This window comes from Benincasa hispida, chromosome 6 (genome assembly GCF_009727055.1).
Source record: "Benincasa hispida cultivar B227 chromosome 6, ASM972705v1, whole genome shotgun sequence".
Classification (NCBI taxonomy): Eukaryota; Viridiplantae; Streptophyta; class Magnoliopsida; order Cucurbitales; family Cucurbitaceae; genus Benincasa; species Benincasa hispida.
The window spans coordinates 7059940-7131348 of NC_052354.1; the positions used below are offsets into that span (position 1 = coordinate 7059940).

Here is a 71409-nt window from a genome sequence, read left to right on the forward strand (position 1 = left end):
AGCATGCAAGACAGATTTCAATCAAAATGTGACATGAAATTGTGGAAAACATTCTTACTTAATATAACAACTTGTATTTAAAGACTTAATAAATCTACTTTATTTTTAATATTATTCATCTCAAATAAAATACATATACTAACACAAAAACAAGAAAATAAACTATGTCATACATCTATCATATATTTTTTTTTATAATCACCTTTAATTTAAATTATTCCTCATCTCAAATGTTAGACCATGTTAAATAACATAATAGACTCAAAAATTTTAAACTTGGACCAAACATATAAATTATAGTATCTCTTGAATATGTAGTACTTCCAATATATATTTAAGTGATCTTCCATATGGATATGTATTTTTCTTTCTAATTAAGACCATGTCTTCACTTACACCATCATAATAATCATTTTCTTTACTAATTTAAAACTAAACTATATAAAATATTTTTAATTTTGTTTTGGAAAACACAAGGAACCCACACATGTTAGATTCTAATTGGGTGATAAAAAGATACAAATATAATAATAATAATAATAATAATATATTTGTAGACAAGCCTAGGAGAGAAGAATGACAAATTTGGATTATATTAAAACTCCTCTTTTATATATATATATAAATAGAAGTTAAAAGGCAAGAAGAAGACACACATGAATAAAAATGGATGGAAAAGAAGTACAAGAATGGAGGAAGGGACCTTGGACTGTTGAGGAAGACAAGTTGTTGTGTGAATATGTGAAGGTGCATGGGGAAGGAAGGTGGACTTCTGTTGCCATTGGTTCAGGTAAAAATTCTTTTTTTTTTCTTCGTCAGTTATGATTTTAATGAGCCAACATGTTTTGTTTTGTTTTTGCGTTATAATGTCTTAATCAGTTGAACTATATTCAAGTAAGTTTGATTTTTATAATTGGCTACGTCGAGAAATATATTAAATGAGTATATGTTTATTAAACTATGCTTAGATTAGGTGAAATTTTATATATATACGTTAGACTATAATAACGTAAAGTAATTTGATTTATTTTTACAGGATTGAATAGGACGGGAAAAAGTTGTAGATTGAGATGGGTGAATTATCTTAGACCTGGTCTCAAGAGAGGTCATTTCACTCCTCAAGAGGAAGGCATTGTCATAGAACTTCATGCTCTTTGGGGTAACAAGTAAAGATCTCTCTCCTTGCCTATCTCAAATCTCTTCGATAATCATTAAAGTCCCGTTTGGTAACCATTTTGTATTTGTGTTTTTTAAAATGAAGCCCATTTTCTCTCCTTTTTTTTTTTTTTTTACAGTGATTTGCATTTTTCTTAAGTAGAATGGTTGAATTCTTAGCCAAAATCCAAAAATAAAAGTAGATTTCTAAAAATTTGTTAAAAGTAAATGACAAATGAAGAAATTTGTAGGTGGAAGTAGCATCTATAGACATAATTTTCAAACGAAAAATCAAGAATCAAGTGATTACCAAACGGGACTTTGTTTTTTGTTTTTTAAATTTATAAAAAAATAAAAAATTTATTAACATTTAGATGTTTCTCTAATAAAGATAAAAATTGTATATATACAACAAAGAAATTGAGAGAAAATTACGAACATAAATTTCAAAATTCTAAATTCTAAAATATGAAATAATGTTGTTATCGAAGAAGATCATTTAAGTATTATTATTCTTTGTCTACCCAATTTTAAATATTCTTTATAGATGGTCAACCATAGCGAGATATTTACCAGGAAGAACAGACAATGAAATAAAAAACTATTGGAGAACCCATTTTAAGAAGATGAAGCCAAAAAGAAAGGCTGAAATAATTGCCCCAAAAACAGACAATAACAAAACATTGCCACCAATTACTACCTCTGAAGAACATGTGAAGGAGCTGATGAAACCATATGAAAGAGACAATGACTTAGCCATGCTTTTCACAGAGCCAGCAGCCATGGAGGATGAACAAAGCTACTTGTCGATGGTGTATCAAGATTTTGTGATCGTCGCCGACGCCGTGGAGGAGGAGGAGAGCTTATGGGGTGGCCTTTGGGAGGTTTCAGAATGATATCATATGACCAAACTATTGTTGGGAGAATGTGGAAGCATGAAACTTTGTCTTTGTTCTTCAATCTTGAGCTTTCTTTCTTTGAAAAGTATATCAATTTTTATTAAAAATCTAATGCAAGTCTCAAAAGCTACAACCTTTGAATCATTAGAATGATGCTCTAACCAACTAAGCTAATGGGCGAGTTGGCTTATTAAATTCTCATTATAATGTAATTAATACTTTTTATATATTACAAAACTTTACATTTTAAAAAACTCATTTCAATTTGTAACTTTTTATAAACTTAGAAATTGAAAAAATGGCCCAGGCATATCTTGAACCAAAGAATTCACATTATTAGCATGACGCTCTAACCAACTAAACTAATAAGCTTATTAACTTTGCCTACTGGCTTTGTAATACTTCTAGTGTACTATAGTACTTTACATTTTAACAAAATCATTTCAATTTGTAACTTATAATAAACTAAGAAATTGAAAAAACATGGTCCATGTTGATCTCGAACCTACGACTTCGCATTATTAGCACGACGCTCTAACCAATTGAGCTAATAAGCCTATTGGCTTTATAAAACTTCTAGTGTAGCACTCTAACTAACTAAGTTAATAAGCCTATTGGCTTTGTAATACTTCTAGTGTACCACAGAACCTTACATTTTAACAAAATCATTTCAAGTTATAACTTCTAATAAACTAAGAAATTGAAAGAAAAAAAAAATAGTCCATGCAAATCTCGAGCCTACAACGTAGGCATTTATGATATAATACTTTTTGTGTATCACCATTTGGTAAACAAAATCATTTCAATTTGTAACTTCTAATAAATTAAGAAATTGGAGAAAAATGGCTTATGTAGGTCTCGAATTTGCAGCAATAAGCATATTGGCTTACCATTTTAAAAAAATCATTTCAATTTGTAACTTCAAATAAACTAAGAAACTAGAAGAAATTGATCATGCAGGTTTTGAACCTGCGACCTTCACATTATTAACACGACATTCTAACCAACTGAGCTAATAAGCCTATTGGCTTTGTAAAACTTCTAGTGTAGCGATCTAACCAATTGAGCTAATAAGCCTATTGGCTTTGTAATACTTCTAGTGTACTACAGAGCTTTACATTTTAACAAAATCATTTCAATTTATAACTTCTAATAAACTAAGAAATTGAAAAAAAAAAATAGTCCATGCAAATTTCGGGCCTATAACCTATGCATTTATAATATAATACTTTTTGTGTATTACCATTTTAAAAAAATCATTCAATTTGTAACTTCTAATAAACTAAGAAATTTGAAAAAAAAATAGCTCATGCGGGTCTCAAACTTGCGACCTTCGCGCCATTAGCACGACGCTCTAACCAACTGAGATAATAAGCCTATTGGCTTCATAAAACATCTAGTATATCACTCTAACCAACTAAGCTATAAACCTATTGGCTTTGTAATACTTCTAGTGTACTACATAACCTTACATTTTAACAAAATCATTTCAAGTTATAACTTCTAATAAACTAAGAAATTGAAAAAAAAAAAAAATAAGTCCATGCAAATCTCGAGCCTACAACGTAGGCATTTATAATATAATACTTTTTGTTTATTACCATTTGGTAAACAAAATCATTTCAATTTGTAACTTCTAATAAATTAAGAAATTGGAGAAAAATGGCTCATGCAGGTATCGAATTTGCAGCCTTCGCGTTATTAACACGGTGCTCTAACCAACTGAGCTAATAAGCATATTGGCTTACCATTTTAATAAAATCATTTCAATTTGTAACTTCAAATAAACTAAGAAACTAGAAGAAAATGGCTCATGCAGGTCTCAAACCAGCGACCTTCGGGTTATTAGCACGACGCTCTAACCAACTGAGCTAATAATCTATTGGCTTTGTATAACTTCTAGTGTAGCACTCTAACCAACTAAACTAATAAGCATATTCGCTTTGTAATACTTCTAGTGTACTACATAATTTTACATTTTAACAAAATCATTTCAATTTATAACTTCTAATAAACTAAGAAATTGGAAAAAAAATAGTTTTTGCAAATCTCGAGCCTACAACCTATACATTTATAATATAATACTTTTTGTGCATTACCATTTTAACAAAATCATTTCAATTTGTAATTTCTAATAAATTACGAAATTGGAGAAAAATGGAACATGCAGGTCTGTAAAACTTCTAGTCTAGCACTCTAACCAACTAATAAATTTATTGACTTTGTAATACTTCTAGTGTACTACATAATTTTATATTTTAACGAAATCATTTCAATTTATAACTTCTAATAAACTAAGAAATTGAAAAAAAGAAAAATAGTCCATGCAAATCTCGAGCCTACAACCTATGCATTTATAATATAATACTTTTTGTGTATTACCATTTTAACAAAATCATTTCAATTTGTAACTTCTAATAAACTAAAAAATTGGAAAAAAAATGGCTCATTCAAGTTTTGAATCTACGACCTTTGCTTTATTAGCATGATGCTTTAACCAACTAAGCTAATAAACCTATTGGCTTTGTAATACTTCTAGTGTACAAACTTTACATTTTAACAAAATTATTTCAATTTATAACTTTTAATAAACTAAGAAAATGAAGGGAAAAAAATAGTCCATGCAAATCTCGAACCTACAACCTATGCATTTATAATATAATACTTTATTAGAAAAATATGGCTCATGCAAGTCTCAAACCTGTGACCTTCATATTATTAGCACGACACTCTAACCAACTGAGCTAATAGGTTTGTTGGCTTGTTTAGCCTCTCACATTTTAATATAATATTTTTGTATATTACAAAACTTCACATTTTAACCAAATCATTTCAATTTGTAATTTCTAATCAACTAAGAAATTGAAAAAAATAATCCATGCAGGTCTCGAACCTACGACCTTCGCGTTATTAGCACGACGCTCTAACCAGCCTCTCACATTAGAGTGTAATATTTTTTTTATATGTTACAAACCTTTACATTTTAACAAAATCATTTCAATTTGTAACTTCTAATCAACTAAGAAATTGAAAAAAATAATGGTTCATGCAGGTCTCAAACCTGCAGCCTTCGCATTATTAGCACAATGCTCTAACCAACTGAGCTAATGGGCCAATTGACTTGTCAATATCTCACATTATAATGTAACAGTTTTTGTGTATAACTTTACATCTTAATAAAATCATTTCAACTTGTAACTTTTAATAAACTAAGAAACTAGAAAAAGAAAAAAAATTATTGGTCCATACAGGTCTCAAACTTGTAACCTTTCGTATTATTAACACGATGCTCTAAAAAATTGGTCGTAGGCCAATTGACAATCTACGACCTTCACATTATTCAGATGATGTTTTAACCAACTGAGTTAATAGACCACTTGCTATAAATTTTTGCTTAGAATAAATATTCTTTTCAGTTTTCTGTTTTGAGATTAAATTGCTTCATTTAATTATTACACAGATATTTTTAGGGAAAAAAAATTATTAAACAGTTATGAACCCATTGTTTTTATTTAAAAAATAAAAATAAAAATACCAACAATAGAAGCTGTATGACGTGAAATGAACTTCGTTTTAACATTTTACTTAATTGTCCTGGCTTAAACTGTCAATTTGACATTGATTTTTTCTATACATATAAAAAAATGCTTCAAATATTCCATCAAGTCCATTTATAATGTTTTATTCAAAATGATAGGGGAGGGGGAATTTCAAATGGATATGCTAGTCAAGTACTGTTAGTATTAAATTTATGTCGATATGTTGATATTAGGGGTGAATCGATATTCCTATTAAATTGTAAAACAAAAATCCACAAAACATAAAAAATTAAACCAAAAAAATGTCACTACTGTAAATATAATATAAATAATCAACCTTCTAATAAAAATCAATATGGTAACTTATTTAAAAATCATAATATATTTATTTACTAATTTAAATTTATTTTTTGAATTTTTTTATTTTATAATGTCCAAAAGCATCCATCTAGGTCAATATTTTGTCAATATTTTCATCAACATCGACATTTTAAATCTTTAACTTTATTAATATTATATGTGTTTTTCTCAACGTGCTTACTTTATATCATTAGCTTATCATTTGTTTCATGTAAATGAATATTATCAAGTTACAACATTGTCCTCATGACAGCACTCCATAATTTAGAGTTGATGGGTACTTGTGTAGTATCTGTTTAAGATGTAGAAATGAATGAGTTGATGGGTACTTGTGTAGTATCTGTTTAAGATGTAGAAATGAATGAGTTGATGGGTACTTGTGTAGTATCTGTTTAAGATGTAGAAATGAAAGAGATGTTTAAGTATAATATTTTTAGTATTTAAGTGTAGTATTAGATTTAATAATAATTACAGTTATATTAATATATTTAATTTTTAATTGTTGATTATGAATCTCTTAATAATAATAATAAGTATTTTCTTCAAAGAAGAGAAGCCATGGGGGGGGGGGGGAATGAAACATAAACCATATTTTGGTTGTTTCAAAAGTATACATATAAATAAATATATAATTGTGTAAGTTATATTTAAAATGAGAAACAAGAAACAAAAAGCAATTACCAAATAAAATAATTTGGAGTCCAGTTTAACCCAGACATCACTAAATCAACATCTGCCACATGACAATTTTTGTCTTTTAAAATAAAATTGATTTTTTTTTTTATTTTTTCCCTATTAAGTATGAAAAAAGGGCTGATTAGTTGTTCCCTAATCATTGCACATTACCAAAAGCAGGAAAAAACATAAACATTACTGAAAAGTGATAAAAAGACATGGCCAAAATAAAAACCAATCACAAAATCAGAATCCAGCCCACACAAACTACAGTCTATTAGGATATATAAACAACATAGTGTACAAGTTCGCTATAAAGAATATGGCTGGGTTTATAATTAACCCTGGCCTGAGAAATGGTCAATGTGACCAAATAAGTATTTGATGATACAGATTCAAGTACATGATGGGCAAATGTTAATCAGATGCCAAAGGAGTGATACAAGTTCATCATCACACAAATTATATACCACCTAGATTTAATCGTTTCGATGTTTCTACCCTGATGGAGAAGAGCGAAAGATGAATACCGACTTGACAGAATATGATATAAGAAGACTGCTATACACTTCTTTTTCTTCAACCTTTTTTCGTACTTCATCTATTTCATTTCCTTCCATGGTTGGTTTCGCCTTCTTCGAAATCGCAATGGCCATGAAGTAGAGACTCTCTGCACGAAAATAGTGAGGATGAAGACATATATTCTCAACGCAAATATAAACTAGGATACACACGAAAGCGTAACACACCTCAGTCGCCCACAAAGCCGTGCTAAAGCATCTGATCCCGTCCTGGATGCCACATCTTCTATTTCGGAAGCATTCTGCAAGTTAACAGTATCAGCAAGCCTGAATTCACAAAGCTCCTTCAAGGAACAAGCATCTGTTAGGACAGCTGAATGTCCACCGCCAGCTGCTAGTTTTCGCACTTCCCCTACACACCTGAAAATTTTCAAATTTTATAAATATATGTATCTACCATTATGAACCCAAAAGTAAAAATGCACTGAATAACCGCAAACGTACCAATCAACAGGAGATGGATACCAAGCATACGTAGATTTCTCATTAGCTGCCTGACCATAGCTATTGTAACCCCATCCACAGATTCTTCCATCCTTCATTGAAACAAGAGTATGTGAATGTCCACAAGCAACATGTTGCACACCGTTTGGGACAACCAATACAGGTAGATTTCGAAGAAACGTCTCGGAGTCACCCACAACACATGAAAAATACCCTGCCTGGGGCCCGACGCCTAATTGTCCTACTTGACCGCCACCCCATGCATATAAAGAGCCATTTTGAGTAATGGCACATGTGTGTAAACCACCACATGCAATATCCTTCATACATATTCCATCAAGAGCAACAACTCTCCTGGGAATCAATTCTTTGTCCGTAGACTGAAGGGAACAATGACCGAGTTGACCCATACTTCCTAGTCCCCATGTATAGCTGTAAGTACAGAGAAAATTTCAAACAGAGCATTTACGCAAGCAAAATTAGAATTAATGATACATCCCTTATATAGTAAGAACTCGATGATGCCTATCCCGCCCCACAAGTAGGTAAATAGGTGTCTTAGTTCCTCAACAAAGAGTGTCCTGTAGCTTAGTTCCCTTTCCTTCTCTCTTCACTCTCATTCAGAAATTTTCTTTTGTAAACTAACTCGCACAACAATTGCACGTGTGAAATTTCATGCCTGCAAACTTTCATACTCCCAAGTAGAAACTCTAATGTCACCATATATTGACATTATAAATCTATGATGTACTAAATAAAACAAAAGAATTCAAAGAAACTATATGTGAATGGCAGACACTCATGTTTCAACATTAACGCACAATTTGAAACACGATAAAATTCTATATAAGAGTAAGAACTTCATCATTTGATAGTCAAGCGACGGAACAGGTGTCAGCCACATCAAAATGATGATCATCCGAGTTAATTTCCTTTATATAGGAATTCTATTAGAATATCCCAAACCTTGAGATCTATGTGTTCTGTGGATAACCACAGTTCACAAACTTAAATATAAAAACTTCTTTCCCAGTTATTTAGTCTTAGTTCTTCAGATTACTTACACCTCGCCGTTTTCAGATATAGCTGCCGAATGGTACTCCCCACATGACACCTTAGTAATCTTTAAAAGCTCAGGGGCCTCATCAAGGAACTTTGCATAAGAATTTATAATGCGAGCTCCTTGTAGACCTTCGGAAGTTACACCCCTGCCTAGCTGACCATACTCATTGTAGCCTGGTCAACCAGAATAGGGATCGTATTATTATTGAGGTGGCAGGAAACTAGATAATAACTTAAGGTTCTCTCCAACTTCAAACTCAGTAAGGATAGATTCCCCAATATACTCACGAAATGCATATGAATGGAAATCAATTTCATTAAAAAATTTCAACTTAGAAGGCAACTTCAATAAAATCTTTCAAATACTAATATGCATAGATTAAATAAATCTAGATGAACTCACCCCAAGCTTGCAATTGGCCATCATCAGACAATGCCACCACATGAACTGCCCCACAGGACACTTGACAAATCATCTACAGCAAACAGATCGTTAGGTACTTGCTTTAAGGACTAATAACTGAAGTTCTTATTCTATTGCCTCATAAATTTATGTCACGTTCGTATAATCACCTAATAAATTTAAACACGCTAATTTATATGTTAATTCAACATTAACTTTTATATCAACCAAAGACCATTCTATTTTATCTCACAATACTCTCTAGAATCCTAGAGGAGCTTCAACATAGAGATGAGAAACAAATTAACAACACAGCTATTTCATTGAATGAACTAGTTGAAGCCAAGGATCTAAGGATAGTGTAAAAATTTATGGAACAAATAAGGTAGTCTTCCCAGGTGTCAGACCTCTAAGTGAAGTCGCCCCTTGATACCAAGATTGGTTAAAATGATGGATTCCCAACTCACCTCACACAGAGGGAGATGCAAAAATGCATCGGAATAGTAACGAAGGATCTTGTGACGGATTAAATACATTGTTTTTATTTTTTTATTTTTTTCCTCTATGCACATCATGGCGACATCAGAAAGGGAGTTAAAAAGGAGAAGTAAAAAAGAACTAATAAAATAATAAGATTTTATCTATATATATAGGAAACAATAACATTTTTATTGATATGATGAAATTACGAAAGGATGACCTATCAATAAGATTACAAAAAGATCTTCCATTGAGTAATGAGAGAATTTAAACCATAATTACAAATAAGGACCAATTTACACCGAAGTGTGGACTATATTAGTAACCAAAGAAGTAAATAATGAAATAACAAGATTTTAAAGAACTTTTAATAGATAAAAGATAGAATTATAACATGCACCAACTATATGATTGAAAAATTACCGTTTTTGGTGAGAAGGCTCCCCAAAATAAGCGTGGCAAATTGGATCCCTGTGATAAGAGAAGAGCAGATGAAAATGAAGAGGAGTTTGGAAAAGAACATCAACACTTAAAACAAATATATTAAAACCTGATTTTGTCCCCAAATCCAGAGTCGACTAGTTGAAATGGTGCCATCATTCTCACGAGGTTCAGCAATAGCAGCAGTACAATGTGCTCCACAGGAAACAGACTTCACAAACTCAGTCCGCAATTGATCCACTTTCTTTGGAAGTTTGCTCTTTTCCTCCGTTCCATCACCCAGTTGACCAAAATCATTTGCACCTGATCATTTCATTCGATAAAGATGGTATATCAAAATTGAGCACGTAAACATGCACCACAGGGGAAAAGGAAAGGTATATCAAATAGAAGGTTCATTCAGATAAAGAAGTGTGGGACAGTCTCCCATGATCTGAAGGTTTCATATCAGATGAGTCAGTCACAGGTACCACAATTAATCAAACTCGAGAAGTAACAAACCCTAATTGATACCATCTAAAATTATAATCCATATACTTTATTTCAGTTTCTGAATGGTCGGAAGATTTCCAGGATTGGAATAAATCAATAAAAGCACCTATCTTGGTATTCAAAGAATCAAACATAGATCTCATTTCCTTTCTTGGTCTGAAACCATGAGACACATCTAGGTTACAATAATCGATAAAATTAATTCTCTTCCTTAACAAAAACAATGTTTTTTTTTATCCAAACAGTTTCAGGAGTGGCAACTGAACTGTCAAGGTTATCCCCTAAAACAATTTTTTACTTACCAAACCCATTTCAACAAAAAATAAAATAAAATTAAAATAAAATAAAATAAAAAAATCCAAAAATATGGAAAAGAAGCCTGATGTTGAGTTCTAAAAGAAGAAAAAACTCGTTTCTAAACATCTCAAAAGAACAAAAATACGGGTTATCAGTAACAAAGAGCAGGAATAAGGTCAAACCCCAGGTAAAAAGTGACCCATCCGAAGCCACAGCCGCCGTATGTTCGCGACCACAAGCAATATCCAGCCAGCGAGAATTAATTTCACCTGGGCATCCAAAAAGATCAGGATGAAGCTGCCTAGGAACCCTTAACTGATGATCCTTCCCCTTTCGACCCGTTTGGCCCGATTGATTATAACCCCAAACATAAATTGCACTCTTTCTTGGCAGGCTTACATTCTTGTTCGTCCCAAAGACCTCGTCAATGTCCATTTCTTGCCTCCAAAAATTTCTACCAAATGAAAGAAGAATTACAGAATAATATAACTATTCTCTTGTAATTTCTAAAACTCCAATCCAATCGATTGAGCAAAAATGAAAAATCAGATTCAGAAATTCTCGTTGCAATGAAAAAGGCAGAATCAATTCCGTATGATTGGATTCAGACAGTGAAAAGACGATATGAAAATTTAAAGAAAAGGAGAGAGAAAGAAGAGTACCTGAGGAAAAGGATCGGTAAAGAAAATTCGAAATGGAAAGGAAGTTCGAAGAAAGGAAATAAAATGCTTGAAAGACAACAATCGCCGTTTTCCATTGTTCCGCGAAAGTTGGAGATGTGCCGAGCTGCTGATGGGCCTGGCCCATTTCTTTGCCCTCATTTCGGGCCTCTTGATAATGAATTTTATGACCTTTTTTGGAAATATTTATTAAAATATATCAAAATTTGAGAATATTTACAATTTATCATGATCTAGTCTTTACAAATGTTAAATATCAAGTCTTCTTTAAAAATTTCGATGTCTCATTCTTACAAAAATGTGCATGAAAATATCTATAAAATATTGATGATACTTTTTAGAAAAAAAATATAATGATAAAAAATAAAATTAATAAATATTTGTCACTTTTTAATTAAAATTAAAAAAGTCTATATATATATATATATTATCAATCTCTTGCAATATAATAAAAATATTGATTTACATTTATGTCGATGTGGAACCTATCAACATATGAAAATATTGATAGAAATGTCTATGTCAACACAAACCTAGTAACAAGTGTATAACTCAAAAAAGAAGGCATCTCTACTAAAAACACGATTCTTCTACTATTTGCCAAGTTGAGCTATGTTCAAGATGGAACCAAACTCATGTAGTTATAAGTAACATTGTTGCGTATAATGTTGCTCTTGATATTATATCTGAAAATAAAGATTCTGAACCAAAATCTGTCAAAAAATGATGACATAGAAAATATTGGCTTCACGTTCAAAACATCAAATTTTTGGACTAATAGTCTGAACACCAGAAGATGTTAAACTTGTGGAATACAAATGAGTATTTGTGAGAAAAATAAATGAAAATAATGAGGTCACAATATATAAAGAAAGACTAGTTGCACGATGTTTTTCACAAAGACCCTGTATTGATTATGAGGAGACATATTATTTAGTGGTGGATGTAATTAAACTAAGATATTTAATTGGCCTGAATGTGTATGAAAGTATGGATATGCATCTTATGGATGTAATCACAACATATTTATATGGGCCTTCTGATAATGATATCTATATGATAATTCCATAAGGATTTAAGGTACCTGAAACATATAAATCAAATTCTTGGTAATTGTATTTAGTAAAGTTACATAGATTACTATATGGATTGAAACTATCAGGACGAATGTGGTACAATCGCCTAAGTGGATATTTGTTGAAAGAAGAACATCAAAACAATCCAATATGTCCATGTGTTTTTGTAAAGAAATCACAACCAGTATTTGCTATTATAACTGTATATGTTGATGACATAAATATAATTGGGACTCCAAAAGAGCTTTCAAAGGCAATAGAATATCTTAAGAAAGAAATTGAGATGACAAATCCCGGAAAAATAAAACTTTACCTTGGCTTGCAATTTGAGAATTCAGCAGATGAGATATTTGTTCATCAGTCAACTTATTCAAGAAAAGTTTTGAAAATATTTTATATGGACAAAGCATATCCATTAAACATTCCAATGGAAGTTCGTTCACTAGATGTGAAGAAAGATATATTTCGACCTCAAGATGATAATGAAGAACTTATTGGTCCTAAAATATCATATCTTAGTTCAATTGGTGCGCTTATGTATCTTGTTAGTGATGCAATACCAGATATTGCATTTTCAGTAAATTTATTAGCAAGACATAATTCTTCTCCAACAAAAAGATATTGGAACCAAATTAAGCATATACTCCATTATCTCCGATGAACGATCGACATGGGTTTGTTTTATTCAAGTAAATCAATTTTTGATTTAGTTGGTTACACAGATTCTTGATATTTATCTGATATGCATAAAGCAAAATCTCAAATAGGTTATTGTTGGGAATGGTGTCTTAAATCTCCTTGTAATCTCGTAGTTTGTAAACTCTGTATAAACATATTGTTATTAATAAAATAAGTGTTATTTTATAAGTATTTACTCAATCCAATAAACTAAGATCCGATGTTATTTTATGTAAATTTAAACAAGTATGTAGAGACATACAGGTGGATCTTGTTTAAATAATAACCTAAATGGTCTGTAGTACATGGATAAGATTAGGTACCTTATCCTGGTGATATTACAGATACGACCCACTTTGTAGGTGTTACAAGTGTCGTTAAGTGCTACAAATGATATGATCCTGATCATTCATGTGGAGACATGCGAGGGGAGGTATCCTATACAAAGAGTTTCCATAAGACCGGAGCATGAAATGATTAGTCTCTTTATATAACACCACTGATAATAGAGACTTACATTTCACTAGAATGACCATAGGTGTCATGACCTGAATCCTGAGTGAGTCGTGAACTCCTACTCATGAAGGCGGTCCTTTGATTTGTATGGGTGAGAGTGGCCAGATTGCCAACTCAACAAGCCTATCACTTTAGGGATTCGTCTGATTGAAGAGCTGGGAACTTAGCTTCATAAGAAGAAATTCACTCCTTCCCCGATGCAAGAGTAAGTAGATAAATTGCTCCTTTAAAGGCTGATTCTAGGTCTTGAACATAGTGGTCACACCCTATCTTGGGAAGAGACGACTCAGCATGGTGGGACTATGACTTATTATTCATTAGAGGAATCAGTGGTACTTAATGAGTTAGATGTAACTATAAGGGAAAAATGATAATTTGGCCTAACTATACTTACGAGCAGTTTGTGAAGGGTCATCACACTATTGATTGGTTATATGAACACAAAAATATATATGTAGTGCGAAGAGTGCAACTGTCGGTCTTTAATGGAGTGTTTGGCAGTTAACGGATGGTGGATATCGTGATTAAAGAGTTTAGTCAGTTATTCACATATCATTGGAGCTTTAAGCTACAGGTCTATAAGGTTCCTTTGGTAGCTTAATGGATTCAAGTTGAGAATAAGTTTTTGGGCTAGTTTGAAATGTTCAAATTAATAAAAGAGAATTTGATTATATATGATATAATTAAATTAATTAAATTATATATAATATAATTGATATAATGTATTTTATACATTATTAGATTGGAGGAATTAATATAAATATGATTTATATTAAATGCCATAAAATAGGAAAAGAACTATGGTTTATATGTTGCATATGATGCAATATTAAAACTATAGGTTATAAATATAATATGATAAGTTAGTTATTGTATTTATTTATACTTTATTAATTATATGATAACAATATTTCTTTTTCTAAATAACTGACCTTAGTGCGTGGTTATATGCGGTTTTATGGTAAGTGTGAGATAAAAAGAAAAAATAGTTTTTCAAATCATTCAATTGTTAAATCGTCTCACATAATTCACGATCGAGTAAAAGGAGTTTTACTACACGATAGTAAGAGACTAAATGATCGAGCGTCGAGTTTACTATACAATAGTACACTTTACTAAGCGATCGAGTATCAAGTCTATACGATAGACCTTCTTCTTCTATACAATTGTTCATCACATACTCGATCCTTTACTTCGTTATTCCTTCTATCCATATTTATAAAAAGCCCACAACTCCTGGATTCTCACATCGAGAATACCAAGGTAATCTCGTGGTTGTGTCAAGTTCTGTTTGAGGATCAAGGATCGAGTTTTACTCGCTGGTGATCGAGGATCTTCCAGTTAATCGTTACGTTCGTGTTGTTTGGATGCGTTGGTGACTAATCGAGGGAAATATATGAAGAAAGAGTTCTTCAAATGTATTGTCACTCAATCCTTTGTATTTGATTTAAGAAGCATGTTGTAATTTAGTCTTTAATGCATAATCTGTTTCTGTATGATTGTAAATGTTTATGTTCTTTCACAATGGAGTTTGGAACGATCAGTTTTTGCTCACTGGTTTTCTAGTTTTAGAGTTCCTTCAATTAGTATCAGAGCCAGGTTATTCTAATTTCCAAATTTGATTATTATATTGAATAACATTTACAATATTGGTGGGTTTTAAGTATTCTACAATGCGTTTAAATGTTAAATGTGGTTGTGGATGTTGTTGTTAAAGGATGTTTACGGGATGATAATCTCTGTTTAAAGTTTTCTTTACAATTCTAAAAGTTAATTTGTAAAGGCTCCTATGTTTTTTGGAATAATTAACAAGTAATCGAGTCTGTGTTCAAGTTTTTGCTTTGTTTGAGTCGTTCGTGATGAAGCTTCAGAAGCATGAAGTTGTTGCTCGCTTCGAGGGAGAAGACGAATCATTGGTCGCATCGTGTAGATTAAGCTAAATGATCGTTTAGATTTGGCTATACGATCGTGTAGAAAAGTTATACTTGATTGTGTAATATTTACTAAACGATCACATAGCTAATGCTATATGATCGAGTAAAGAGTTTACTCGATCGTGTTGCGTTAACTACTTGATCGAGTAGATGCTCGGGGTAAACGATCGCAGAGTATATGATACTTGATGCAGGCGCGCGCGCTAAACGTTCGTGTAGGCCAACATGCTCATCGCATAGTCACTGGCTACATGATCAGTGGTATACAATACTGATGCTTGCTCCTCGATCGTTTAGATGCATAATCGTTGTCTAAATGATCGCATGACATGCGTTACTCGATATGCGTTGCACGATCGTATAGACTTTCATGCTCATCACATAGTCCTTAGCCACGCGATCAACGCTACACGATTGTTTATACTTGATAAGCATTACTCGACGATCTGGAGAAGATGCTACATGATCAAGTGATGAGGCTTCTCCAGGGCAGTTCAAGACCTGATTTGCCTGTTTGAACCGGTTGACTTGATCCTTTTGTAATAGTTAGCTTTTCTTTCCCATTTTTTTAGGCATATTATCTCGGTCCATCAATTTTTATTTAATGTACATGTGATGTATGTTTGTTTATATGTCATAATGTATGACATATAATTTTAAAATCCACCATAGGTTATGCATTTTTTCATGCGTCATCTTTATATTATAAGTGTTATAATATAGTAGTTTACATGATTAAATTACTTAAAGCATGCTCATGCATCATATTTTATAAGAGTTACAATATATGCATGCATCAAAGCATATCCATGCATCATCTTTATATTATAAGTGTTATAGTATAAGGGTGTATGTTAGCATGTATACTTAGTTCATTACTTGTTATATAAAAGTTATATATTAGTAATGAATGAATATTGAGAATGCCACTTAGGTTTATTTATAAAAGTTATAAATGCCTTGTGGATGTCTAGCTTAGCAATGTGGTTGATTTTGATTGTTTCATTCTTTATAAGAGTTATAATTAATGAAATTAGAATTAAAATCAATAACCAAGAGTTGCATGCAAACTTAGGTAAAATCATTTTCTAAAATAGTTTTATAATTTGATTGAGATAGACCTAAGCTCACAAATTGCTAATGAGATTAGAAATTAGATTAATCTTTTAAATCAGTTTAATAGGATTAAATTGATTTCAATAAAAGATTGAATTTGTAACAAATCTATCTATAAGGGACCTTTTGTCTAAGGTAGGTTTTGGCTAGGCTGGGGTATTTAAGCTGATGGAAATGGAACACTCCTACCTAAGAACCTATCTGGAAAGGTGAATTAGATAGATTTGCTACAAGCATGCAATTGTTGATTAATATTTGTTAAAATGTTTAATGAATGTTAATTAAAATTGTTTAACTTTCCAAAGTAAGTGTTACTTTTGGGCAAACTTAAACAGACAATTAATAAAAATAATTTGTCGTATTTTTTAAGTAAATTAAACCTAGGTTGTTAAAATACTCGGTGGGAGGAAAAGATATATATGATATGTCATTTCCACTCACGTTTCTCTCTTAATGTTCACACCGTGAGATTCATGCTTGGCCTCGTGGCGCCCTGGGAGTGTCCCCCTTCGGATGGTGTTTGTATGGGTCAATATCAAGGTGAATGGAGAGAGTATTTATAGTAAGTGGGAGAAAGATATGTGTCAACATGTCCTGCGGTCTCTTTCATTGGTTTGCACCGTGAAACCTTCTTGCATGGCCTCGTGGGAGAATCCCTCTTCGGATGGTTTGTGCAGTTGGTCAATATAAAGACAAACTCCATAAATGGATAGGGTCGCTTTAGTTTTTGCTCCAATCGATTTTTTCCTTCGATTGGCTGCTTGGGACGGAACTCTAGGATCTAAAATGAAGGGTCACACTTATGAAAAATTGTTAAGAAAATTAATGATTTCTTGACCAAATCAATAATGGTTGGTCGTTATAGCAATAAAAGTAGTGTAATGATTAGTTGAGAGTGTCTTAATCCAGTGAAAAGAGAAATTAACTGCCCTTTGGTGGCTTTTGTCCTAAATCACTGAAGTGTCATTGCAAAACTAGATGTTATATGGGGTTCATTTAGATTTTGCTAAACTTATTTGGATTTGTTTTAAAAGAGTTATGCTAAAATCTAACATAGATCAACATGTTTGTTTTTTCAATAAAATGTCAATGTTTGATTTTCCGTTAGTTGCCTTTTCTACTTTGACCGGTTTTAATAATTGAAAGAAATCAGACATGGGGATTTCCATGAGCAGCGAAATGATCGTTCCGAATTTCATTCGTATATGAACATTAACAATTACAATTAAGAAACGGAAACAAAGCGGTCATGCACAATACGAAATTACAGCATGCTTTTATGAAAATCAAGGGAAGAATTCACATACCTTTGAAGACTCATCTTCAAACTTTCTCGATTACCAACGCTCGTTCGGACTCCAAGTCAGCAACATAGCGAACGACCTCCAAAACCCTCGACTATATCGAATTGAGTATGACACCACCACAATGGCTACATTGGTATTCTCGGTGTGAGAATCCAGAAGTGTGGGCTATGTGTGGACTTGGTTAGAGGAAGAGACTGAGGGAACAATCGTGTAAACGATTGAGCAAATGGGAGATGACAAAGGTCTATCGTATAGACGATGCCCAATCGTTTAGAAGAAGCTCCGCGATCGTTTAGCAAAAGCTGCACGATCATTTAGCTATCGGCCAACTGAGTGATCTATCGTGTAGAGACACTCCACGATCGTCTAGTCTCTCTTCAACTGTCGTTTAGTAAATCATATTCACTTGACAGCTACCGTAAGAACTTGCCGAGAATAGAAAATCTCAATCTTACCAAATTTAGGAAAACATTTTTCCTTTTATCTTATGGTTACCATGAAACTACCAATAACCTCCCACTCAATTGGTTATTAGAGAAAAATAGATAATTATCCAATAATTAATATTATCATAAATATATATGATAACCAACTTACCATATTTTATTCATAACCTATAGTTTTAATATTTCATCTCATGAAACATATAAACCATAACTCTTTTTCTATTTCATGGTTCTTAAGGTAAATTTCACTTACATTAATCTTCCACTTGATGTATCTCATACACCACACCGATCATATCATATATAATCGAATTACCTCTTTTCAATTTGAACATTTCAAATCAACACCAAGAACTGATTCTCAACTTGAATCCATTGAGCTAACCAAGGGGACCTTATGGACCTATAGCTCGAAGCTCCCACGGTATGTGAATAACTGACTAAATACTTTAGTCACAGGATCCACCATCCGTTAACAGTCAGACACTCCAATAAAGAATAACAGTTGAACTCTCCTTACTACAGATATATCATGTGTCCATATCAACCAATCAACAGTGTGATAACCTTTCACGTATCGCTCGTAAGTACAACTGGGCCAATAACCGTTATGCCCCTATTATTACATCTAACTTTTTAAGTACCATTGATCTCTCTAATGAACATAAGTCATAATCCTACTATGATTGAGTCCTCTCTTCCAAAGAGAAGTTGTGGCCACTATGTTCAAGCCCTAGAATCAGCCCTTAAGGAAGCAATTTATCTACTTACCCCTGCTTCAGGGAAGGAGTGAATTCCATCTTGTGTAACTGAGTTCTTAGCTCCCAAATCAGACAAGTCCCCAAAAAGGTAGGCATGTTCAGTTGGCAATCTGGCCACTCTCACCCATACTAATCAAAGGACAACCCTCAAAGGCATGAGTTCCCAAAACACTCAGGATCGAGGTCATGTCACCTATGGTCGTTTAGGTGAGATGTAAGTCTCCAGTATCAATGGCATTATATATAGGGACGAATCATCTAGTGGTCCAGTCTTATACAAACTCTTCGTATAGGATACCCCTGCTCGTATGTCTCCAAATGAATGGTCAGGATCTACCAACTATAATAGTTTACAACACTTGCAAACCTCTACAACGTGGGTCGTATCCATAGTGTCACCAGGATCAAGTATCCCTCCTTAATCCTTATACTACAGACCTTTTTAGGTTATCACTTAAGGCATGATCCACTTGTATATCTCATGTACATGCTTAAGTTTACACACAATAACCATGGAGCTTTGTTTATTGGATATGAGTAAATGCCAAATAAAATAACTCTTATATTATTCATAACAATGTGTATAGATTACAAACTACGAGACTCTGGGAGAATTAGGACACCAAACCCAACAATCTCCCACTTGTTCTAATGCCTTGGGAGACTAATGTACAATATAAGATAAATACATGTACAATATATAATAAACTAGGGCATACCCAAGTATCATCTCCCACTTACCCTAGACAAGATGTCGCATGTCCTGCAGACTCAGACTCTCCAGGTGACCCTCGAACACTTAGCCATAGAGCCTTTGTAAATGGATCAGCAACGTTGTGCTCTGACACAATCTTTGTGACTATTACATCACCGTAATGCACAATCTCCCTGATCAAGTGGTATTTTCATTCGATATGCTTGCTTCGACGATGACTCTGAGGCTCCTTCGAATTTTCCACAACCCAGTTGTTATCACAATAAAGAGTGATTGGCAAATCCATATTTGGAACAACTTTCAAATCTGTAAGAAATTTCCTCAGCCAAACAGCCTCCTTAGCTGCTTCACAAGCGGCTCCGTATTTGAATTTCATATTGGAGTCTTCGATGCATCCTTGCTTGATGCTTTGCCACACTACAGCCCCTCCATTCAGAGTGAACACTGACCCTGATGTCTTACGATAATCTCTATCGATCAAAAAATCAGAGTCTGTGTATTATGTAAGGATCAGATTCTTATCTCTATATACGAGCATGTAGTCCCTCGTTCTCCGAAGATACTTGAGGATCTTCTTGACTTCCGTTCAGTGAAAAAATCCTGGATTGGACTGATACTGACTGACAATCCCTACTGTATAGCAAATGTCGGGTCTAGTACACAACATTGCATACATTAAGCTTCCTACAGCTGAAGCATAGGGAATCCGTCTCATCTTCTCAACCTCATAAGGTGTCTTAGGACATTGATCCTTAGACAAAACGATTCCATGCCTGAAGGGTAACAAACCCCTCTTGGAATCCTGTATCCTGTACCTGATCAACATTTCATCGACGTACGATGCCTGAGACAAGGCTAACCTCTTGTTCTTATGATCCCGAATGATCTGGATCCCCAAAACATATTGTGCCTCACCCAAATCTTTCATTTGGAACTGGGCAGCTAGCCACTTCTTAATGTAGTTAGAAACCCTACATCATTCCCAATGAATAAGACATCATCCACATACAGTACTAGGAAAGCTACTGAATTGTTGATGATCTTCTTGTAAACACAAGGCGCATCAACATTCTGATCAAGGCCAAAAGATTTGACCGCAGTGTCGAATCTAATGTTCCATGATATAGATGCTTGTTTCAGTCCATAAATGGACCTATTAAGCTTGCAAACTCTTTGCTCTTGATCTGGAACTACGAACCCCTCTGGTTGATTCATGTAAATGGTCTCCTCGAGATTACCATTAAGAAAGTCAGTCTTGACGTCCATTTTCCATATATCATAATCATAAAATGTGGCTATGGACAGGAGTATCCTGATACACTTGAGCATGACAACAGGTGAGAAAGCTTCCTCATTGTCCACTCCTTCGACATGGGTATAACCCTTTGCCACGAGCCTAGCCTTAAATGTTTGCATATTTTCATCTACACCTCCATTTCGCTTATAGATCCACTTACACCCTATAGGTCTTACCCCATCAAGTGGATCCACGAGCTTCTAGACGTTATTGAAGTACTTTGACTCCATCTCCTGGTTCATGGCTTTAATCTATTCATCCTTGTCAACATCTTCCATTGCTTTCTTAAAAGACAATGGATCCTCGACTTCATCATTAGAAATGACGTTCTAGGCTTCAGTTAAACCTATGTAGCGATCCGGTGGGTTCATAACCCTTCCATTACGTCGAGACAGTATCAACTTTTGAGCAGGTTGACTAGATGCATTGACCTCAACAACTTTTGTTGATATGTCAGTTTGTTCAAAAACTCTTGTTGAACGCTCAATAGTCTCAGTCTTACTAGAAATCTCATGTAAAACAAGCTTATTTCATGGCTTATGATCCCTTATGTGGTCTTCTTCCAAGAAGGTAGCATTTGTAGAAACAAACACTTTGTTCTCACTCAGATCATAGAAGTATCCACTTCTCGTTTCCTTGAGGTAGCCTACAAAGAGGCAAACTTTCGAACGCGGTTCCAACTTCTTCGAGTTAGTCACAAACTCTTGTGTCGGACACTCCCAAATTTTAAAGTGATGTAAACTACCTTTACGGCCTCTTCAAAACTCAAAAGGTGTTTCAGAAACACTTTTTGAGGGAATGTTGTTAAGAATGTAGCATGCAGTCTCCACTGCAAAACCCCAAAACAAGTCTGAAAGATGAGCATAACTCATCATAGATCGAACCATGTTCAACAAGGTTCTGTTTCTCCTTTCTGATACACCATTCTGCTGAGGTGTACCTGGGGTCGAGAGTTGGGATGCAATCCCATGTTTTGTCATATAGTTCTTGAATTGGAGGTCCATATACTCTCCACCACGGTCAAATCGTAGTGTTTTGATATTTTTATCTAACAAGTTTTCAACTTCGGCCTTATACTCCTTGAACTTGTCAAGGCTTTAAACTTATGTTGCAATAGGTAAAGATACCAGTATCTTGAATAATCCTCTATGAAAGAGATGAAATATTCATGCCCACCTCGAGCCCTAACACTCGGACCATAGAGGCTAAATATACAAGCTCCAAGACTTCCTTAGCTCTGTAACTTTTTCCAGTAAAAAGTCGTTTGGTCATCTTGCCTTCCAGGTATGAGTCACACACCGAGAAGGAGTTTTCTTCTAAACTTTTTAGAAGTCCACTTTTCACCAACTGCTCAATACTATTGAGGTTGATGTGACCTAACCTTAGATGCCAAAGATGGGCATTTTCCTTAGGAGAAACCTTTGGTCTTTTAGTTGTTGTCGTTGTAACAAATATTTCAGTATGACACAAGGCTTTTATGACTAATGGCTTTAGTACATATAAGTTACTTTCCATCAAACTAAAACTAATCTCCATTACATTCTTGAAAATAAACACTTATTTTCAGAAAAGAAAACGGTATAACCTTTTTCAATGAGACAAGAAACCAAGATTAAGTTCCTCTTGATATGAGGAACTACGAAAACATTATTCAGTAACAGATAACAATTCTTGTCCAAAAATAACTTTAGCCTGCCTACAGCAACAGCTGAAACAACCTCACCAATACTGACTCGAAGAGTCATCTCTCATTCTAGAAACGTTTGTCAGGAACTAAATCCTTGGTAAGAGGAACTGACGTGATTAGTAGCACCAGAATCTAGAATCCATGCAGAATTATCATTCTCTACAAACACGTCTCCAAGACCAATAAATCAGAATTACTGTCTTTAGATATCCTCTTCTTTTGGAGAGTAGTGGGATCAGTATCAGAACCTAAATAAGCTCCAAGTTTCATGTCAGAGAACACTTCTCTTCCATGAACTTTAACAGAGTCAGCAACATTTGCCTGCCTACAGCAACAACTGAAACAACCTCACCAGTACTGACTCGAAGAGTCATCTCTCCTTCTAGAAACATTTTTCAGGAACTAAATCCTTGGTAAGAGGAACTGACGTGATTAGTAGCACTCGAATCTATAATCCATGCAGAATTATCATTCTCTACCAAACACGTCTCCAAGACCAATAAATCAAAATTACTGTCTTTAGATATTCTCCTCTTTTGGAGAGTAGTGGGATCAGTATCAGAACCTAAATAAGCTCCAAGTTCCATATCAAAGAACATTTCTCTTCCATGAACTTTAACAGAGTCAGCAACATTTGCTTTCTCTTCCTAGAGTTTAACTTAGGAACTAACACTACTGGGTTTGTCATCCATCCCTATCCATCCCTTTGTGCTTGAAAAATAAGAACTGAAGTTCAAACAAATCTTGCAACGAGTCCATGATCTCGAGTGCAATGACCATGTTCTCAACCTTTTTGGCCAAAACATCAGGTATGCTAGCCAAAATGTGAAGTTGGGCCAATGAATTAGCCTTCATCTACACCTCACATGCATTACGAACACTTCGTAGTGCATCAAGGGTTAAGACTTGAGGATATTCCTCAACCATGAAAAATTCGAGGTCGTTTACCACGAAATACGTTTTACAAGACTCTTTCCGCTGTATTTAATTGGTCAAATTAAAGGCTTTAAACGAAAATATAAACACATTGCTGAAAACAGAAAACATTGATCTACGTTAGGTTTTAAGCAAATACTCGTTGAAAAAAACATACAACATCCAATAAGGTTTAGCAAAACTAACAATAACCCCATGTGACATCTAGTTTTGCAATGACGCTTCAAAGGTTTAGGACAAAAACCACCGAAAGGAGGTCAATCATCCCTCCTCTGAATTGAGAAATTCTCAACCAGTCATTAATACCAGAACAACTCTTGCTCCTATAACGACTAGCCATCATTGATTTGGTCAAGAGATCATTAACTTACTTAACAATCTCCCGTAAGTGTGACTCGCCATTTTAGGCCCTAGAGATCCACCCCAAGCAGCCAATCTGAAGGGAAAAAATCCAATTGGGGCAAAACTTAAAGCGACCCTATCCTTTTCTGGAGTTCACCTTGATCTTGACCAACTGTACAAAACCCATCTGAAGGGGGACACTTCCAGGGCATCATGAGCGAGTACAAGATGATCTCACGGATTAAACCAATGATAGAGACCGTAGAACATGTTGACACACACCCTTCACTCACTTACTATAAACACTCTCTCTATCCACCTTGATATTGACTCATGTAAACACCATCCGAAGAGGGATGCTCCCAAGGCACCACAAGGCCAAGCATGAATCTCACGTGAACATTCAGGGAGAAACATGAGTGGAATCATTGACATATCAAATACATATCCTCCTCCCACTGAGTATTTTATAACCTGGGGTTTAGTTTACTTAGAAAAAACAAAGCCAAGAATTTTAACTAAGTGACTTTTTAGGTTTTCCCAAGAGTAACCTTTACCTTGGATAGTTAAACAACTTTTGATCATCATCTATTAAACTCTTTAACGGAGTCTTTGACCATCTGTCGCATGCTTGCAGAAAATCTATCTAATTCACCTTTCCAGGTAGGTTCCCAGGTAGGGGCGTTTCGTTTCCGTCAATTTAAGAACCCTAGCCTAGACAGAACTCGCCTTAGACAAAAGGTCTCTTATAGATAGATTTAATACAATTTTAATCTTTTATGTCAATCAATTTAATCCTATTAAACCAATTTAAAAAGGTTAAACTTAGGTTTCTAATCCCATTAGAACCTTAAACTTAGGTTTATCTCATTCCAATTTTAAAACCCTTTTAAAACATGAGTTCACCTTAAGTTCGCATGCAACTCTTTCTTATCGATTTTAGTTCTAATTTCTATTATAACGCTTATAAAAGAAACAACCAAAACCAATCATAACACAAAGTTACCACATACAGGGCATTCATAATAATTATAAACAACCTAAGTGTCATGTTTCATGCATTGTTCATTCATTGCTACCTTTTTATATAACACTTATACAAAACAGCAATGAACCAAGCAAAACATACTTCCATACACCCTAATACTATAATGCTTATAATATAAAGATGATGCATGAATATGCTTACTACATGCACAAATATAACTCTTATATTTTCATGATGCATGAGCATGTTTTCTTGTAATTTCATCATGCCATATTATAACACTTATAATACATGATGCATGAATAATTGCACAACCTAAGGTGGGTTTCAAAACTATATATCAAACACTTTGCCATATAAACACCATACATCTCATGTATAATAAACAAATGTTGATGAACCGGGAAAAATTGCCTCAAATCCTAAAAAACAAAAGCTAACTATTACAAATGCAAGGAGTTTCTGGTTCAAATAGGCAAACCGGGTCTTGAACCGTCCGGGAGAAGCAACGCGTCTCCACTGATCGTGTACTAAACTTTCAACACGATCGTCTACATGAAAGAGTAAACGTTTTCCTCAATCATTTACCTACACTTCCAGAGCTAAACGATCGTGTACCTTTTACTATGCGATGAAGTATGAGGTATGTGATGGTGCAGCGCGCTTCGTAATGCAAGCCTTATATGATTGTCTAAACGACAACGATGTGGTGAAGCACCATCGTCTAAACGATCGCTGAGCGAGTGCCTTTGTATCGTATACGGGGTGATCTTGTAGTCAGTAACTATGTGATGAGCATGCTAACTACACGATCATTTAGTACACGTCTTTTTCTAAACGATGAGCATCAAATGCTCCCATTCGATCGTCTACCTCCAGCATCTACGTAATCGGGCAACCAACGCTATTCGATAGAGTAAACGATTTACCCCATTATTTAGCATTAGCTAAACGATCGTTTAGTAAATACTACATCATTGTATAGAAAAATCTACACAATCGCTTAGTTAAATCCCAACGATCGTTTACCTGAGGCTATACAACACGACAAACTATTGGTCTTCTTCTTCACTGAGAACCACAACTCTATGCTTCAAAACTTCATCACGAATGACTCGAAAAACTCAAACACTTTGAATTACGTACTCGATTACATGTTAATTATGCCCAAAAACACAGGGGCTCTTACAAATTAACACTTTTGTAATTTAAAGAAAACTTTAAACAAAGGCAATTAACCCGTAAACATTCATCAACTCCATCCACAAACGCATTTAACAATTAAACGTAATGCAGAAAATCCACCATGACTGTAAAAGAAGTTCAAAACATAAGTGAAATTTGGAATATCAGAACAACCTGACTCTGATACCAATTGAAGAAAATTTGACATGAGGAGTAGCGGAATGATCGTTCCAACTTTCATTCTTATATGAACATTAATAATTGCAATCAAGAAACAAAAACAAAGCAGTCATGCACAATATGAAACACAACATGCTTTTAAGAAGATCAAGGGAAGAATTCACATACCTTTGAAGACCCATCTTCAAACTCCCTCGATCATGAATGCTCATTCGGACTCCAAGTCAGCAACACAACAAACGACCTCCAAAAACCTCAACTATGTCGAGTTGAGTATGACACCACCACAATGGCTACCTTGGTATTCTCAGTGTGAGAATCCAGAAGTGTGGGCTCTGTGTGGTCTTAGTTAGAGGAAGCGATCGGAGGAACAATCGTGTAAACGATTGAGCAAGTGGGAGATGACAAAGGTCTATCGTATAGACGATGCCCAATCATTTAGAAGAAGCTTTGCGATCGTTTAGCTATCGACCACCTAAGTGATCTATCATGTAGAGTCACTCCACGATCGTCTAGTCTCTTTTCAACTATCGTTTAGTAAATCATATTCACTTGACAGGTACCGTGAGAACTTGCCGAGAATAGAAAATCTCAATCTTACCAAATTTAGGAAAATATTTTTCCTTTTATCTCACGGTTACCATGAAACTACCAATAACCTTCCACTCGATTGGTCATTAGAGAAAAAGAGATAATTATCCAATAATTAATATCATTATAAATATACATGATAACCAACTTACCATATTATATTTATAACCTATAGTTTTAATATTTCATCTCATGAAACATATAAACCATAACTCTTTTTCTATTTCATGGTTCTTAATGTAAATCTGATTTACATTAATCCTCCACTTGATGTATCTCATACACCATACCGATCATATCATATATAATTGAATTACCTCTTGTCAATTTGAACATTTCAAATCAACACCAATAACTAATTCTCAACTTGAATCCATTGAGCTACCAAGGGGACCTTATGGACTTGTAGCTCGAAGCTCTAACGATACGTGAATAATTGACTAAACTCTTTAATCACGGGATCCACCATCTATTAACTGTCAGGCACTCCACTAAAAACCGACAACTAAACTCTCCTTACTACATATATATTATGTGTCCATATAAACCAATCAACAATGCGATAACCCTTCAGGGAGCACTACGTTCAAGCCTCGGAATCAGCCTTTAAGGGAGCAATCTATCTACTTACTTCTGCTTCGGGGAATGAGTGAATTCTATCTTGTGTAACTGAGTTCCTAGCTCCCAAATCAGACAAGTTCTTAAAAAGATAGGCATGTTGAGTTGGCAATTTGGTCACTCTCACCCATACTAATCAAATGACCGCCGCCCTCAAAGGCATGAGTTCCCAAAACACTCAGGATTGAGGTCATGTCACTTATGGTCGTTTAGGTGAGATGTAAGTCTCTAGTATCAATGACGTTATATACAGAAATGAATCATCTCATGGTCCAATATTATACAAACTCTTTGTATAGGACACCTTCACTCACATGTCTCCACATGAATGGTCAGGATCTACCATCTGTAGTAGTTCACAATACTTGCAAACCTCTACAAAGTGGGTCGTATCCGTAGTTTCACCAAGATCAGGTATCCCTTCTTAATCTTTATACTACAGACCTATTTAGGTTATCACTTAAGGCATGATCCACTTGTATATCTCATATACATGCTTAAGTTTACATACAACAACCATGGAGCTTTGTTTATTGAATATGAGTAAATGTCAGATAAAATAACTCTTATTTTATTCATAACAATGTGTATAAATTACAAACAACGAGACTCCGGGAGAATTAGGACACCATTCCTAACAATTACATGACGTGGAAAGAGTCTATTAAAATATTTTTCGTGGTAAACAGCCTCGAAATAGTCATGTTTGAGGATTGTCCTCAAGTCCCAAACCCTGATGCATCACAAATTTTTCGTAATGCATATGAGGTGTGGATGAAGGCTAATTCAAAGGCTCAACTTCACATTTTGGCTAGCATACCTGATGCATTGGCCAAAAGTTTTTAGAACATGGTCATTGCACGTGAGATCATGGAATCGTTACAAGAATTGTTTGAACGTAAGTTCTCACTTTTTAAGCAAAATGGGATTGATGACAATGAAACCAGTAGTGTCAGTTCCCAAGATAATCTCCAGTTCCTTATTAAATGTCAAGGGACATATAGAGAAAACAATTGTTGCTGACTCTGATGAATTTCATTGACGAGGATTGTCTTCTAAAATGATACTTGGGGTTTATAATATAGGTTTTGATATTGATTCCACTACTCTCCAGAAAAGAAAGAATTCCAAAGACGATAAGTGTGATTTATTTGTCTTGGAGACGTGCTTAGTGGAGAATGATGATTCTGCCTGGATAATTGATTCAGAGGCTACTAACCACATGTATTTTTCTTATCAAGAATTTAGTTCCTAAAAACAATTGGAAGCTGGAGAGTTGACTCTTAGAGTCAGTACTAGTGAGGCCATTTCAGTTGTTGCTGTAGGCAAGCTTAAGTTATTTTTGGACAATAACTTGTAGTTCCTCATATCAAGAGGAACTTAATTTCAGTTTCTTGTTTGATTGAACAAAATTATTCCATCTTCTTCTCTGAGAATAAAGTGTTTATTTTTAAAAGTGCTATGGAGATAGGTTTTGGTTCAATGGAAAATAACTTGTATACACTAAGGTCGTTAGTCATAAAAGCCTTGCTTAATACTGAATTGTTAAAAACAACAACAATTGTAAAAAGATCAAAAGTTTCTCCTAAAGAAAATGTTCATCTTTGGCATCTAAGATTAGATCACATCAATCTCAATAGGATTGGGAAGTTGGTGAAAAGTGGACTTCTAAGTGGTTTAGAAGAAAACTCTTTACCAGTATCTAAATCTTGCCTTGAAGACAAAATGACCAAACGACCTTTTACTGGAAAAGGTTATATAGCCAAGGAAACATTGGAGCTTATACATTCAGACCTCTGTGGTTCGATGAAAGTAAGAGCACGAAGTGGGTGTGAATATTTCATCTCTTTCATAGTTGATTCTAGATTTGGATATCTATACCTAATGCAACATAAGTATGAAGCTCTTAAAAAGTTCTAGGAGTATAAGACTGAAGTTGAAAACTTGTTAGGTAAAAAGATAAAAACACTACGATCTGATCGTGGTGGAAAGTATATGGACTTAGAATTCCCGAACTATATGATAGAACATGAAATCACGTCTCAACTCTTAGCCACAGGTACACCTCAACAGAATGGTGTATTAGAAAGGAGAAACAGAACTCTGTTGGACATCGTTCGGTTTATGATGAGTTATGCTCATCTTCCAACCTTGTTTTGGGGATATACAGTAGAGACTGCAATTTACAACAATGTTCCCTCAAAGAGTATATTTGAAACACCTTTTGAATTATGGAGAGGTCATAAAAGTAGTTTACGCCACTTCAGGATTTGGGGATGTCCAACCTACATGCTTGTGGCTAACCCTAAAAAGTTGGAACCTCATTCGAAAGTATGCCTATTTATAGGTTACCCCGAAGAAACGAAAGGTGGATACTTCTATGATCCAAGTGAAAATAAAGTGTTTATATCGACAAATACTACCTTCTTGGAAGAAGACCACATAAGGGATCATAAGTCACAAAGTAAACTTATTTTAAATGAGATTTCTAATGAGACTATTGAGACTTCAACAAGAGTTGTTGAACAGGCCGATAGATCAACAAGAGTTATTGATGTCAGTTTATCTAGTCAACCATCTCAAGAGTTGAGATTGCCTCGACGTAGTAGGAGGGTTGCGAACCCACCTATACGCTACATGGGTTTAATAGAAGCCCAAAACATCATATCTGATGATGGAGTTGAGGATCCATTGTCTTATAAGCAAGCGATGGAAGATGTTGACAAAGATGAATGGATTAAAGCCATGAATCAAGAAACAGAGTCTATGAACTTCAATTCTGTCTGGGAGCTTGTAGATCAACCTGATGGGGTAAAACCTATAGGTTGTTAATGGATCTACAAGTGGAAAAGAAGTGTAGATAGAAAGGTACAAATCTTTAAGGTTAGACTTGTGGCAAAGGGTTATACCCAAGTTGAAGGAGTGGACTATGAAGAAACTTTCTCACCTGTTGTCATGTTAAAGTCTATCAGGATTCTCCTATCCATAGCCACATATTATGACTATGAAACATGGCAAATAGACGTCAAGACTATCTTTTTAAATGGTAATCTTGAAGAGACCATTTACATGGTTCAACCAGAAGAGTTCATTGAACAATATCAAGGGCAAAAAGTTTGCAAGCTTAATCGGTCCATTTATGAACTGAAACAAGCATCTAGATCTTGGACTATAAGATTTGATACTACAATCAAATCTTATGGCTTTGATCAGAATGTTGATGAGCTTTATGTTTACAAGAAAATCATCAACAGCTCAGTAGCTTTCCTTGTGTTGTATGTGGATGATATCCTACTCATTGGGAATGATGTAGGTTTTCTGACTAACGTTAAGAATTGACTAGCCGCCCAATTCCAAATGAAATATTTAGGAGAGGCGCAATTTGTTTTAGGGATCCAGATCATAAGGGATCGTAAGAACAAAAGGTTGGTCTGTCTCAGGCATCATACATTGACAAGATGCTTGTCAAATATTCAATGCAGAATTCCAAGAAGAGTTTATTACCTTTCAGGCATGGAATTGTTTTCTCTAAGGAACTGTGTCCTAATACATCTCAAGAGGTTGAGGAAATTAGACGAATTCCCTATGCATCGACTGTTGGTATCCTTATGTATGCAATGTTATGTACCAGACCTGACATTTACTATGCAGTCGGGATTGTCAGTTGATATCAGTCCAATCCAGGATTAGATCACTAGACGACGGTCAAAATGATCCTCGAGTATTTTCAAAGAACAAAGGACTATATGCTCGTGTATGGAGATAAGGATATGTTCCTTACAGGATACACAAATTCTGACTTTCAGACTGATAGAGATTCTCTGAAATCCACATCAGGGTCAGTTCACTCTAAATGGAGAAGTTATAGTATGGCAAAACATCAAGCAAGGATACATTGCGGACTCCACTATGGAAGCCGAATACCACAAGCAGCATAAAAGGTTGTTTGGCTTAAGAAGTTCCTTACTGATTTAGAAGTTATTCCAAATATGTCTTTTCTGATTACTCTTTATTGTGATAACAGTGATGCTGTGGCAAATTCTAAGGAACCTCGGAGTCACTGAAGAGGCAAGCACATAGAACAGAAATATCAATTGATCCAGTAGATTGTGCATCGCATTGATGTGATTGTCACAAAGATCGCATTGGAGTACAATGTTACTGATCCGTTTACAAAGGCTCTCACGGCTAAAGTGTTCGAGGGTCATCTAGAAAGTCTGGGCCCATGGGATATGCGGCACCTTGTCTAAGGAAAGTGAGAGATGTTACTGGGGTATAGTGTATACCCTAGTTTACTGGATTTTCTATTGTCTTTTTATTGTACATTAGTCTCCCTAGGCTTTAGAACAAGTAGGAGATTGTTGGGAATGGTGTCCTAAATCTCCTTGTAATCTCGTAGTTTGTAAACTCTGTATAAACGTATTGTTATAAATAAAATAAGTATTATTTTATAAGCATTTACTCAATCCAATAAACTAATATCCAAAGTTATTTTATGTAAATTTAGACAAGTATGTAGAGACATACAAATGGAACTTGTTTAAATAATAATCTAAATGGTCTGTAATAGATTGATAAGGTTGGGTACCTTATCCTAGTGACACAACGGATACAACTCGTTTTGTAGGTGTTACAAGTGTTGTAAATGTTGGAGTTTGTGCCCTAAAGTCTCGTGTCCAATAGTTTGTCTTGTGATGTATAATATAAATGATATTTACTTCACTAGTTGACTTTGCACATTTAGATGTTTTTTATTTTACCACAAACCAATAAACTTAATATCCCTAGTTATCTGTATGTAACTAAAGCATGTATGTGGTGACATATAATGGATCATGTCTTGAGTGATAACCAAAATGGTCTGTAGTATATGGATATAGGAGGGAAACCTTATCCTGGTAACGCTACGGATGCGACACGCTTTGTGGAATGGCCACAAGTGTTGTGACTTGTCACAGATAGTATGATCCTAATCATTCGTGTAGGGGACATACGAGTGGGGGCGTCCTGTACAAAAAGTTTGTATAAGACCTGACCACGAAGTGTTAACGTCTCGTTATATAACACCGCTCATGACTAAGACTTCTCTTGAGGGCTGATCCCGGGACTTGAACGATGTGGCGCCACACATCTTCTCATGGCCCGAGAGGTGTTCACACATAGTAGAACTATGTTGTATTGTCATTAGATGGATCAATGGTACTAGAAGAGGAAGATGTAATTACAGGGGCAAAATGGTAAATTGGCCTGCTGTAATTACGAGCATCTGTGAAGGGTCATCGTACTGATGATTGGTTATATCCAATGGACATAGAAATATATCTATGGCAAGAAGAGTTTAACTGTCGGTCTTTAGTGGAATGTCTAACAGTTAACGGATGGTGGATATCGTGACTAAAGAGTTTAATCAGTTATTCATGTACCGTTGGAGCTTCGAGCCATAGGTTCATAAGGTCCTCTTGGTAGCTTGGATACAAGTTGAGAGTCAGTTTTTGGGTCAATTTGAAATATTCAAATTAACAAGAGGGAGTTCGATTATATATGATATAATTGAACGAGTTAATTAAATATGATATAATTAACTTTATGTATGAGATGCATTAATTTGGAGGAAATTGGATATAAATATGATTTATATCTAGTAGAGAAAAATATTATAATTAATATATGATATTAATTTATATGTTATGAATATGATAAGATCACATTCATTAGATGGTTATAAAGGAAATGGGAAGGTGCCTCTTCTGTTCTAAATAACGGATGAGTGCATTATAAATAGCAGATGGTGTGTTGATCTTGGAGTGCGCGGACATTGTGAAAAGATAGTGTCACCGTTTAGAAAATCAGTGTCTATACGATAGTGACTGCACGATCGCTTACATATATGATATTGCTAAGCGATTGCATACCGATTACACCGTCGCGCGCTATTATCTAAACGACCGTTTACCTTTTTCCTAAGCGATCGTTTAGCTCCTGGTATTTACTAGATGATCGCTTAGTTTTTCCTACGCGATCGTTCAGACGATTGCTCACCCTTTTCCTACACGATCGTTTACCTTTTCCTACATGATCGTTTAGACGATCGCTTACTTTTCCTACACGATCGTATACTTCATCTAAATGATCAAGCATCTTATCTATGCGATAGACGACCACATCTCCCACTTGCTTGATCGTTGTGTACGATCTCTCTTCCTTCTTCCCTCTACCAATCCGAACAAATCCCACACTTTGGATTCTCACTCCAAGAATACTGAGGGCTCTGAGTGGTGTTGTCTTCTTTGTTTCCTTCTGACCGAGTGGTGATTGTTTGAGGTAGAAGGTTGGGCTTCAGACTCGCTGTGAAGAAGAAATCTTCATCTGGTATGATTTCTTGATCTCTTTAGCATCATGAAAGTATATTTGAATGTATATGCGGTAATTCTGTCAAATGAATTGGAAAGATCTACTTTCGCTCGTAGGTACTCTTGAATAAGAGTTCCTTCAGTAAAATGCTACAAATAATTTAATCCTGATCATTCATATGGAGATATGCGAGTGGGGGTATCCTATAAAAGAGTTTGTATAAGACTTGACCACAAAATAATTAGTCTCTTTGTATGACATCATTGATAATAGAGACTTACATTTCACTAGAATGACCATAGGTGACATGACCTGAATCCTGAGTGAGTTGTGAACTCCTATTCATAAAGACGATCCTTTGATTTGTATGGGTGAGAGTGGCCAGATTTCCAACTCAACAAGCCTACCATTTTGAGGATTCGTCTGATTGGGGAGCTGGAAACTCAGCTTCATAAGACGAAATTCACTCCTTCCCCGATGTAGGGGTAAGTAGATAAATTGCTTCCTTAAGGGCTGATTCTAGGTCTTGAACATAGTGGCTACACCCTCTCTTGGGAAGAGAGGATTCATTCATAGTGGGACTATGACTTATTGTTCATTAGAGGAATTAGTGGTACTTAAGGAATTAGATGTAACTATAGGGAAAAACGGTAATTTGACCCAACTGTACTTACAAGCAGTTTGTGAAGAGTCGTCGTACTGTTGATTGGTTATATGGACACAAAAATATGTCTATAGTGCGAAGAGTGCAACTATCGTTCTTTAGTGGAGTGCCCGGTAGTTAACTAATGGTGAATATCGTGATTAAAGAGTTTATTCAATTATTCACGTACCGTTGGAACTTCAAGCTATAGGTTCATAAGGTCCTCTTGGTAGCTCAATGGATTCAAGTTGAAAATCAGTTTTTGGGTTAGTTTGAAATGATCAAATTAATAAGAGTGAATTTGATTATATATGGTATAATTAAATTAATTCAATTATATATGATATAATTGATATAATGTATTTTATCCATGATTAGATTGGAGAAATTAATATAAATATGATTTATATTAAATGCCATAAAATAAGAAAAGAACTATGGTTTATATGATGCATATAATGCAATATTAAAACTATAAGTTGTAAATATAATATGATAAGTTAGTTATTGTATTTATTTATAATTTATTAATTATATGATAATTAATATTTCTTTTTCTAAATAACCGACCTTAGTGGGTGGTTATACATGGTTTATAGTAACTGTGAGATAAAAAGAAAAGAAAAAATAGTTTTTCAAATCATTCAGTTGTTGAATCGTCTCACATAATTCATGATCGAGTAAAAGGAGTTTTACTATATGATAGTTTTACAAAGACTAAACGATCGAACGTCAAGTTTACTATACGATAATACACTTTACTAAACGATCGAGTATCAAGTTTATACGATAGACCTTCTTCTTCTATACGATTGTTCATCGCATACTCGATCGTCTACTTGATCGTTTACTTCTTCCTTCCCTTCATTCATACAGAGGCCACAACTCATGGATTCTCACACCGAGAATACCAAGGTAATCTTGTGGTTATGTCAAGTTTTGTTCGAGGATCGAGGATCGAGTTTTACTCGCTGGTGATCAAGGATTTTCCAGTTGATCGTTGCGTTCGTGCTGTTTGGACGCATTGGTGACTGATCGAGGGAAATACGTGAAGAAAGAGTTCTTCAAAGGTGTTGTCACTCGATCCTTCGTATTTGATTTAAGAAGCATACTGTAATTTAGTCTTTAATGCATAATCTATTTATGTATGATTGTAAATGTTTACGTTCTTTCACAATGGAGCTTGGAACGATCCATTTTCGCTCATTGGTCCTCTAGTTTTAGAGTTTCTTCAGTTATCTGTTCACATGCGGAGGAACTGTTATATCATGATAATCGATGAAACAAACCATATCGACCATTTACTCAGATCTTGCTAAAATTGTTGTCATTCATAAGACTAGTCGAGGATGTATATAGCTAAGATCAATAACTCAACATATTCGTGAAATATGTGGCTTGTCTTCTAATAAAAATCTTCCAACAATATTATATGAAGACAACACAACATGCATATCCCAAATCCAATGAGGATATATTAAAGGAGATGGAACAAAACATATTTTACTAAAGCTTTTCTATACTCGTGATCTTGAAGTGTAACGACTCGACCCCCTAGGACTTAAGTTAGACTGTTACTAAATACATGCATGCATGGAACTCAAAACGACACTCGGTTATGATGAAGCAAATGCTAATTAAATAAGGTAAGTTCAAAAGACTTTCATTAAATTCAAATACTAAATCAATTGTAGGGTACCCATAAATCATAAAAGATAATAAATAAGTCTAAAAAACGATTCTTAAAAGTAAGTTTTAAACATCAAAACTAAAAATTAAGAGAAACATGAAAAGAACTCTAAATCTCATGATACAGAAGTATAAAAACTAGTCCCAGTAGCTCGATCACGAATTTTGTTTGTCCATCGCCAGTGCATCTCTACCCTTACCTGAAACAACAACATGAGAAAGAATGAATATAAAATACTCAGTAAGTAACCCCACTATTGGAGTCAGATTGGGCATCTATGTCCTCTAGATGCCCATCTCTGGTGAAACATATAAACTGCTCTAGTCCTCATGGGACACATATGCAAATAAAACAAGAAGGAGACTGAGTCCTATCCTACTGTAATTAAGTATGCCCACTACCTCTGATGAAACCCGAAGGAGACACAAACTGGTGAATCCCGAAGGAGACACAAATTGGTGAATCCCGAAGGAAACACAAACTGGTGAATCCTGAAGGAAACACAAAATCTAATGGGCATTTAACTAATCGGTAAGGACATTTGCATAGTCTCAACATCATAATCATCGTTGTCGAATCTATGACATACATATAAACCTCGACATCATGGCTCTACAACATACACATATACCTCAACATCATGGTTCTACAACATACATGTGTACCTCAACATCATCGATCAAATACAACCATATGGAAGCACATACTATCTCATACTAGCATTCAAGTGTCTATGTGCATAAATAAATAATTCAGATCTCGTAACAGAACATATTTTAATCATGTTATACTATCAATCTTTCATGCTGTTATTCTGCCATAACCTTCATTTAACATGCTAGTATACATCTAATGTCTAGCCCGTGGGCAGTTCCAGTAGTAAGATTACTTACCTTAATATTAGATTGAATAAAAAAACAATTGAATCTTTGTGAAATTCTTGAATTCTTAATCAAGTCTAAACATAAACCAAGCTTTAAAATCGATAGTTAAAGCCAAAATCCAAACACCTAAATATTACAAAATATTTCCAGATAACCTTACTTAAGGTGTGGTCCAATTCGAATTCACCTTCCAAACCTCCAATTTTAAGCCCAAATAATTAGCAAACCAAACTCTTCTTCATCTTGAATGAAATTCTTGAATCAACCCCCTAATCATAATTTGAAATTAGGCTTACATGATTAAAACTTGAATCAAATCATACTTCACTACCAATGTCTCAAATAAATTATCCATATGTAACTTCTTCAAAAAAAAAATCACTTCCAAATGACTTTACCAAAATTTCTCAACAACCAAAATTAATCCACAAGAGGGTCATCAAAGCATAAAATTTACCAAAACTCGCTAAAACAAACTCCAACTTCACTGAACAACACCTCAATACCTTCACAAACTTGAATCCAAAGTTGAAACACAATGGGTATCAACCAATTGATGCCAAAAGTAAACGAGTATTTAAGAATCAACCGAAAACAAACCCAAACGGCAAAAATATTACCCAAATCAATAGATCCAGTGATGGCAAAAGCGAACGACGCTTGAGCAATGGTGGACGGAGGTCATGAAGAAGAAACTGACGCGGCGGCTTTAGGCGGCGTCAGACGGGCTCACGAACGTGAGGAAGAAAAGGGGGGTGGGGTTTGACTTTTTATAAAATAATAATAATAAAACAAAAGAAGGAAATAAATATAATTATATTTAATTCCTTTCCGTTTTATACTATTAAGTTCCTTTCCGTTTCAAAAGGAAATTAATTTCTGCCATTAATTTTCAATTTGAATAATTTCACGTCAACAATTAAATTCCCGCACTTACACTTGAAGTCCAAAATTTAAAAAATTCCCTCCAACTAATAACAATTACTGAATTCCAAATAATAAAGTTACTGAAATTACATTATTACTAAAAAATGTGCGGGGTGTTACATTCTTCCCTCCTCAAAGAACTTTCGTCCCCGAAAGTTCATTCTTGAAAAAAAAAAAAAAACTTCGGGGGTGTTACATTCTTTCCTCCTCAAAGAACTTTCATCCTCGAAAGTTCATTCTTGAAAAAGTTCCGGGTACTGAGCCTTCATCTCATCCTATCGCTCCCAGGTAGTCTCCTTGAACTGGTGATTCTACCATAAAACTTTCACAAAAGCAATTTCCCAGCGGCATAATGTTTTTACCTTTCTGGCGAGGATCTCTATAGGCTTCTCCTCGTAGCTCAGTCGTTATTCAACTGTAAGGGCTCATAGTCAACTACATGGGACAGGTCTATCACATACTTCCTTAGCATCGAAACATGGAAGACATTATGAGCTGAAGACAGTGTTGGGGGCAATGCCAAACGGTGAGCTACGGGGCCAACTCGCTCCAAGACCTCAAAAGGTCCAATGAATCTCGGACTCAACTTCCCCTTCTTGCCAAACCTTAGAATACCTTTCATTGATGCCACTTTTAAGAACACTTCCACACCAGTCTCAAATTCCAGTTCCTTACGTCTTACATCGGCATAGCTTTACTATCTACTCTGAGCTGTTTGCATACGAGCTCTGATTTTCTATATTGCCTCATTCCTGGTCTGCACTAGTTCAGGACCTAGCAACTTCCTCTCACCAACCTCACCTCGGCATACTGGAGACTTGCAACTCTTTCCACATAGGGCCTCAAATGGCAATGTGTCAATGGTAGTCTGATAGCTATTATTATATGCGAATTCTATTAAATGCAGGTGAGAGTCCCAACTTCCTGAAAACTCTAGTGCACAAGCGCACAACATATCTTCCAATATCTAGTTCAAATGTTCTATTTGACCATCAGTCTATGGGTGAAAAATTGTACCAAAATCCAATCAAGTACCCAATGCTAACTGAAGACTCTTAAAAAAAACTAGCTGTAAAAACGAAGGTCATCATTTTTACAACAATACTATATTAATTAGCACTCTTATTATTTTTTTCTTTGTTAACTTAGCTAAATGCTAATTCTAATTTTATGGCCGGGACTTAAATTTTATCAAAAGTATGTGAACTAAAACGAAACTAAACATTTCCTCAATTCATCGTTCTTATTGTCTACCCTTACACTTATAGTAGGGCTTTGCTTGTATAATACATTTTAAAAGATTCTTATTTAATAGATTTTGAAATATTTATGAAAGATTGTAGATATTACTTCCACCTTTAAAATTATTCATTTGTTATCTATTTTTTTAATCAATGGTTTAAAAAATTAAGCCAAAATTTAAAAACTCAAAAAAGTAGTTTTTGATTTTTTTTTTTTTTTTTTTTTTAAATTTGACTAAGAATTCAACCATTGTACTTAATAATTATTGTCATAAATGGAAAGAAAATAGACTTTATTTTTTTTAAAAAAATAAAATAGTTACCAAATGTGCCTTAGTGAGATCGATGTTTAAAATATCGATGTCGACGGAAATACCGATCTTTTAATTCTACGGAAATTTTGATAAAAATATTGGTAAATTTTCGATTTCAATAGATATTTCTAAAAAAATTTTAAAAATTCTTTAAATTAGTAAATAAATATTTTATGATTTTTAAATAAGTTTACATTTCTATTGCTTGTATTATATTTACATGAATGATATTTTATTTTATTTTATTTTTTAATTATATTGATTCACCCGGGAGGATAGTTTTGTAACTCTATGGAAGAAATAGGGTAATAAAGAAGAAAGCTAAATACGGCAGACTAATTTTTAATTACTTTTCATTCTTCTCTACGAAAGAGAGAAGCTTTTGTACCTCTAAAGCTTCAAGGCAGGTCTTCGAATCAAGCCTTCCTCAAATTTCATCTCTATCCGTTGCATGAAAGGTGAGACGAATTAGGTCACATAAACAGCTTCAATGTGATAATTTCTTGTTAAAATTCATAATTTCCTGCTTGATTCCTCTTTTTTTTTCAAGCAAAAGCGAGCATTTCTCCTTTCTATATTGACTTCTGCCGCGAACGTGGGAAAAAACGCATGAAAACTCTTTTTTTCGATTCCTTTTCCTTCAATGGAAAATGGGTTTTTTTCTTTTCTTTTCTTTCGAACATTTGTGGAACCGGTTCTGTTTAACCAATTAGTTTTCGTGTTTATGGGTTTTTAGATCTGTGATTGTTTTTAGAATTTGACTTTGAAGGAATCCGAAAATGGAAATTTGTGACCTCCCTTGTGAAAATTTGCTTTCCTTACTATTTGGTGAAGCTTGATCGAGAAGTTTGGCAGTAAAATATGGTCTCTGTGTGATCTAGTATTTATGTTTAGCGGCCAAATATATGGGCCTTCATGATTAATAAACACATTACTTTTTGAAGTTTGATTGTACATTACGTTTCGAAGTTTGATTGTGAAACTGCCATAACTTCTTGTTGCATCATCCATTTCCCATACTTCCACGACCTGAAATTTTAGATTGATTTTGACTTGGGTGGTTGCTTCTTGCTTTTAGGTTTTCTATAGCCATGAATTGGATACAAAGGAAGATCTACCTTTACAATGTCACGTTTGGGCTGTACATGTTGGATTGGTGGGAGCGTATCCTCTTCAGTATGCTCTCTATTCTCTATCCTATCCCCCCATTTCCTAAGGGATCTGTGGTCTGTTTTATCATTTTCAAGCAAGCGTAGTACCCATTTAGATTTAAGTTTCGGATTTGAAGGGATCATACCAGTATCATTGTACAGGCAAATAGTTAGTGGTATTTACTGTTTTTTGTTGGCATTTAGATTTTTGGGGGCTTTTGGCCCACTGAGTGAAGTTAATAAGTTTAGAATTAATATGCTGGAATTAGTAAATTTGTGTATGGAGTGTAGAACTGTAAGATGGAAATTCTCGATAATTGTAAAAAGTAGATTGAAAATGGAAGATAAAGTTACTCGATAAATGTGATAAGTAGAAAAAGATGGGAAAAATGGAGTTACTTGATAAATGTGGAAGTTCAAGTTGGTGGGCTGAATGGCCCCTTAATATGGATTTTCCATTATTCAAGTTATGTCCTGTCATGTGGATATGGTTGTTAAGTGGTTATATGTTGTCTAATCTTAATCGTGGTTGTTAGGTATGTCTGTGTCTTATGTTAACTAGATTTAGGATTTTGTCTAGTTAGAAGTTGAATTTCATTGTTTTTGCTGTGAGATTGAATCTAGTTCGTGCAATTCTTACTGTTTGTTAACCTCTTGAATTCTTCACATATTATTGTAGATACGTTGGTGGTTGTGCTGATGTGGTTCATGTTTTACAATGGATCACGATACGTAAATGATTTGTGCAAGAGGTATTGTGTACACATTTACTACCATTTCCTTTTCAGAATTGGAAAATAAAATATTTATAACAATTTATTGCACATGTTGTAGTAGAAATTTGATGACAAACCACCAAAGAAAATATGGTACCACTAGTTTCACACTAGTTTCATTTGTAGTCTGGCAAAAACAGCAGTCACATATTTGTTCTTCTTTCTGATTTAATAATAACAATATTTTTTAGACCATTAATTTTTAAGAATGGAACATACAAGGGGGAGAAATCTAACTCCGCAGGAGTGAAAAATTCACATTTATAAGTGTGGAACATATATGGGGAGAATCTAACTCCAAAGGAGTCAAAATAATACAACATCTCAAAGTAATAGAGGGATGAGGATAGTTGGAGAACTCTTTGGAGAAGAAGCTCCAAGAGAATAATAGCAAAACAATGTCGCCCCAAATCTTTATAGGGTTCGTTTCCTTCGAACTTTGAACTTATCCTATAACGATCTCCTATTCATTTCTAACCAAACTTCTGAATAAATAGCCTTACAGTTTCTGAAGATTTATGTTTTTTCAATCCAACACAAGTAAAAGAACTTCATCTTGGAGCAAAATATGCTATAACTGTCGGTAGTTTTTTAGTTGGAAAAACATACTTGAGAGGGGGGTAGTTGGAAACTGAAGCAGGAATCTCAATCTCCTCTCCTATTGAAAAGGATATTGAATCTTAGGATGTATTCAGGAGTGCTTATCGAGCAATGGCTTTTAGAATGAATGGAAAATTATTTGGATGTTTGGTTCTATACTTTGCGATGCTTTCTTTTAAAACATGAAAACTTTTAGTAGACGGTTGCCAAAGACACTCTCAAGGGCAGCCTTCATCACATATTGAATTGTCATTTGTTATTCTTACAGAACACTCTCGAGGATATCATTTATTATGCTTTTACTTATGCAAATCTTTAGATCCTCTGTGTGTCATTAACAGTGACAGACTGACAGTAATGGTCATTGGCAACATCAAACACTTTATGGCATTGATTTTGAAATGGTAAAACCACTTTTTGTCATGTTCAAAAAAATCACTAGTCAATCAATTAATGATTAAAAGCATATTTCTGAATGAATTTGAACCTAACAAAAACGATTAACCATTTAACAATCACTCACAAACAACATTTAGCACGTTTTGAATATGTATTTTAATTTTGCCATTTTTTCTTTCTTTTTATCTTTGGATAAGCAGCTATTGCAATTGATTACTGTTCTACCTCGTTAGATTCCATTGTTAACCTTTGCTTTCTTAATTATGTATCTTCCTCCAATCACCTGCATCTCAGGCATCTGTGGCAAGGCAAGGTGTAGCCGTGTAGGACCATTGTGCCCAATGGGATAGGTTCAAGGCTGTCAGTAATTTGGGTGGAATTTTGCATTATTATCAATCTAGTAAAGCGATATGATGTGCTATGTGTATGTAGTATTCCCTTTTTGCTTTTAGACAAGCTTCTCTGTTTCTTAAATTTATTGAACAAACTTTTCTGATATTGAGATAACCTGTTTGTATTACACTTGCTTGAAATCTGTTTTGAAACTGATTTTCGTATTTGAATGAAATGCTCTGATGAGTTATCAGGCACACTGGTTGTGTAATTGTTGTTATATTTGGCTGATTGTTATCTGGTGAGATTTATGTAGTAAATACACTGCTTCTTTTCTTGTCTTTGTTAGATTTGTCACTATAATTCTGAATGCTCTCTTGTTCGCGATACTTTAAATCAGAATTAGATGATGAATCCAAACATATTTTACCCTCTTGAATATGAATAGAAGGCAGATGCAACTATTAAAGCAAACCATATGGAGTAGATACCAATTGATTATCTTTCTGAAGACAAAACTTTCCCGTGGAAACCATTGTTGGATGATACATAGATGAAACACGAATAATTGAATAGTCAAAGTTTCGACAAATGTAGAAGAAATGCATGTGCAATTGGATAGTTGAAGTTTTAGCGTCGGAGGAGCGTACAAATAATTGATAGTTAAAGTTCGTAACAATTTCAAGTTTCTCAGATATAGAAACTAATTAGATCCGTGAGAGGGATCTTAAAATGGTCAAAATTGCTTTTCATTCATAAATAATTCTTCTAACAACCAATAAAGTTCCCTTCAATTATCACCCAAAAACATAATAATAATCATAATAATAATAAATAAATTATATCTATCTTTGTAATTTAAAACCAAACACTCAGAAAAGAATGTCCACACCTCATTCATAATCTGAAGAAAGACCTAGTAAACCTGCACTTGCTTAGTTTCAATGCTACATAAAGCAAAATTAAAATTCAGATTTTTTTTTTACTATCTTAATGTCACAGATGACTTGAAACAAGATATTGAGAATGAAAATACCAAAATGAAATCTGACAAAAGAGAATAGTTAATGTCGCCTAAAAGATAAAAGAAGAGAAGTCTCCAATTAATAAAATCAAAATCTTTATTATGAATTAAAAGTTATCAAAACAAGAACACAATTCCTCTGTGTATAGAGAATTGGAAAGCAAACTAATCCTAATTCTAATTAATCAGAGAAACTAATCCCAATCCTAATAAATCAAGAAAATTAATCCTAATCAATTAAGGAAACTAATCCTAAACCTAATCAACTAAGATTTGACCAAGATACTCTAATTTATCCTAATTCTACTATATCATTAGTCGATATATTACATTGAAACCAAAAACAGATCAAAAGGATATTTAAATTACTTCTCAAAAAAGAAAAAAGAAAAAGCCCAACTAAACTCAATATGATTAACTGAATCGAGCCGCCAAAGCGAGCATGACAGGAGGTTTGTGATTCAATTTTCTCTACCCATCGTACTAAAAATAAATAAATAAAACAAACCCATCACGTTTCAAATAACTTTAAAATTACAAATAATAACACCCTTAAACTTCATGCAGATAAGAAAGCATTGTTTTTTTGGTGTACTCTCAAACACAACCCATTCGCTTTACTAAGGATTGTCTGAAGAATTAACTTCCCAGAATTGGATTATAAAAATAATAGTAATTATTATTATCGTGAAGGAGAGATTATAGAAAAAAAATCTTTGAAAATGAGGAAAATTGGATTAGAAAAAGGTTACTAATAATTAACTAATAACACCCTCAAATTCTTAGCTTACATCTTCTCCTTTCAGAAGAAGAGATGATTTAAGGGTGAGCAACTTTCACTTCCAGGAAAGAAAAGAAAGAAAGAAAGAAAACAGGTAGATACACCAAACATGGAATGGAAAGGTTTCTCAATCATTCACAACATCTATTTTTCTTCCCCTATAAGATGATATTTTGGTGAAACATCAGTTTCAGCTGTATAATTTAGAAATAATCTTTGAAAATGAGGAAAATAAAGAGAGAAATAGAGAGGGAGAGGAATCAGATGAATCCAACCTTGGTTATACTTTCATTCATAATATTTACTATGGTTGAAAACTCTTATCCTGCAATATTCACAAATGACCATGTTCCTGTTGGTTATGCACAAGGTGCTGCTGCTGGCTTCGTCCGCGACATGCACATCAAGTCGTTTCATCGAATGCCATTACCTAAGACATTAAAATAGTGGTATGAAATAAAAGTAAATGAAACCCATCCAAACATGTTAGGCTGTTTCCTTTCCAGTTACAAATCACATAATCTAATTTACTGTGAATCAAGCTCATCAGTAAAACCAGAACTCAGAAAACAAATGCTACTCTGCAGAATTCGACCATATTAAACTCCTTAGGCTTAGGGGACCAGGTTTAATTTTTTCAACTAGGTTTTCTAGGATCCGAACCTTTTGTTTCATAACAAATCAAATTTAGAACTCAAGGACACAGTTGTACAACCTATAGAACAGATCCTGTTCAAGTAAAGTCGTCACAAACAAATCAAATTAACAATTATGTTGATGGAAAGATTGATTAAGCTCTAGCGTTTATCTTCAAGTGTTCAAGGCCAACATAAGCCTGCCTAGGCTGGAGAGGTTCAGAAATCTTCATGTGTAAGAGGATGAAAAATTTTGATCCTCTAAGCCCATGGGTGATCATCATATCAATGGCCCTTGGAACGCAAAGAGATTACTATGAGTTCATAAACCTATATAAGAAAGAATCTCCAGGCTTCCGGATGGTTTTTCTAACCATAGGTTTAATGACAAGTAAAAGAAGTGTCTCCAGAAACTAATCATTTACTTCAGCTTTTGATTTTGTCCACATTTTACAAATCAGTTCAGATTCGGTTGAAAATCATATTCAAAGTAAAAACGATCAGTACACTGTAAAACATTTTTAAAAACCTGTTAATGGTACTCAACATTCCACTAGTTTTCTGACCGTCAATTATCATAGCCAAGTGGCAGTCATAAGTTTCACACTGGATCAGGCGGAGTTCTTCAAGGTACATCATAAGTAAATAAAGGGTTGCATAATAATTTACAGAAGATTATTCACTCTACACCAATTTTAATCATATTCAAAGCCCCTTTTCCTTTTAGTAAAATCACCAGTTGTTGTACCATGCAATCTTAATCGATTAATTCTGGTACTATTTTAGTTAAGCAACAAACTTAAAACGCAGAAGAGCATCTAAGGATCATGTTTCATCTGAAGGTCATTTCCCAATGCTTCACCAGTGAAGGAGATGGGGAAGGAACACTAGTTATTACACTAAGAATTACCGACCCTACCAACTGAAGATCACAAAAATGGTGCAGTGCTACACATTTATTAGTTTAATTATATAAAACTTCAAATATTACCACGTAAATGTGTCATCTTATTCTAAAAAGCATAAATATTGATATCAAAATGTGATCAACTATCCCCCAAAGGGCACCTCGTTGGCAAAGGCAGGGTCTCTTGATACACCTACCCAGAGGTCACACATTTGAACCTTCAGATAGAAAAGTCCTTCCTAGGTGTCTCCTGGGTTTAAATCTGGTAGCTTCCCCCGGATTAGTGGGGGTGGGGCCCCCAATATCAGGTTTTCAATTAAAACAAAAAAAAAATGAGATCGGACTTACCCCATTCAAAAGATAAGATGATGTGTTCTCTTAAACTACTGATATTTTAGAAGTTTTACGATAGGAGATATTCTAACATAACTTAATCTAACAGCTCCAGATATATATAAACGGATCATACTAAACCATCTACATTATTCCAAAAGGACAGCAATGATTATAGACTCTTTTCGAGATGCTCTTCATGGGCTACCTCTTCAGAAAAAGGAGGTCATATAGGCCTCTTTTAACAAAGCCTTCCTTTGGTTAACATGGTTCAAGTTCAAGCAAACCGACACATCTTTCCAAGGAAAAAGCTACTGATTTAAATTCTTTTTTTTTTAACACCTTACTTACATTGCTCTCACTTGGGGTAAATTCTCCCCATTTTTCAGGACTCTAGCCTTCCTTCTCTCTCTACTTATTGTCAATATCTTTTGTAAATCATATGGGCACCTGTGCCCCTTATCAATGAAATGAAGGTTACTTGTTTCTCCCTAAATAAAAAATAAAAAAAAAAATAAAAGGTCCTTATGCCCAATTCATGTTTAAATAACAATTATTTTTGCTTAAAATCATTAGTTTGAAATCATAAATAATAGGAACGCTAATTTTATGACAAAACTTAAATTTCATAACTTCCAAAACATAAAAAGATCCAAACATCAATCCGAGTCAGACTAGAAGACAACCAATAGGGTTGCTTTGAGACAATGATTGAACAAGTTTATTTGATACGAAGGAGGAAAGGAACCATACCTTGCCACAAACTGGACAGTTATCACTTCTCTCCATCCACTCATAGATACATCCAAGGTGAAAATGATGAGAGCATTTTGTCACTATCTTGGGATTCTCCGAAGTATATTCTGTAAGGGAAAAGAACATTAAATGAGCAGAATGAAAATTTGGCATGTTAAAAATTGTGCCGATCAGTAACTTGTTTATCACCCAGAAGCTCAACAAACAAGAATATAAAGGGCCAAACCAAAACCATATATTGAAGATCCATGATAAACTGAAGCTAATTAAATAAATCAACCTTCAAGACACGTTGGACAGACATCCTCATCTTCAGAGGATGTATAAGCATATCCAAGTCCAGTCGTAGATTTAGTTGAAGGGAACTTTAGAGATGATTTGCCAAGATTTTCTTTAGATTCCTCAAGACAAGCAGACCCGTTCCATTTGCCTGCTGAGCCCAACGAATCTGAATCTGTATCCACATCACTTCTTAAAGGTTCTGACTCTTCATGTAAATGGCTTGACCCCTTCTCTCGCCTAGAAATTAATCCATCCCGCTGCAAACGGATATATCTGGGGTCGGCATCATAAGGCAATGGCCTTGGAGGTGAGCGGTACATTTCAGATAAAGAGTTATCTGTTGATGCTGTGGAATTCATAGATGTTGTCCCTTGAATTGAAGAAGAGACAGAATGCACTTCTCCTCTTCGAAAAATCAATGTGTACTAGAGGAAGTAATAGGGAAAACAGATTAATATAAATATCTTGAGAATAAAGTCACAAACTACAGCTGAACACTTGTGACTGCTTGAAACAAATTATACATGTTTTTTCCATAAATATATTATGATCAATAATGGATTATGGGCTCTATATATAAATTTACCCATGCTAATGGGCATTATAAAGCAATCAAGATTATATCGGTAGGAAATACGGAAAGACAAATTAAAACAAACACACAATAATATGACATATACAAGGAAGTAGCATAATTCAAGACATTTCCCTCCTAATATTTGTAGTTCCAATTTTTTATCATCTTTCACGAAAAATAAATTTTGTTGACTCTAGACTCTAATACTAATTACTATGTAAATAAGAAATCCTCGTAAAACAAAACCAATAACAGAAATTTTTTCTTCAACTTTGCGATGACAAAATATTAGAGTATATTTATTCATAAATACTTCTATTTTCCTCCTTGATAGTGACATATCGCAAAATAACATGATATATATTGCAACAAAAATAGGGCTTACTGCACTTAAGAAGCTCTGAATGAAGCAACTAAGACAGGTGCAATTCCTATATACTGAACTATTAGGATTAACATAGTCTTCAAAATCCTCCACGCTCAAACAGCAGCAAACAGCACCCATCGTGCGAAACTCCTACCAATCTTTTTATTATTCTCGATTATCCAACCCAGCAGATTCCCAATCTTTTTATTATTCTCGATTATCCAATCCAACAGATTCCCAAGTCAACAGATAGACCAATTTAGCTATTCACTTGCATTCAAATGGAGAGATCTTGGCCAATGATTATGCAGGAAAATGGAGACGAGAGTACATAAGCTCGCAGAAGTACTATTGCCTCCACGAACCAGTACCCTCCCTCTTCAAATCGAATAAAGTGGATTTTTTAAACTGGGACTTTCACCTGTAAAATTAGCAGCCTCTGTTCAGTAAAGTTAATGACATGAGGATCCAAAGGGATTATCCTCAAAGCAACTGTGATGAATGCTAATGTCATCACCTAGAACACAAGTCAAACAACAATTCTTACTAAATCATATATATTAAACCAACAACCGTCATTATTTAAAGGAACACGAATCTGTCGGCAGCAATCCAAAACCACCACAACAGTCACAACAATGAAAGAAAAAAATTATCGAAACAGCCAAAAATAAATCGAAGTGTTAATCAAATGCCATAGTCTTCGGTCAAAATAACCCACCCATCTCACCAAATTGACCTTTTCTTTTTCTGGGTCACCTCTGAAAACACGGATTCTTTCCTTAGGTGATGAGATGCCATTACAAATATCAATAGCCAACCAAGCTGATCATCATCATCCAGGACATACACGAATCGTCCAATGTACCCATTGAAGAATAAGGAATACGGAAGAACAAAAAAGCAAGCTATTCAAATTATACGACAACACCATTAGAAAAAACTCAAGAAATAGACGATCGGGACAGGGATACGCATAAATCATGAAAAGAATCAGAAACCCAATACAGAAAAAACAAAAATATGGGGCGATCATAAAAGGGGGTTGCCGGGGACATAGAGAATAGTTGGGGAAAAAGAGAAAGTACCTTGAGAGAAGAGTAAAGTGGAGGGAGAAGAGAAGAGAAGACCGAAAGAGAATTACGATCTTCGATAGTGGGTGGAGGACAGAGAAACCTGGAAGTCGGAAAAATTGGGGAGGAATGAGAGAATATGCGGAAATTACTATATACATGCGCCTTTTGGTAAAAATCACGCACACAGATATTGGAATTTCAAGCTAAATCAAGCTTGAGCATTTTAAGGGGAATTTTTTGGATTGGAAAATTGAAGGCGATGAATTGAAAGCTATGAATTGAATTTCGCGAAATTAAAGCCGCCTTCTTCCCTCAATATCTCTCGATTTCTTCTTCCTCTCTCGCTCGCTGCCGGTGCCCCTCTTTGATGGTAGGTGGATAGATAAAATGCTCTAATTTAATCTCCACTCGCTTCTACCTAGTACTATTACAATTTCCTACTAATTTCAAAGAAATCACGTTACAAAACTAACACTAGGGATATTTAAATAACTCGAATAATTCGGACTATCTTACCTAAAATATAAGTATTATATTGGGTTAGTTTTGTTCTTGGATTGGGTTGAATTGAATTTTTCTATTTTTATTGAGTTGGATTGGGTTTTGAGTTGGCTAAAGAAAGATTTGGATTGACCCAATCCAACCCGAATTTTGTATATATATATATATATTCTTATTTGTTTAAAGTTTAATTTCTTTGTATTGATTAAATTTTTAATTTTTAATATTTTTCTTTTAAAATTGTTATGATATTTTTCTTTGTTTAAAGTTTACAATAAATATCATGGATATTTGGTATTTAGCATATTAATTTTATGAGATTTTAGTTATTAGTTATGTGTTATATATAAATTTATATATTTTTCATTAAAAATAAACAAAAGTTATAACCCGACAACCCAACCCGAAATTTAAGGGTTGGGTTGGAAAATTTGGGTTATTTGGTTGACAATCAAATCGACTCGGATTTTCGAGTTGGTCTAAAAAATACACTCAACCCAACCCATGTACACCCCTAACTAACACTCCCCTTCAAAACTCGTTACAATAATTTTTCTCTTATCATCTCGTTTGAGATCAATTATCGAAATTCAGTTAAAAAATAATTTTTTTCAACTTATTATTTAAAGATTTGTCGATACATCTCGTCAGAATTACACACTCGAGATGTACTAATTGAAAAAAATATCAAATTTTGCGAAACATGGGTTAAGATTTGGGATCAATATTAATCCACATTCCATTGAAATTGCTCAAATATATCGAATTTTGGTGTTAATTATACCCGTGTTTCACCGAGAAAGCTCAAATATATAGAATCTTGTTAATTCGTCGAGAATAACATCGAGATCCACATGATTACACGAATTTCTAAATTGATTTACTGATTATCTTTTCAAATTTCTCCAAATTATATACTATTTGGTAGTGTAGTTTTAAAATTTCGAAATGATTTGGGAAAATCATATAATATTTGGAAAAATTAGCTAGGAAATTCTAGCTAGATGTACCGATAAGGCCCAAAATAATCTATAAGTTAAAAAGGTTATTTTTTAAAACAAAATCTCGATGGTTGATCTCGAGCGAGATAGATTGAGAAAAAATATTCTAACGAGTATTTAAAAAGCATGTTAGTTTTGTAAGATGAAAACTTAAATGTGTTATTTCTGACAATTTTCCTAATTTAACCTTTTAAGTTATTTTTTGGTTTCAATCCTAATTTCCTTCATATGGTTTCACTTGGTGTTTCAATTTTTTTTTCTTTATTTGCAAAACAACTTTGATAGGTTTTTATCACTAAATTTATTGATAAAAAATTGTGTATATGCTTATGTGCAACTTAAATGAATAAATCTGAAATTTTTTTATCATTAAATATATTTATAGAAAATTATGTGTGTACTTATATGCGACTTAAATGAACAAATCTAAACAGATATGGGAAGTAAATTTGGAAGTTCGGAAGAATAAGAAATTGAGGATGGACAGTTGAAATTTTTAATGAAGAATATGACAATCGATATAATTTATAGATGTGTGTATTTTATTTTTATCGACACGTTTGTATTTTTTCATGTATATGTACAGAATATTTTTATCTATAGGTTTATAAGAAAATATTTTTCATATAAATTTTTAGCATGTACAAAATATTTTTTAATTTTATGATTTAAATTAATACTATTATTAATTTGAAATTTTAATCACACGCCGAATATAAATTGCCCATTAAAAAGTATACATTTACGTGAAGGGAATAGAACAAGAAAATTATAAAAATATTAATTATAAAAATAAAGAAATAAAGAAATACATACAAACTTTTACATTTCTTAAAATAAGTGCGAATTAATTTGTTTGTTTGTTTTTCTCTGCGACTTTTAGCTTCAATTTTGTCTTCATATTTTCTTTACACAATCGTTTGTTTATATATATATATATATATATATATTCTCTTTAGGGCAGGTTTACAGCAATTATTTTAATTTGATAGTGACATTAATATAATTTTTTTTATTAATCATACGCATATCTTTATTTATTTTTTCACTGATTTTTTTCCCTAATTTTTAAATTGCATGATAGAATTAATTTGATGTTTTGCATGAGTGTGATGCTAGGTATTAACTTAAATTGGTCGTTTGATGTTAAATCATTGAATCACACAAATCTTTATTGCTTTTTAATCTTCACCGTTGATTTTTGTTTTTCAAGATCTAAAGACCTAATTTAAAATTTGGTTGTTACCCGCTTCTCTCTTAATTTAAATTCATCTTTTTCTCCAAACTTTCAGCAATAATTTTTATTATTTTCAATGGAAAACCTGGGTGCAGCAAGAAATTACTACATGACAATTCATTTTTTAAAAAATCTTAAAGTTTTATTTAATTTAATTTAATTTTTTTGTTGCATGTAGAGAAAGGGGAAGATAAAACTTAGGTTGCACCTAAGTATTGCTCATTTTCAATCTTCCATAATTCACTAAGCTTCCATTATTGCTATCTCTAAGCTCCAATTTTATTTTTTTCATATAATTCTTGAGAGAGATTTATGGCCCGTTTGAATTGACTTTCTAAGTGTTTATAAACATTTTTTTTTTGGCACTTATAAACACTTATTTAAATACTTAGAAAGTCAATCCAAACACACCCTTATTATTGTTGAGAGTTTCAAACTTATAAATCCACTACATTGTGAGAGTTGCAAGTGTGTTCTTCATTATTTCCAAACTTTTGTAAGAGTTGTTCTTAATCCCGAAAAAATAGTTTTTGTCATGGTTTGATCCTCAATCGTAGAAAGAATTAGGTTTGTTCTTACGTCCGAAAAAACGATGTAGCAATTCGACTCTAAACCGTGGAAAGAGTCATGTTTGAGTGACATACTCGAGAGTAGCTTGAGAAGTGGACGTAGGCTAGGTTGTGTTAAACCATTATAAAATCACGATGTCAATTTCTCTATCTTTCCTAATTTATTTCTGCAATTGATTCTTGGTATTATAGTTTAATTGCATAAAACGAATTGAAATATTTTCTTTTGAAGTTAATTGCTCATATTTATTTATTTTGACTGACAGTTTTTAAATTTTCATATTCATTACCAATCTTATTGTTAAAATCGATATGGTATTATAAAGTATTATCGCGAATTTATTATATAATTCAAGATGAATTTATTGCATGAATTCCTTGTTTAAATTAAAGTATGTTAATTTGTTTAATTGAGCTCATATTTAAAAAAAAAAGTTTTTATTAGTTTAAGGAAACTCAGTTCACCCCTCTAGGGTTATTGATCCTACAAATTATGCATTTAAATTATTAACAAGTCATTTTTATTCAATAAAATAATCAAAACAATTGGATCAATATAACCGTCCAATTATTTAACTTTTCACAATAAAAGCTAAAGTCATCCCATCCATCCCAACAACATGAATTAATTATATGATCAAACTTATCCAAAACACAAAACCAACCTTTATGTCCAATCCCAACTCTCAATTTTCCTCAAATCCATCACTTTCACCTCACAATTATTGATTTTTACCAGAAAATAAGCAGAATAATTTACGCAAAAACAACAATCAATTCTAAATGTTGAAATATTTCAAGGAGAATTTTGCTTTGGAGGTGAGGAGATCTCAGGCAGGTCAGGTAACGGCAGCGACAGGGCTACGCCGCCCGCTGCCGGCTGCAGCCGGTGCAAGAGAGGCTGGTGGTGGTGCAGCCTGTGTGGTGGCAGAACAGAAAAATGTGGCCTCCTCAAAGGAAGCAGAGTTTGTGGATGAAACTGGTTTGGTTTTTCACTTGTGTTTGGAGTTTCATTTGGTGCATTATTTTCATTCTTTTTTGGTGGGAATAGTGGAAAGCCAGGGAGAGGTGGAAGAGGTGGGAGTGGTGGCAATGGAGGCAATGGAGGCAATGGAAGAAGTCCAGGAAGCAATGGAAGAGGAGGAAGGTTCTCGTAAATCCGAGGAACGTTCGGGTTTTGGATCGGAGATGGCAAACTCGGGTAGTCGAATGTCGGGGGTGCGGCGAGGACTTGTTTCGTGTCATCATATGTGTTGGAATTTTGTGGCCTTTGCTTGCAAAGGTTTGGTTGTTTTAGAGGCTTGAAAGTGAAGAAGCCAGCTGAGAATGTGTGTGTGCCTTGTTTTTTTGACTTAAGTTGAAGGGAAGATGATTTTGCTGTTGCAGCCACTGCACAATATGGTTCACTACTTTTAATTAATTCCACATAACATTCCTCAATCTTCTTCACATGTTTGCTCACTGGAACTGGCAAATTCACCTTGAATTCCCCTCTTTTGTCTGTCTTTACTTCTTCCCTAAAACTCGGCCTCGATCCTTCATTTCCACATTTAACAACAACCGTTGCACCTACAGAGTATATATCAACTGTTATGAAATCGAAAACGAAGAAAACAAAAAACATAAACAATAGAGAAAATCGACACTGAAATTTACGTACTTCACTAATAGTGTGTTAACTACATCCACAAACAGAAAGAGAGAGCAATTTAATTATTAAAGAGGAATATCATATTTCAAAAGTGTTTATTAGTGCACTCCTCTGAATCTTAGGACCAAAATCGTAAATAATAAAATACCAATACAACTTAGATTTCAGAAACATTGCATTAGACCCCAACTTTACAGCAAGACCCGCGTTTGGTCATCCAAAACTCTAGATAATAGATTCAAGACATTTCAATATCAATATCAACATATACGTCTTAACTAGTCGAGTCATGAAACCCCACGGATTTAAGTTTTCCAACACGAGACGTCGTAAAAGTACCTGAAATGAAGTGACTGGTCTTTGAAAACTTCTCTTGAAAGCACGTGTCGCAGAAAACGGTACCGACGACGACGGCCGAAGGGAGCTTCCTATGATGCCTGGCTTCTGAAAGATCAAAGAAACTCAAATTGAGAAGAAGTAAAATGATAAGCCAAACCATTTTGGATCCCATTGTTCTTTTTTTTTTTCAGCTTGAGGTAAAGGAAATGAGAAAGAAATAGAAATTTATAGCATAAAAAGTAAAAAGAAAAAACCCCACAGAGCTTCATAATGTGATTCATGAAAAAACCAGTGAACTGCAAACCAAAACAGCAATGAATGTAGGTTCATTATCCCACCAACCAAAAGAAAATCACCATTAAGGCAGAGAATTAAGGTTGGAATATTTGAGAGATAATTGGTAATTTGGGTACTCATTTTTTTTCTCTTGTTTTTTCATGATTGCATTTAATTTCAGTTTGGTTCTTTATTGGTGTGGAAATAGGCAAATTTGGGGCAGTTGGGTCAGTGTTAGTTCACGAGATGGAGCACAAAAAAGCACTTCAACTGTGCCAGTTCATCATAATCCAACATTAATAAATGGTATAAAGAACATAAAAATTCATTCTCATTGTATATCTATGCAATGTGTTTTTTTTAAAACTCCAAATTAGCTGGTTTGGATGTGATAAATTGATAATTTAGTGGACCTATTTCAGCAAACTTTTGTTTTAAGTAGGTTTTTGTTTTGAAACTATAATATTGAATAAAAAAATAAAGATGCTAATTTACATTAAAAAGGAAAAAAAAGGTTAATAATGAATTTTGATCTCAAGAAAAATTAATACTCGTACACGAATCACCACCATTAAATACAATGATATATTAGAATTCGATAAATGATCTCGTTTGTTATAATTGGTCAATCCTACTACCTCCATGGGTGCATTCTGGGGGGGGGGAATTCTCATCCTAAAACTTTCATTGATGTCTAATTTTATTCGTTTTCAACAAAAGAGCACTCTATTGATGATCTATTAGACACTTATTTAAGGGTTGTTCCTTCTGGCTAGGCAAACTTCTGCATGGTCATTTAAAGGTCTTGGCTAATGACTCAAAAAATAGATAATTGAAACTTATCTCTAACTCTGCTAACATTGATTTTCCTAATATTTATTGTTGGTCTTATATTCAATATCGTCGTTGTAACACACCAAAACAATGTTTTGCCCTTAGAATGTCCAATAAACTATTGTGGGAAATAACAAAGCTACCATTAAGTTTGAGTGACATTGCATTATAATCACAGACTCATCTATCTATTGTTCAATTGATTTTATATCTAAAAAAAATACTAGTTAAGTTTGTATCTAAGAAAAATATTAGTTAAGTTTAGATATTTATTTGGACATTAAAACTTCATCTAGATCATTATCAAATTGTTGTATTTGAAAATCATTATAGTTATCATTATCAAATTGTGAGCGAAAGTAAACCTAAAACGTTGATGTGTCCATACGAAAAAAAAAATGAAAATCAATGAGAACAAGTTTGATTATTATTTTTTCTTTGATAACTAAAACTACATAAGGTATAACTTATCCGTTATCAAACATATCATTAAGAAAAATTATAAGGATCGAGGAAAATATGATAAAATTATGTGTATTTTTTTTAGTTTAGCAAAAATTTTAACCTATTGATCGATGATATGTTTTATGTTAATTGAGTTATTCTTGTATTGGTATGAAATTGTGTGTGCACTTAATATCGACAATAATAGACTGAAATTAATCGTACATAATTTAATTTTTTAAGAAGATATATAATTTGATATTTTAAAGGTTACGTTACAAAACAAAAGGTTATTCCCAAATAAAAGCATTTATTCTTAAGCCCACTATGTTTTCATGCTTTTCTCAGACATTTTATTTTTTAAAATTTTACTTTAAAATTACGTATAGGAAAAACTAAGAGTCCATTTGGATCGATTTAAAATAAAGATATTTTTTTAAAGAACTCATTTTTATTTAAATACTCTCACTACAAGAATTTTGGACTTTAATGTCGGTTGACAACCGACATTAAAGATAGTGTTATAAAAGGTCTTTAATGTCGGTTTTAAACTGACATTGTACACTCTCTTTAATGTCAAAACAAGTTGGACCAGACGATGACCCAAATCTATAGATTGAAAACCATCGGAACAAGCTAGATAGGAAGAACGCTCACGACGACGAAAAACCTCCGAAAGAACGTTCACGACGACGAAAAACCTCCGAAAGAACGTCCACAACGACGAAAAACCACCAGAAAGAACGCCCACGACGAAAAACCACCAGAAAGAACGCCCACGACGATGAAAAACCACCGAAAGAACGCCCACGACGATGACCAACCACTGGAAGAATGCCCACAACGATAGATATCCAAGCAACGTTGGTGACGACGAAGATCGAAAGTGATTCGCATGGCTAAACTAAGGAGAAGAGAGGGTTTGGGTTTGGTAAGAGAGAAGGAAAGGAGAGAGAAGATTTGATATGAAATAAAAAAAATATGTTTTTTAATAAAGTAAAAAAAAATGAGAGGCCTTTAATGTCGGATTTAAACCGACATTGTAGCCCATCTTCAATGTCGGTTAAAACCGACATTAAAGATCCATTTTTTTTAAACCAACATTATACATCTGTTTTCACTTTTTTCAACCGACATTAAAGCTCAAAATTCTTGTAGTGTTGATAAAAACTTATTAGAATACATTTGAAAAAGTTATTTTGAGTGCTTGTCAAATACTCTAATTTCTTCTCAAATGACTTATTTTTTTAAATTAAATGCTTGAAAATCAAACACACATAAATATGATAGGTGATATGCCCAATTATTATTATTAATAATTAAAAAAAAAAAAAAGATTGAAAACTTTAAATTTTCAATATTTAATTGAAACACGCTTTTTTTCCCTAAAGTAAAAACACACGGATCTATATTGCAATTGAATTTCTTACCTCTTATAAACACTCTTAGACTTTGAAGGTAAAGGCTCATGTTGAGCGAAACTCAATAAATATATGTGTGTTAAGATATAAAACTCAAAATTAATTTAATACTAAAATTGATATTTTTTAAATATAATTTTTTATGTCATTAAAATCGGTTTTGGATGATTAAAACATATTATCAAGTGATTTTGAAAATGACAAAACTATTTCTAATCATTTGAAAATACTCTCAAACATGCATTAAACTATGTTTTGATTTCCCATCTCTAAGAAAGAATACGATAGTAGTCCTCCAGGAAAGCATATAATAAAGAAAGCAGTAATATTCAAAAGCATTTGCCATAGAAAATCTTATCTTTTTCTTCCTCATTCTGATTTTTGTTTTCGTATCACGGATCTTGGTTCGCGTTTTATGGCATTTCCACTATCAAAAAAATCTATTTGTTAGAATCAGCTCCTAGTTCTTTAGTAGCAGTCGGCTAAGGTTCAATGCTTTTTCTTCTGTCTTATCTTTCGGTTGGGCTTTGAATGTTATTGCAATTGATTTTCTTATTTCTTATATGTCGGGCCGAGAAGTCATAAACATTACTTTGACTTCCAAGCTAAAAATAAATAACTTCTCATTTGTCTATATCATATTGGCATCATTTCCCTTCTATAATAGATTATTGCTACATTTTTAATATTTGATTTAGAGTTTCATTTGATAGAGTTAAGACAATTTCCCCTAATAAAGGTGGTTTGAGCTATACGACATTTTTAGTTACACCAATAATTAGTATAGAGAAATATAATATACACTGAAGAGGACTTGAGTATCCTTAAAAGAATGAGATAATCGCTCCTGCTTGAGTATTCTTAAAAATAACAAAATAACCACTCTTCAAATTAATTGTTTACGTGTTTGTTTCTCAATATTTACTCTAAATTTTTATATTATCTATAATTTATCTAACATACATAAATATAGCTAGGTTTCGTTTTAATTTAGCCCATAATCTTTCTATTCTTATTTATTATTATTATTAGAATGCAAACAACAAAACAAAATACATAATTACATCATAATGCACTAATAAAGTAACTAATGGATATGATCAAATAAGTGAACTTGAATCCCTGTATCCTTAGAGGAATTTGAACCATAAACTTTTTAGGAGATTCAACGTACAGATTTATTAAGTTGAATTGGTAATAATTATCTAAAAAATTAGATTATATGTGGATTTAGATTCAAGGTTCAAAATATCGATGTCGGTAAAAATATTGAGGTTCCAGTTTTATAAAAATATTGATGGAAATATTAATATTGATTGAAATTTTGGAAAACTTTAAAGAAATTGATGAAAATTGTTATAATTAGTTAATGAAACTTGGATTGTGACTTAAGTAAACAATATTTGACCATTTTTAATCCTCATTTCTATAGAGTAACACGATATTTAGAGGTATGGTGTAAATATTTGCGTAAATATTGATGCAATAGCAGAAATTTAATAAACACAAGGAAAAATAATTACAAAATAATATCAAATTTTATTTTATTTGTTTTCTAAGTTTTTTTTTTTTTTAGAAATGAAAACTTTGGATGGTAAAAGAAGCAAAACTCAGGTCAATCCAATTTTAAGGTGAAATGAGGAGAAGATTCAATGGAAAAAGATTTGAATGAAATTAAAATAAATATATGTTGTTTTGTCCATTTTGGTTTCTTAGAAATGAAAACTTTGGATAAAAAAATAAAAAATAAAAATTTACATCAATCCAATTTTGAGGTGAAATGATATGAAAAATTAGTGGAAAAATATTTGAATGAAGTTAAAAATAAACATATGTTATTATTTTTTTTTCTCAATTTTAGTTTATTGAAAACGAAAGTTTTGGATGGTAAAAAAATAAAATTTACATCAAGATTTTGAGGTGAAATTATACATTGATGTGTGAAACTATACCAGTTTTTCTAAATAAAATTGATTCTATCTTGAATTTTTCTCTGTGTTTTTAAAAATTTGCAATTACACACATATTTGCTTTATTCTTTTTTTTCATTCTTAAAACATAAACGAATTCTTACAAAATAAACATATACTAAACACAAATTTTGAACACTCAGTTACATAACATATATATTTTTTCATTCTCAAACCCCAAATAAATGAAAACTTTTCACGACTACTTGTCCCTCAATCACGAACACTAAAGAAGCTTAAAAATTGAATAACTTTTTGTTTTTTCTTATTAAAAAATGTAACATATTTTCACCACACACAACTTGAACACCCAATTGCACAACAATTTTATTTACATCTCCAAAGACATGTCATATTCCAATAAAATGAACATTTTCTCTAATCCCCAGCCTTCAATTTTTAACCCTCAATAAATTTTAACTCAACCATAAAAATGTTAGGAAAATTCTTATAAATAGAAAAATCCCAAAAATATTTTCACTCTATAGCAAAAAATTCCAATTCCAAATGTACAAAGCACTTTTTAGAATTTTTTTGCTATAAAGTGTAAATATTTTAAATATTTTTATAGTTAAAAAGACTCTGGTGTTAATTAAAAAATTAATTTCTCTTGTTTTTTTGCTCATTTGTGAAATATGAATTTTAATTTTATGGTTAATGATTTTGTTTTAATATTTATGCAAAAGTTTGAATTTTCACATCTCACACCAATAACGATGAGATGATTTTTTTTTTTTTTTTTTGTGCAAACTCATATTTTTGCAAACAATTTTTATGGTTTGTTTTTATGGTTAAGTTTAGTTTGCCACTTATAAATAAAATAATAATATCCACAAAAATATTTATGCACATGCAAAAAAAAAAAAAGATTTTTTTTAAATAATGTTTTTTTAATATATAATGACAAAAATAGGGTTTGAGGGAAAGTATTCCCAAAAATAGGTTTTTAAATCGTGTACCGGGTACACGAGTCCCTGTCCATCTGGCACGCATAGTCTGTCGTGGTAGTCATGTAGGGTTGACTGAGGTAATCGTGTACCCGGTACACGACTTCCTCTCCATTAAATCGCCGTCTGCCCCTTCTTCTTCCCACCGAGAGCTTTCTGCCTTCTGCCTTCCGAACTCCATTTGCTCGATTTTGCTTTCTGCCTTCCGAAAATTCCGAAATCTTGCTTTTTTTGTTGCGTTTCTCCGTCCAAAATTCCGAAATCTTCCTCATTTTGTTCTGTCATGTGCATCCAAACGCCTCCATTTGCTTGAAATCGTTCGTTCATCTGTCCATATAAAAGTTGCCTTTCTCCATTTTCTCTAAACGCCTCCATCCGTACAAAATTGTTCGAGATCATCCTCCATTTGTTCATCCTTCCAAAATCGTCCGAACGCTTCTGTGGTAAAATTATTTCTCTAGTTGTTTTCCAATATATAATCATCCGAACTTAGATCTTATAATTTTTTTTATTTGTTTGGGTTGATTTAAACTTAGAAATATATGAATTTGTTGGGCTGATCTTATATGTATATGTTTATCAATCTTAAATCTTAGATCTTATATTTTTTTTATTTGTTTCGGCTGATTTAAACTTAGAAATATATGTATGTTAAACTTAGAAATATATGTATTTGTTAGGCTGATGTTATATGTATTTGTTGGGTTGGTATATGTTTATAAATCTTAGGTTTTATATTTTTTTATTTGTTTGGGCTGATTTAAACTTAGAAATATATGTATTTGTTGGGCTGATCTTCTATGTATATATTTATAAATCTAAAATCTTAGATCTTATATTTTTTTTATTTGTTTGGGCTGATTAAAATATATAGTTTATGAATCTTAGATTTGGGCTGATTTAAATGTATAATATTTAGATCTTATATGTTAAATTTAGAAATTGAATTTTGTTGGGTTGACATATTAACATATGTTTTATCAACTATAACAGTTGAAAAAATCATAATAAATATGTCGATGCGTCTTGAAAATTTAGTTATTCTTGAACCTGGAAATGATGGAGATAGTGACATTGACGTTGAAGTTGATGAATTATTTGAAACGACAATAGTGGGGAACATGATCTTGAGTTGGTACCGTAAAAAATGTTCACCTAAATAGATTAGAAAATGACAAATTCAACGTGTGAACTAGAGTCTACTTTGGAAGAAATGAATATAGGTGTAGATAACTGTAGTCTAATACAAAAAGGAATGTTGTTTAATACCAAAGAAGATTTACAGCTTGCTGTAAAAAAATATTATGTGACAGAACACTACGAAATTGTTGTAGTAGAATCAAATCAGGATCTTTGGTATGTTAAATATAAATCATGGAGTGACAGTTGTGCTTGAACGTTACGGGCATGTCGGCGTAAAACTCATGGGATGTTCGAAATCACCAAACTTCAAGGAGAACACTCATGTTTATTTTCAGAATTGACATAGGATCATTAATAAATTGATTCAAATTTCATGAGTATTGAAATTCAAAATTTAGATAGAGCTGATTCTGGAGTACCCGTGGCCCTACTCCAAGAAGCCATTACAAAACAATATGGCTATAATGTCAATTATAGACGAGTGTGGCAATGTCACACCCCGTCCCAGACTACTCTCTAAGCCTAGGAAAGGATATGACTGCAGCAGTTATCAACTCTTTTGTTGACACTTACTGCCTAATAAATCTAGCAGAAATCTCTGATACCAACATGTAACTCGTACACAGCGGATGCCTCTTAGGAAAAATTTATTAGTTTTAAAAACACAACATATTTAGAGTGATTACATTACTACAAGTCCCGATTCCCAAAACCTTAGTCCCTATATGAACAACTGTAACATGTGTACAATATTTATAGTAACCACCTAACAGACGGGTTACGCTATCTTTATCCCTTAGTGGCAGAGCAGACGCAGAGCTATCTCTTGAGAATTTGACTGCTACCTGGGGGAAAGGAAAACATTTGAAAACGGGGTGAGCTTGCTAGCCCAGTGAGTGACTTGAGAAAGATTATCATGCAAAAGTCTCAATGAAGAGATTAAACTGAAATATAAATTTCTACATTAACCTTGTACTGCAGTTGGTAACGCTAAAATGCGTTCCGTGTTGTGCATGCATGATAATGTGCTACAAGCTCATGTTGCCATAAACTTGTAATGCTATTTTTATATCTTACAGCATATGAACAAATATGAATATGAATGAATGAACAAGTATACGCATTAAAAATATAAACTTGGTGACAAAGATGGAATATTATGTTGTGTTATTGCTCATGCACACTTTATGCAATACTATTTCTAAATATGCGTTGTTAACTATATGCTTGTAGTATGCGATAGAGGAATGCGTGTCACAAGTTTCCTTGCGCTGAAACCAAGTATAATTCCAACGCAAGTTTCTCAGAATAATCTGAGGTCGAACACAGGGATTGTTTTCGTTAATGCATTATTTTCTTGATATATGCGACCGGTTTTACAATTAATAAAAGATTTAGTTTGTACATGAATTTAAATTGCGATAAACATAAATTGCGTTGATAAAATAAAAGTGCGATAAAAGTAAAGTCCTAAACTAACATGATACAAGATACAAGATTCATGATACATGATACTGAGTTTGAGACTAACTATGAAGTTATACAAAGGATCGTAGTATGCGATGACAAGTCTTTATAGATGAATCAGAGATAGAAAGGATAACTAGTAAAAACATCGAAAGTTTGTTAATTATGTTAAAGATATAACTAAGGTTCCGCTTTCCCTTGGCGTACACCTCTCGGTGATCGGCCGTGTTCCCATATCTCTATAGTGAAACAGGGATGAACGTGATGAACACAAGGTTGCTTCCATCTCTGGAAGTACTTCTCGCTTTAGTTAACTCATTTTTCCAACCCTCTCTTGATAGGCGGAATGACATCTTCACTTCTGCTCTCACAAGTGAAGATGCCGTCTAGCATGCTTTAGCTAAACATAATTATTTCCTTAACACGGATTAATTTACTTGCTTAATTATTATTAATTACCCAGGGGATTAAGAAAACATCATGGAGAAAGTGAATTATGGATGAACGGAAATAGACAGAGAGATGATAACGGAAATGATCATAACAATTAATACTAAGATTAAGCGCCCGATACATGGTACGAATGATAGAGTAAAGAAGATGAGTACAAGTGATGAAAAAGAGATAGAAACAAATACAGAAAAGTGTCAACGTCTTGACACAGATCTGGACGGAGGTTTTGCTTGCCGGCGTGTGGAATGGATGAAGAGGAGAGCTTCCCTCTCAGGCTTGCTCTTCTGGTAGAAGTGACCTTCGTATAGAGCTTCAACGACGGGGATTGAAAGGATTCCTTGCCCGGAGACTCACCTCTCGGCCTTGTCTCTTGATTCTTCCCGAATCTTCTCTGGAAATCACTTCAGACCAGTCTCTCTCTCAGATCAGTATACACGTTTCTATGTATTTCTGAATATACAAGTATCAGGTTTTCCTGTATCGAGTATATTTCTTCAATGGAATTGCAGAAGCTATTTATAGGCAAAGCTTTGACTCTTTGCATTGTGGTCCCCACTTTATTGTTAAGGAAGTTCCTGAAATGGTGGAGTGAATATTCCTTCTGTTACGCAATCAATCCCGTCAGAAATGCACAACTGATAGCTGTACACACGTCTGAATCTTCCGCCATTGCGTTGCTCTTTACAACTTCAATCATTTGCCTGCATGCAGTGTTGTTTTTTATTACCGCATGCGGTTGAAATTGTGTTGATCGCAAAGCTCTTGATCGATTGTCGCATGCGCCGTCATTATATTGATCGTCTCTTCATTATTGATTGACGGGCGCAATGCGACGTAGATGCGTTGTTTATTTTATCTTTGAGCCATAAACGCATGCGATGACTTGATTTCTTGCAACACATAATTGAAACATTCTATTATACCATCGCAATGGTGTCAGTAGGTGTATTGATGACAATTTATAATTCTCGCATTTCTTAGCAATTTCCATACTATTGGTGCAACTTTTCTTTCTTTTAGCCGCAATATCCAAATAAAACAGTATAAATAACTTGTATTTCTACAAGTTATCAGCAGTATAAACATTTTCCAAGCATAAAGCATATAAAGTTGTTTTTATCATAAAACATTAAAATTGTTCCTTAGTTGAGAATAACCCTGTTGTGGTTAAATCCCAATGTCAACTGCTACTCAAGAGAGAACCCTTTTGCTCAATCTCTGACTGCTAGTCAAGAGAGAACCTTTTGCTTAATCCCTGACTTTAACTACCTACGTGCACTGGCCATACTAAGTATCATAATATCTAAGGTACTTCTGCTCAGATACCTTCTCTAGTCCTTTAGTATCCAGCTACTCGGATACCTTCTAATTGTCCTTCGGTATCAAGTTGGTCGGATACCTTCTCGAATGTCCTTCGGTATCACGTTTCAAGTAAAACTAGTCATAAAATGACTTTCTCTTTAAAGCAGGTAAAACATAACGCATAGAAAACATATCTTTAAAGATACTAACGCATGCTTGGTGTATTTAAACACACATAAATACTTTTTCAATAAACTTTTATACATGGCATGCGTTTAAAACATAACTCATGGTTTGCTTGGAAATTGTTTTGTAAAACTAGCTAGTATGAGAATAATATTTCTTGAAAACATGGTTTCTTTAAAACATTGTAAATATTTAGTCAAATATTTTAGTCACTCACCTTAGTCATTTAGAAACCTCTCTCTCCAGAAGTTCCTTGGTTACCTTAGGCTCCCTTTTGAACCCTAAGATTCAGATTCAATTTAAAGCTCAGATTACTCATAGTTCTAAGCCTTATCTTAAGATACTTCCTTTTGTAAACATGCTCTACAATGTCTCAGGAAGCTTACCTTAAAATATTAGCTCAGAAGTCCTCGTGGTTTGGCCGTAATAATCAAATCCTCAAGATTGGCCTAAGCTTAACCGATAGCTTGATCCTTCTGTCTTTTCCTCACTTTCCAGCCCGATTCCTTGAAGCTTCTTCTCCGGCAACCCTACCCTGAAAACTAGACTCCCGGAGCTTTCATGTGGCTTTGGAATCACTCCAAACGCACAGTATGCTGGGAGATATCCTCGTCCCAAGTTGATGCTATTTCCAGACTTCACTATCCAACTACGTCTCCTCTCAAAGCTTTATGACCAACGTATGGTTTTGCTACCAACGCATGCTTCTTTCATCAACGCATAGTTTCCTCACAATCAACCTTCATACACTCTTCTTAATGTTCTTTGAATCATGATCTGAAGATAAGTCCTTGGCCCTATTTATAGGCATCCAAAATCTCTCCAAGGTCGACACCTCCTACTTGGCCGCATGTCCAAGTGTCTTTTCCCTACACTATCAACGCAATGTTCATGCTATCGCAATCTAAGGTGTCCTCCTCTTCCTTAATCCAAGTTTGAAAAAATTTAGATTAGGACCTCATAAAATAAGAGAAAATGTTCCTTAGAAATAAGTACATTCTTTGCATATTACACCTATCGCATGTATCTTAAAGATAAGATAATGTGGCAAAGAACACTAAAAAGTATTGTTTGTGACATTGAGTGTATAGCTTGATCGCATTTTTCATTTAGTTGTTTAGAAAGAGTTAGTAAAAATCCTTCTCAACCCTCCTATCGCATAACTGTTATCTAACTCGCACTACTTCATTTTAAACATAATTCCCATCGCATTTTTAGGTTTAAGTTAGCTTACTCAATCACCTCTTTGAACATTTTAACTCCCGCTATGATCATATTTTTAGTTTCGTCACACAATTAGAAAGCAATCCCTGCAATCGACCCTGGACTCACAATGAACTTTGGTCAAATTTGCACTTGGGTTTGATTAAAGAAAACTGAGCATTAAATCTCATAAGCATTATTATTTCATCGCACGTATAGAATGCATCAACAATCAATATGGTTTTTTCTCTAGGTTACTAGGAGCAGTCCTTTTTGCCTAACTAACATATTGCTTCCATTGGGATTAACTTATAAATATGTGTCAAATATTAAAAGTTAATCACAAAGCATTAGAATCACATAACAAAATTATTGGGCATTAATCAACAATTAAAATCATGCAATTCATAAATATAAATTCAGATTAAAACCCATAGACAAGTTGTAAACATCAAGAAATTGAAATCTCACAAAATTACATCGAGTTCCTCTTAATCTCTAAGCTAAGAAATCAAAATCTTACCTTCCCATGGAGGATGAGAAGCTACAATCCGGCATTACTCAATAAGTTACTAAATAAATGCCCAAAATACAAAGTGGAAGAGAAAAGAAAGGGGAAATTCAACTGGATGTCGAAGGTGGGCGAATCATTCTGACCCAAAGGGAAAAAACATATATATAGGGGTTAGTCGCAGCGTTGCAACACTGCCTTGCATACACATTCGTCATAATGTTCGTAGCGTTGCAACGCTAACCTGTTTCGCCCAAAATAGACAGCTTTTGTCTTATAGCGTTGCATAACGCTCCGTTTGGGGGTATTTTCACATCCTTTTGAAGTCTGATTGCTCAAATTAGCTCCCAATTGCTCCAAATTAACCCCAAATAGCTCGTAACAATTGATTCTACCTCCAAGATGCTTAGTACCTACAAAGTCATCAAATAAATGCATTAAACATTGTAACGACCTAGAATTAAGAAGAGAAAAATAGCACATTTTTTGTGCTATCAAATACTCCCAACTTATTTCTTGATCATCCTCGAACAAGATAGAATCACACATTCACACAAAAAATTATGCTTTCTCCATCACAAAGGTCGTTACTTTAGTCTCAACTGTCTATCAGGATGAGATTTGCGATAAAAAAAAAATATAATCATATTACAATCAATCAATGAAGCACGTTTTAAAAATGATTCTAAACTTTTCATGCATGAATGAGTCAAAAGCCCTACTAATTAAGCTCGCAAAACCCATAATGGTTTTATAGGGCCCTCAATTTATTTTCCCCCTACACTGGCTCGAAGGTTCAAGAGCTAAGCTTCCGAGACTCAACTTTGTAATAACACATTTAAGGAAACCAAACTTTTATTTTATTTTTTTTAATTATATATATATATATATAGAAACCTTACCCAGACACATCACCTTTGTTTTGGCTTGCCGACACAGGTGTCATGTGAGTCATTCAACTACGAGCAATGTCTCATAATAAGGTGTCGAAGCTTATTCATTCCTCGAGGTACTTTAGCTCAGAGGGAAACTACGGGTGTCATAACCGCCCCCGGTTAATCATAACCCAAGAAAGAGGAGTAACCCCCTTAAAAAATAACATACAAACTTGCTTTTACTTTACAATATGCTCTGCCTTTCGCACACTTGCTTTTTACACACTTTACACTTGGCTTTTACAATATAAAACAAGAGTTTGGTAAAAACTTAGCCATGCATACTAGGTTGAGCTTTCAGTCATTTAACACGTATCATCTAGGCCTTTCGGGGTGACAACAAAAATATAAGCCCCATATTACGACTCTAAAGCATGCAAGTCCTAATTTCGTTGGACAAGGGACTTAAAGATGCATGAGAGAAAAGAAATTTGTTTAAAACGCGCTAAAAATCATGATCATGCTCTTTAAACGTAGTTACATGCAAATCTAATCACAAAAAGGATGCGTCATCAACTACTTCATCATAACAAACCAAGCAAGAGAGTAAGCAAACAAATTAAGCACACAGACATCATCCGAGCACAGTGCTCAAGGACCCCTAACAACCACCACATATCCACCCCCAACTTAAAATAATACATTGCCTCTAATGTATTTTTAAATAAAGCTCAATAAAATAAAATAGTCACGAGAACAGAAAACCTTCCCTAATGACGTTTCTGTACATGAGATGATGGTAAGAGGGTTGCGTTAAATTGATCTTCTCTTCTTTAGGGCAGAAGGAAAGATCCTACAAAAAAAAAACAAAATAAAGAAAAACTACAAAAGAAAACCTACAAAAAAAAAAAAAAAAGTATCCCAAAAAAAAAAAAAAAAAAAAAAAAAAAAAAAAAAAAAAAAAAAAAAAAAAGTTAGCCCACTAAAAAGAAAGAAAATAACAAAGAAAAAAAAAGAAGATAAAACCGAGGGCACAAGTAGAAAGAAAAGACTAGCCTTAGTCAGAATTTAGAGAGTATGGATCTCTCTGAAGACCTCTCTGGAAACCGATGCTAGCATAGTAGAGACGGTTCTCTTCAGCGATGAAGTTCACCATCATTTCCATACGCCTCGCCCGATGAGCAATCTCCTGATTCACTCTTAGCGACTTAATGGCCACCCTAAGCGCTTCAATGGACATCCTCAACACCTGCTTCGCGTAGGACTCCCTTGCTACTGGAACATCGTTCTGATCCTGGGGACTAGCACGGGGAATTTCCTCTGTCGCAAGAGCCTGCTCATCCTTTCTGTCATCCTCGTCATCGTCCTTATTTGGCTGATATACTTCTCCTCTACGAAAAGCGGCAACTGAAGACCTGCATATGGGACCACAACGCCCCATCCTCTCTTCATCCTCTAGAATCTCCACCCCGGGCCTCCGACACAGCTTCGTAATTAGGTTCGGGTGTCCTAGACTACTAGTGGTGGAACAACGTCCACAACGACAGATCAAAGCCTTAATGATTTGTCTAAAATTAATGGACATCCCCTGGATAAAACAGTAAAAGAGTTTAGCTCGATCCTTCATGACATCGGTAAGGTGCAACACTGACATCAACCTGAAACACACGAATGCGTGCCAGATCTGGCCAGAGATTGACATATCCGTACTCCTAAATCTTACTGCCACTCCCCTGGACTTGGCCCGCTGAACTCTTGAACCACACAAGGTCTGAATCACCTCCTCCTTTGGAAACTGACGGGAGCATAATCCACCATACTCATCATTGAAGTCACGTAGACCGTAGACCTTTTTGATATGAAACGATGAAAAGAGGACTCTAATACCCCTAACCAACGTGAAGTCCCTATTCTTGTCGATGTTGGCATAGAATTCCCTAACTAGGGGGACAACCGCCTCGCTAGGACGGCTGGGCAAAGACTCCTACCCTCTCTCTTTAATCTCATTAATGATGTGTGGATAGTAATTAGCCTCCAGGGTTAAGGCTCTCTCTATGATATGCTTCCTAGAAAACATTATATAATGGCATCTATCTAAGGCCTCATGAGAACTAAACTTGGGGTGCCCAAAAACTGGCTCGAGGTTCTGTTCAGCCCCACTGGAACTGGCCTTACTTCTCCCTACTCTCCTAGAACCCATTCTAAAGATTTTCAAAAATAGTGAACACACAAAATTTGGTATCCTAGACACTCTCACAACTCCTCTCCTCAATTCCAACTCATAAACCACCCCAACTCTCAACACTTCAACCAAAATTCAACCTGCACGCAGAAAAATCCCATCAATTCTTATACATATTCAATATCCACAATATCTAAATCTTTCTATCATACAAAATCAAGCAAGAATTTATGTAAAAATCAATAAATCTCCTATCATTCGCCAACAATATGCAATAACAAGCAAGGAATGGAAAAAAACTTACCCTCGAAGTGGAGAAATCTGAAAATACCAAGGTTTTGCTAGATTTTCACTTTTTTAGAAAAAAACCCACAGAAATGGCTATAAATCTAGAGAAAATCATGGGGATTTGGACAAGATTGAAGGGAAAAACATGTTTAGAAAGCAAAATGATGAAGAAGTAGAGAGGAAACAAAGGTGGGGTGCTCAGAGTTGAGAGGAAAATGAAGGAGAAGGTGGAGCGGCGCGGGCTAAATAGCGTTATAACACTATTATGCCTCGCAGCATTGTGACGTTGTGACCTAATTTTCGAATTTTTCCCCTAAAATTAACGAAAAGGAAAAACTTTGCCCCCAAAAAGAAATAAAATAAATAAATATAAATCTACCCTAAAAAAAAGGAAAAAATTCAAAACATGGTTGTCTCTAGGAAGCGCAAATTTTTAACGTCAATTGCTCGACGTGACCTTTCCCCTGTCAAGGTACAAAGAAATTCTCGTATTTCTCTGGTCCTTTCTTGGATGAGTCAATATAGTCTGGTGAGACTATAAGGTTTCTCATGATCTAAAGAGAACTAGACAGGTCGAATTTTGGTTTTTTAGAATACAACAAAAAGGTAAAAAGAAATAATCGAAAGACTCAAGTGACCCAAAAGAGTCGAAACAAATAAAAGACTCAACAGACTCTGAGG

General features: G+C 34.0%; 5 protein-coding genes and 1 non-coding gene across 6 annotated transcripts; 2 read left to right on the forward strand and 4 right to left on the reverse strand.

Moving 5' to 3' along the window:
• Window positions 1–666: 666 nt before the first annotated feature.
• LOC120079073 (transcription factor MYB59-like) lies at window positions 667–2071 on the forward strand. The gene is made up of 3 exons (XM_039033265.1): window positions 667–790; window positions 1037–1166; window positions 1703–2071. Exons 1-3 carry the CDS (start codon window positions 667–669, stop codon window positions 2049–2051), a joined length of 603 nt encoding a protein of 200 aa, XP_038889193.1. The 3' UTR covers window positions 2052–2071.
• A 3023-nt stretch (window positions 2072–5094) lies between these two features.
• TRNAI-AAU lies at window positions 5095–5168 on the reverse strand. The gene has a single exon. It is a non-coding gene; the product is annotated as a tRNA-Ile (tRNA).
• Window positions 5169–6871: 1703 nt separating this feature from the next.
• Window positions 6872–11619, reverse strand: LOC120080067 (probable E3 ubiquitin-protein ligase HERC4). Its single transcript, XM_039034622.1, has 9 exons — window positions 11491–11619; window positions 11011–11282; window positions 10149–10342; window positions 10022–10069; window positions 9119–9191; window positions 8718–8889; window positions 7654–8085; window positions 7378–7569; window positions 6872–7298 (listed from the first exon to the last, which is right to left on the reverse strand). Exons 1-9 carry the CDS (start codon window positions 11583–11585, stop codon window positions 7235–7237), a joined length of 1542 nt encoding a protein of 513 aa, XP_038890550.1. The 5' UTR covers window positions 11586–11619; the 3' UTR covers window positions 6872–7234.
• Window positions 11620–40233: 28614 nt separating this feature from the next.
• Window positions 40234–43470, forward strand: LOC120079682. Its single transcript, XM_039033984.1, has 4 exons — window positions 40234–40389; window positions 41010–41107; window positions 41762–41834; window positions 43152–43470. The coding sequence occupies exons 2-4, from the start codon at window positions 41023–41025 to the stop codon at window positions 43174–43176; spliced, it is 183 nt and encodes a 60-aa protein (XP_038889912.1). The 5' UTR covers window positions 40234–40389; window positions 41010–41022; the 3' UTR covers window positions 43177–43470.
• A 1603-nt stretch (window positions 43471–45073) lies between these two features.
• On the reverse strand, window positions 45074–50387 carry LOC120079681 (E3 ubiquitin-protein ligase At3g02290). Its single transcript, XM_039033983.1, has 5 exons — window positions 49941–50387; window positions 48871–49273; window positions 47907–48333; window positions 47624–47733; window positions 45074–45425 (listed from the first exon to the last, which is right to left on the reverse strand). Exons 2-5 carry the CDS (start codon window positions 48988–48990, stop codon window positions 45399–45401), a joined length of 684 nt encoding a protein of 227 aa, XP_038889911.1. The 5' UTR covers window positions 48991–49273; window positions 49941–50387; the 3' UTR covers window positions 45074–45398.
• A 3347-nt stretch (window positions 50388–53734) lies between these two features.
• LOC120079540 (pollen-specific leucine-rich repeat extensin-like protein 3) lies at window positions 53735–55424 on the reverse strand. Its single transcript, XM_039033755.1, has 2 exons — window positions 55227–55424; window positions 53735–54805 (listed from the first exon to the last, which is right to left on the reverse strand). Exons 1-2 carry the CDS (start codon window positions 55396–55398, stop codon window positions 54033–54035), a joined length of 945 nt encoding a protein of 314 aa, XP_038889683.1. The 5' UTR covers window positions 55399–55424; the 3' UTR covers window positions 53735–54032.
• Between the last annotated feature and the right edge of the window lie 15985 nt (window positions 55425–71409).

Coding starts and splice junctions, on each gene's coding strand:
- LOC120079682 (XM_039033984.1), top strand. CDS start 41,023: ATGAATTGGATACAAAGGAAGATCTACCTTTACAATGTCACGTTTGGG. Junction 41,108..41,761: donor GTGGGAGCGTATCCTCTTCA/GTATGCTCTCTA, acceptor ATATTATTGTAG/ATACGTTGGTGGTTGTGCTG. Junction 41,835..43,151: donor GTAAATGATTTGTGCAAGAG/GTATTGTGTACA, acceptor CCTGCATCTCAG/GCATCTGTGGCAAGGCAAGG.
- LOC120080067 (XM_039034622.1), bottom strand. CDS start 11,585: ATGGAAAACGGCGATTGTTGTCTTTCAAGCATTTTATTTCCTTTCTTC. Junction 10,070..10,148: donor GGATTTGGGGACAAAATCAG/GTTTTAATATAT, acceptor CTCTTATCACAG/GGATCCAATTTGCCACGCTT. Junction 8,890..9,118: donor TGGCCAATTGCAAGCTTGGG/GTGAGTTCATCT, acceptor CTGGTTGACCAG/GCTACAATGAGTATGGTCAG.
- LOC120079073 (XM_039033265.1), top strand. CDS start 667: ATGGATGGAAAAGAAGTACAAGAATGGAGGAAGGGACCTTGGACTGTT. Junction 791..1,036: donor TTCTGTTGCCATTGGTTCAG/GTAAAAATTCTT, acceptor TTATTTTTACAG/GATTGAATAGGACGGGAAAA. Junction 1,167..1,702: donor CATGCTCTTTGGGGTAACAA/GTAAAGATCTCT, acceptor TATTCTTTATAG/ATGGTCAACCATAGCGAGAT.
- LOC120079681 (XM_039033983.1), bottom strand. CDS start 48,990: ATGGGTGCTGTTTGCTGCTGTTTGAGCGTGGAGGATTTTGAAGACTAT. Junction 47,734..47,906: donor CTGTCCAACGTGTCTTGAAG/GTTGATTTATTT, acceptor TTTCCCTTACAG/AATATACTTCGGAGAATCCC. Junction 45,426..47,623: donor ACTGTCCAGTTTGTGGCAAG/GTATGGTTCCTT, acceptor TTAATGTCTTAG/GTAATGGCATTCGATGAAAC.
- LOC120079540 (XM_039033755.1), bottom strand. CDS start 55,398: ATGGGATCCAAAATGGTTTGGCTTATCATTTTACTTCTTCTCAATTTG. Junction 54,806..55,226: donor GACCAGTCACTTCATTTCAG/GTACTTTTACGA, acceptor TATACTCTGTAG/GTGCAACGGTTGTTGTTAAA.